This window comes from Papaver somniferum, chromosome 3, assembly GCF_003573695.1.
Source record: "Papaver somniferum cultivar HN1 chromosome 3, ASM357369v1, whole genome shotgun sequence".
In the NCBI taxonomy this organism is placed as follows: Eukaryota; Viridiplantae; Streptophyta; class Magnoliopsida; order Ranunculales; family Papaveraceae; genus Papaver; species Papaver somniferum.
The window spans coordinates 144,986,035-145,058,123 of NC_039360.1; the positions used below are offsets into that span (position 1 = coordinate 144,986,035).

Consider the following 72,089-nt stretch of genomic DNA (forward strand, 5'->3'; position numbering starts at 1 on the left):
GCTTGGAAAGTCACAATAATCCGACAACTTTTCTGTCCTGATGATGTCAATAAAATCTTAAGAATGAGAATACCTGCAAGCTCCACTAACATATTGGTATGGACTCTAACGAAAAATGCACAGTTCACGGTAAAATCAGCATATAGAAAACTGGTGGATATCAAAACAAATGCAGCTGAGCTGTATGATGCAAACATCGCAACAGTATGGAAACAACTATGGAATCTATATACTTTGCCAAGGATCAAGACTTTCTTATGGAAATGTATGAATGATATAGTTCCCTCAAGCGAACATATGGGCAGAGTAATGCACTTTGGGGGAGAAAAATGCAGTTTGTGTCATCAAGTAGAGGAGACAACTAAACATATAATTTGGGGATGTCCATTTGCTCGTGCTATTTGGACCTGAATTCCTGGAGCTAGAAGAAGTATGCATAATTCGGATATGAGTGTTGATAGGTGGATCACTAGCTGGTTCACAAATGAGTTTACCAAACTGGATGAAGACTGGATAGTTAAAATGGAAAATGCCAGTTGGGAAATATGGAATCAACGATGTAGATGTGTATTTGATGCAAGAAACCAAATCATGTTGAAGTAATTCACAATAATCAACATCTAAATAACATGACAAGATCATCTATGAAGAAGACGCATAATATTTCCCACTGCAGCAACTCAGTTAACACTGCACGGGATAAAGGGATACCTCCTAGTGCACCTACTTATTCTATATGCTGTGATGCTTCCTTTAATACTATCTTATTTGTCAATCATACAGGAATTAGACTAATCCTTCGTAATTCTGCAGGTGAGTTCGAACAAGGACGTTGTATCTATGAATGTGGACACCTAGATGCAGAGTATGCAGAGATAGAAGGGCTGATGCAGGCTATGCTGCGGGCAGAAGAACTCAACTTACAACAGGTGTGCTTTGAGATGGATGTTCAAAATGTAGTTGCAGCAGCTAAAGGAGAATACCAAAAGTCAGATCGGAATTGCAAACCCTGATCTCAGACATTATTAATTTCTTTAGTAAGTATCCATTATGGCCTTGGAAATCTGTTAGTAGAAAGCATATTAAACCAGCTGATAAGTTGACAAAACACTCTCGTTCTTTTCAGATTAGTAATAGTTGGATCCAATATCCACCAAAATTTCTAGTAGAGCATTGTATGCTGACATGAATGGTGTAGATATTTCCACTATCTAATAAAAGTTTATTTTTAGTATCGAAAAAAAAAAGTTCAACTGTTTTATTTTCGACCGCACCTATTAATAGGGATGCAGTCTTTTTCCCAGGTACAAGATTTACACAGATCCCAATATAGTTTACAAGTGTTATATACACGTACGTGCCACGTCTCATATAGAAAATAAAAAAAATTAGCCGTTGTTTATATTTATTTCCTACTCGTCTACTCTTCTTCTACGGTAGCGACGAAACCAGGATTTCAAGTCTGCCGGGGTGGGGGGTTTGTGAACTGTCGATTTTGATCATCTCAAATGTACAACCAACCATTTGATAAAAAATGTTCAACCAATGCACGAGTAAAAAATTTTCTCTATAAAATACATGAAGTGAGCAAGGTACACTACATGTTGTATGTTGTTTTTCTTTTGAAGCACAATGCATTAAATCAAATGCACGTGTTCACCTCATAGATGTTTCAAACAACAACCGCGATATGAGTAAATTTAACATTTATATATCTAATAGTTCAACATAGAATTGACATTTCATTATATGAAAGAAATCGCAAAAAGTAACAACATAACAGGACTACATATTTATATATTAATCGATTACAAAAATAATCATCGTATTGTTTCCAAATTGTCAATTGCCACATTGCTTTTTTTTTTATTTAAAAAAGTTGGATATGTTAAAACGGAACAAGCAAAGGATTTCATGAGGTTGTCAATATGTTGGTTGCTCTTCTAAAAGTTGGATATATCAGAATTGTAATATGGAATGTTATCCCAAACATACCGTTTTTCCTAGAAACACATAATTGAAATTACAACTGAAGTTAAAGCCGATCTAAAACTATTGGAGAGACAATGTAGTTCGACATACTGATCAATTGTTGTTTATGGATTTCTTTGTAGTTACTAACTTTGTCGAGATATCGCATTGCTTTTGTAGTAATAATTTGGGCAAAATCGGTAGTAAAAACAATGCCCTAGTTTTCAAAACAAAATAATAATTAAAATTGAATAAAACTGAAAATTAAAGATCTCAATCAATATGACAAAATATCAATGGATTTGTAATATAAGTAATAATGAAACATTGGTTGAATCCGAAGTTTATGGGTAATCCATCTCACCCATACATGTACCTAGTTGAGAAATGTGTACTCACATTCCTCTCATGCATCAACCACAACGTTAGATCTCCTCGATAACATTAGCTGGCCTCTTCTTTAAGTTATTAAAGGGCTTAACCAAAATGTTATCTGAGCTATTTTAGTTTTTTCTAACAATTACAAGGACATAACTAATTTTTTACTGGATTTGGAAGTTGGGGGGCCTACAGGATAGGTAACCCACCCCCAACCTCCGTCACTTTTCTTTGAAATGATGTTTCACGAACACTAATCTTAAATGGGTATGATCTTGTTCAGGTGAAATACTTGCGATTGAGGTTTGTTCAAATTTTATTATTTCAAAATTGTTTCATTAGCCCTAGTTTTTATCTCCTCTTTCTGTAATTTAAAGTATTGATTATGCCGTATAATGCTTCATATATCATATTACATAAATGTTAAGAATTTGTGAATACTAATTTTTAGAGCACTGCTCGGTCGAACTCGCAAGCGTTGCTATCTCAAGCTTGTTTGTCAAGTTTAGTTGCCAAAATTATAAACCTTGATTTCTAGTCTACTTATAGCTAAGTCTAGGACTAGGATAGTAAGTGGTTGAGCTCTAGACTCCACGGCGTTCATCATGCAAAGACGAAGAAATACTCAAGGAACGGGTGGATCTTCATAGACAAAAAGGTATGTGGAGACTTGAACTTATCTATCACTCAAAAGTCTATCTATTCTATGTCCTGTCTTGAGACAAAAGGCGTATTGCTATATAGACTTCGATTATACACATTTTCTATTTCGAGCCGAGTTTATCTCGCTTATCTATTTCTCGAAATATGTGTTGGTAAGCTTTCGCTTTGGCCAAGTTCATCTTTACTCGTGACGAAAGTCATGTTGATTGTTTCAATCTCTTGAAAATCGCTTTGATGAAAAATAGTGTGTGAATAACCTCTATATAATATCCTCTAAGAATGTTTCAATGATTGAAATGAGAGTTTAGAATATATAACCTTGAATGGATATAAACATTGTATGTGAACTCATATTCGTGTAAGTCCAAAATCCTTGAACCAAAGTATGTGTACTTTGCTAGTTTAGGATGTCCGGAGCTAAGTCCGCGTACTGCCGGAAGTTCACATCCAGTAAATTTCTGTTGGAGTTTGTGAACTAAAAACAAGCTCAATTCGGGTACTTAAGTATGTGTACCGGTATGCGTACTTAAATGGGTTATTTTCTAAAAACGGTTAATTCGTGAACTAAGACATATATAAACTAAGGAATGCAATCATTGAAAACCGTGGCTATAATGTTCATGAATCGATTCAAGTGAATCAAAATCGTTTTTGCTTCGTTTGTGCCTTATATACTTCTATGAGATCTAAGCAACTGAACAACTCTCTAACTAGTTCTTTTGAGTCATTTGAACTAGTTATGGTGAAGATGAATAAGGTTGATATGAAAGTGCTCATATGGCTAACCATTGGTTAACTATTGTTGAACCAACTAGGTGTACACGTTTAGGTACGGTTACTCAAACCTAAATGAAGTTATGTTTCATTTGTGTATAACAAGCTAAGTTCGATCTAACGCTTGAAAGATATTAGCTTGAATCTAATCAGGTTTTCATCTAACGGTGAATATTGAATGCTTTGCTACCAAGGTAACTTAGATTCCAAATCCTGATTTGGAGACTATATAAAGGAGAACTCTATCAACAAGGAAACTTAATCCCCACACCTCCTGTGTGATACTAGTTGTATAAGCTAGAGTCGATTCTACTTTAACCTTAGGTTTCTATCGAGAACCTATAGGTTAATGACTTGAAGATTTCATTGGAATTGTGAATCCAGACCCAACTATTTTCTCTGTAGTTGCGTGATCTGATCTTGTTGTTTCTATCGTATTTGAGTACAATCGTAAGATTGGATTGAGATTAATTTCTCTGATAGGAAAGTGTTGATGGTGGTTTTTAGATAAGGGGTAAAATCGTAAAACCATACGCATAGCATGACGTCACCGGTGACGCTAAACACATTTCTTAGAACATTTAATGCATTATGTAAAAAATTACCAGGGTATCTTTTTTCAAATGCTAAACTAGGGTTTCGACACACAAAACCCTAAGCCGCACAATCGCTGCACATCATGACAATTATGCCAAAACCAAAGCTGCACAATCGCTGCGCATCATGGCAACTATGCCAAAACCAAAGCCGCACAATCGCTGCGCATCATGGAAACTATGCCAAAACCAAAGCCGCACAATCGCAGCGCATCATGGCAACTATGCCAAAACCAAAGCCGCACAATCGCTGCGCATCATGGCAACCATGCCAAAACCAAGCCGCACAATCATTGCGCCACACGCGCCATTGGCACATGCCAAGCGACGCTTGCGACCTAGCATGCCTAGCCGTGCAAACCTAGGGCCAAGCCGCCACACGCTTCATTGGCACATTCCAAGCGACACTTGCGACCTAGCATGCCTAGCCGTTCAAACCTAGGGCCAAGCCACCACACGCGCTATTGGCACATGCCAAGCGACGCTTGCGACCTAACATGCCTAGCCGTGCAAACCTAGGGCCAAGCCGCCACACACGCTATTGTCACATGCCAAGCGACGCTTGCAACCTAGCATGCCAAGCCGTGCAAACCTAGTGCCAAGCCGCCACACGCGCCATTGGCACATGCCAAGCGACCCTTGCAACTTAGCATGCCAAGCCGTGCAAACCTAGGGCCAAAGTCGCTACGCGCGCCATTGGCACATGCCATGCAACACTTGCATTTTGGCATTACCACCTGCACCCGATGCGCAACCTACAACCAAGGAATTCCACACAAGCCATTGGCACATACCATGCAACCCTTGCACTTTGTCATTCCGCGCCTACATCAAAGGCCACGATACCTCTCAAGGTGCAAAATCTCGACCTCCGAAGGTCGCCACTGAGCCGACACATCTCTCAAGCTCAACTTATCAAACACCAGCGACATGCTACATGTTTTCCACGAAAACACTCGAGACATCAATACATGTCACAAACTGGGGGATGCTCTTTAGGGTTTTGGTTTGGCGGTTTACAGCGTGCGGCAGACGCAAATGCCCGTTTCAAGACAGTGTATTAAGAATAAAACGGTTAGTAAATGCAGGAAGTAATGGTGAAACACTCTTTCATTATGGAACATCAATTTCATCAAATTCCATCAATACCAGGCGTTACCACCTCTTCCAATTTAACTCATCCATTTCTTTTCTTACGAGGCCAGAGTATGTTTCACTTAGACTTGTATAAATAGGTCTTACCTATTTCCACCAAGACAACAAGGTTTTGGTCAGGAGAAATACAATACTCATAAAGGAAACTTTGCTAGCTTTTCCAAAATCTTTCACCTTCTGATACAAGTCAAGTACTACTCTTCCAGAACTGTTCTGGTCTCAACACTCTCTTCGCTTCCCTCCCTAAACCAGCCCTTCTCCTCTTCTTTGTGACCGAAGCAAATCCGAAACGACTATTTCTTGGTTTAGGTCGGAGTTATACAGATTGATCTCTCGAATCTAAAGTACTCGCGTGCAGTACATTTGTTTAGGGTTTATATTTGTTTCTCACTCACCTACCGAAATTACCAAAATCGGCAGAAACGATTTTCACCCATAAACAACAAGATATAAAAGTAGTTACAAACACCTTCGTCTCATCGTTTGTGATTCCACAATAACTTGTTTCGCTAGTCGATTAAGATTATTGTGAGGTGATTGATATTTCTAGGCTGTTCTTTGGGAATATAAGTCTGGTATATCAATTGGTTCATGTTCACCTTGATTTATCAAAAGACGGAACAAAAATCGTAGGTATTTATGTGGGAGACAAATTTATCTATTCCTATATACTTTTTTGTATGATATAGATTTGTTTATTAAAGTCTTCGACTTTGGGTCGTAGCAACTCTTAGTTTTGGGTGAGATCAATTAAGGGAATCAAGTGCGTAGTATCCTGCTGGGATCAGAGACGTAAGGACCGCAACTGTACCTTGGATCAGTGTGAGATTGATTGGGGTTCAACTACAGTCCATACCGAAGTTAGTTTGTAGTAGGCTATACAGTGTGTGTTCAATCTGGACTACCTCCCGGGGTTTTTCCGCATTTACGGTTTCCTCGTTAACAAAACTTCTGGTGTCTGTGTTATTTCTTTTCCGCATTATATTTTGTTATATAATTGAAATATCATAGGTTGTGCATTGTATCGATCAATTGGTAAATCCAACCTTTGGTTGTTGATTGAAATTGATTGATCCTTGAACATTGGTCTTTGGTACCGTTCAAGTTATTTCTCTTGTATTCAATCAGACTCGCAGATTTCTATTTATTTGAGTTGGGATTGAATCGAGAAATTGAGATATAACTCGTTGATATACTTTTTATTAAGATTGTGTCCGACTGTCTAGTTGATTCTCTTAAAAGTATATTGGAGTTAGTCCATACAGATTGCTAAACGAAATATTGGGTGAGGTTGTTAGACCCCCGCTTTTTCACTAATGAGTAATTTGATTTGGTGGAAATCAACTCATATTCTATAACTAGAGGAAGTAGTGAACTTTGAAAGAATTTATCATATCCAAACATTGTTGTGAGTATCGATTTTAGTCTCGTTAATCAAAGTGATAGTTGCTCTTTTGATTGCGTGATTTCATTCCCATATTTTATGATATAGAAGGTGTGTTAGAACAATTCTAGTGGTGGAAATTTTAAATATCCTGTTAAAATTTGTTTTGGGGTATGAATTTCATCGTGAACAAGTTGATGATCATTTTTTTTATATAACAGCGGTGGAGGCGAGTGGCTGAGCAGCAATGGAAAAGACCCTGCAGAAAATTCAACGAAATATCCTCCTTTTTTTTTAATACTTTTTCAAACTTTCTAGCTATTTGTTGGTCAATTTCCGGTTCAATAGTCCATTTTTTTGGTCCACAAGAAAATAATAGATTGATCAAAATGAAAGAGGAGATAAGAGGCTTAAACCAACCTAACGAAACAAAAGAGTATAAGAAAAGCAATGAACTTAGTTTACAACTATACTAATAACTCAAAACTTAAGAAACCAAAGGAACACTAAGATACAACAGAGAACTCAAAAGACAAAACGCCGAGTACCATGAGACCAACTTAGCTCAATATGAAACAGACCCAAATTAGACTAAGTATATGTTTTTTTTTAAGATATCAGAGTCTCCTGAGCATCAGTGGTCATGAAGGTCTTATTTTCACATCACATTACAATAGAAAAACATTTTTCTAAAACTCACATCAAAATTAAAATTTATTTAAGTGTCATGTGGACGCTCGCACTCCAATTCCATAACATTTTTGTTCTGGGAAAAATACGATTTAGTCCAAAATCCCATCCAAAAAATACCCTCTGTCCAGATTTTTAGTTGTCCTGAAAAACTCTCTTTCATGTTTTGGAACATTCCCAATCGCCAAAATATATGAAATACCATTCCTTGGGCAATTTCCACATGATCAACTTGAAACAAAAATAGTTGAAAAATAAATTGTTGTTAACTAAGATTGTTAAGAATCTATGAACATCTTTTGCTTGAATCATATTTCGGGTTGTTTAAAAAGCCAATACTCGAACTTCTTCTTTGCAATATGAAATCTACTAAAATCATATGACATAGTATCATAAAGATAGAATGGTAATGGCGTGAGTAAATAGGATGGTTTAGTCGTCACATACTCCTTTTTCGGTGAAGTTCTCTAAATGTCTTCGTTTGATCTTCATTCTTCAGCCTCGAGGGTTATTCAGTGATGTCTGATACTCAACTTCCATACTTTAATCGTAGTCCAAGACTTGACTTTAGCCGAATAAAAATCAAGATATAGTTTTGTGCATCATACATTGATTACATTCTTGAGATAACAAAACTTGCGAGTTCGACCGAGCGGTACTCTAACAAAATAAAAAATAAATTTTGTAATTTCAAATCAGAAATGTTAATGAAAAGATTTCTTGAGTTTAATCTCACAAAAACCCTAAAAAAGAAATTAATCGAAATTCAATTTCGAAAACGTTAAACTAAAAACTCTAAATTGAATTAAAGTGATAAGACTAGATGAAACTTATCTTTATAATCATTTTTTCCGACGAAAATATTTAGTTCCAATTATTGATGATGATGCTCATCAACTTTTCATCATTGATTTCCAGTAAACCTTTAAGAGTAAGCGTTATTGATGATGACAGTTAGAGCACTGCTCGGTCAAACTCGCAAGCGTTGCTATCTCAACCTTGTTTGTCAAGTTTATTTTCCAAAACTATAAGTCTTGATTTCTAGTCTACTTATAGCTAAGTCTCAGACTAGGATAGAAAGTGTAGTTGAGCTCTAGACTCCACGACATTCATCATACAAAGACGAAGAACTACTCAAGGAACTGGTGGAACTTCATCGACTAAAAGGTATGCAGAGACCTGAACTTATCTATCACTCAAAAGTCTGTCTACTCTATCTCCTATCTTGAGACAAAAGCCGTATTGTGTTAGGGTACCGACCCTAAACTCGTCATAAGCCCATGGGTAGAACTCAACTCGAAAATCGGTTGACTAGATAAGGGAACCCATTGACTTATAAACTACCAATTAAGACCCATCTAACCAATATGGGACTAGGATCCCAATATCCCACCACGCTTCCAGACCCAACGTCCTCGTTGGCCCACTCTATCGACACTGACCCGAAGGTAGCCCTTTCTCTTATGGCGGATTCACTCCCCTATCAGTATTCAATGCAGGTTACAACTACGCCCATACATAGGTGCCCCAACACTTTAATCTAGCCTATAGGTCACCCCTTCCGTGGAGCGGGCATGGGTCGTGGTGGTTGGCTCTGATACCAATTGTTAGGGTACCGACCCTAAACTCGTCATAAGCCCATGGGTAGAACTCAACTCGAAAATCGGTTGACTAGATGAGGGAACCCATTGACTTATAAACTACCAATTAAGACCCATCTAACCAATATGGGACTAGGATCCCAATATCCCACCACGCTTCCAGACCCAACGTCCTCGTGGCCCCACTCTATCGACACTGACCCGAAGGTATCCCTTTCTCTTATGGCGGATTCACTCCCCTATCAGTATTCAATGCAGGTGACAACTACGCCCATACATAGGTGCACCAACACTTTAATCTAGCCTATAGGTCACCCCTTCCGTGGAGCGGGCATGGGTCGTGGTGGTTGGCTCTGATACCAATTGTTAGGTACCGACCCTAAACTCGTCATAAGCCCATGGGTAGAACTCAACTCGAAAACTGGTTGACTAGAAAAGGGAACCCATTGACTTATAAACTACCAATTAAGCCCCATCTAACCAATGTGGGACTAGGATCCCAACATATTTCTATATAGAATTCGATTATACACATGTGCTATTTCGAGCGGAATTTATCTCGCTTATCTATTTCTCGAAATATGTGTTGGTAAGCTTTCGCTTTGACCAAGTTCATCTTTAGTAGTGACAAAAGTCATATTAGTTTTAATTACTTGAAAATCGCTTTGACGAAAAATAGTTTGTGAACAACAAATATATAACGTCCTCGAAGAATGTTTCAATGATTGAAATGAGAGTTTAGAATATGTAACCATCTTTGGATATAAGCATACAGTGTATTCGCACATTAGTGTATAAGTCCAAAACCGGGAACCAAATGTATGCATACTTGTGTGTATACCAAATGGTTGATGGAGACTGGGTATGTATGCGTACCCGTACGCATACTGGCGGAAGTTCACGACCGTAAATTTCTGCTGAGTTTGGAATTCAAAACCAACTCAATCCGGTTACCAAAGTATGCGTACCCATACGCATACTGGCGGAAAGTTCACGTCCGTGAATTTCTACTCAGTTTGAAAACCAAAACAAACTCAAATCCAGTTACTTAAGTACGCATACCCTTACACATACTTAAGTGCGTTACTTTCTAAAATTGGTTTGTTCATGAACTAAAATATTTATATAATAAGGAATGCAATTTGCAAACCGTGGCTATAATGTTCATGAATCGATTTGAGTGAACCAAAATCGATTTTGCTTCGATTGTGTCTTATATACTTCTATGAGATCTAAGCAATTGAACAACTCTCTAACTAGTTCATTTGAGTCATTTGAACTAGTCGTGGTAAAGAAAAATATGGTTGATATGAAAGTACTCATATCGCTAACCATTTGGTTAATTACTATTCAACCAACTAGGTGTACACATTTAGGTACGGTTACTCAAACCTAAATGAACGTGCATTTCATTTGTGTATAACAAGCTAAGTTCGATCTAACGGTTGAAAGATATTAGCTTGAATCTAATCAGGTTTTCATCTAACGGTGAATATTGAATGCTTTGTTACCTAGGTAGCATTGATTGCAAACCCTGAGTTGAAGACTATATATAGGAGAACTCTAGCAACTCGGAAACCTAATCCCCATACCTCCTGTGTGATACTAGTTGTATAAGCTAGAGTCGATTCTGTTTTAACCTTAGGGTTCTACCGAGACCCTGTAGGTTAACGACTTGAAGACTTCATTGGGATTGTGAATCTAGACCCAACTATTTTCTCTGTAGTTGCGTGATCTGATCTTGTTGTTTCTATCGTATTTGAGTACAATCATAAGATTGGTTTGAGATTAATTTCTCCGATAGGCAAGATAGAAAAGTAGTCACAAACACCTTCGTCTCATCGTTTGTAATTCCACAATATCTAGTTTCTCCATCATACGATTTAGATTCTTGTGAGGTGATTGATAATTATAGGTTGTTCTTCGGGAATATAAGTCTGGTATATCAATTGGTTCTTGTTCACCTTAATTTATCAAAAGACGGAACAAAACTCGTAGGTATTTTTGTGGGAGACAGGTTTATCTATTCTTGTAGACTTTTCTGTGTGATACAGATTTGTTTATTAAAGTCTTCGATTTTGGGTCGTAGCAACTCTTAGTTGTGGGTGAGATCAACTAAGGGAATCAAGTGTGCCTGTTGGGATCAGAGACGTAAGGAGCACAACTGTACCTTGGATCAGTGTGAGATTGATTGGGGTTCAACTACAGTCCAGACCAAAGTTAGTTTGTAGTAGGCTAGTGTCTGTAGCGGCTTAATACAATGTGTGTTCAATCTGGACTAGGTCCCGGGGTTTTTCTGCATTTGCAGTTTCCTCGTTAACAAAACTTCTGGTGTATGTGTTATGTCTTTTCCATATTATATTTTGTTATATAATTGAAATATCACAGGTTATACGTTGAATCGATCAATTGGTAAATCCAACCTTTGGTTGTTGATTGAAATTGATTGATACTTGAACATTGGTCTTTGGTACCGTTCAAGTTAATTTCTCTTGTGTTCAATTAGACTCGCAGATTTCTATTTGCTTGAGTAAGTATTGAATCGAAAAATTGAGATATAACTCCTTGATATACTTTTTATTAAGATTGAGTCTGACTGTCTAGTTGATTCTCTTAAAATTATATTGGAGTTAGTCCATACAGATTGCTAAACGAAATATTGGGTGTGGCTGTTAGACCCCCGTTTTTTCAATTGGTATCAGAGCAGGCAAACACGTTTAAGACCTTATAAGTTTGTGTTTCTAGCGATCTGACTCTATGGACGACAGTAATCTCTCTGATAACGCAACACCATATCAGAGTTCCTCTAAGATGTTTCAAAATCCCGAGACATCTAAGAAGCCTTCTGTATCTGCCTCTGTATCTGAATCTTCCTTCAACTGGGAAAAGTGTCTTGATGAAAAGTTGGATGATCTTTCAGATGAGAGTGATTCAAAAGAAGGACAAACTTTTTTTTTGCTGAATCACCAATTTTTGTATTAATCAAAGAAGCAGAAATGTTTTACAATCAAAAATAACTGAAGCAACAAGATAAAAAGAAATACAGGGCATTTTTAACAGAATCTGTAGTATTTTCTATCTGGCATCTCAACTTGGATTAGATGAGAAGGCCTTCCAGTATGATATACAATCTCTCCTAGCTGCAAAGTTACTCCTTTTTTGGCTAAGATATCAGCTGGGAAATTCACCTCTCTATAGAAATATTCATAATGAATTTGAGATAAGAGTTGTTTAGCTTTCAACCATCTTGATTTGAAACACCAAGACACTGTTTCCTTTCTGAAATCTTCAATAACTAATTTTGAGTCTGATCTGATGATGATCTTATCACAGTGAAGTCTCACTGCCCATTATATTGCCCATATAACAGCCAGAGCCTCAGCTGTATAATTTTTGGCAATCCTTAGACCACCTGATACAGTTCCAAGGACTCTACATTCATGGTCTCTTGCAATCACACCAAAACCTGCCAAACCTGGATTTCCTGCTGCAGCACCATCACAACAAAACAATACAAAACCTCTTGCAGGATTGAGCCAATAATATTTTCTCAAGCAATCTGTTGACTTCTTTTCTTTCAAGGTATGGTCAAAGAGCTTGATATATTGAGAGACTTCCTCATAAATAGAAGAAGGACACACTATTGATGAGGAAGTCTCTCAATATATCAAGCTCTTTGACTATGCCTTGAAAGAAAAGAAGTCAACAGATTGCTTGAGAAAATATTTGGCACCTCTCTGTTAAGAAAACAGAAAGATGAGAAAACTCTTTAAAGGTTATGATTGTGGATACAAACTTTTACAATTTACCATAAAGATCGAGAAGAAGATTACGCTCAAAAAGGTCTGAATGTGATAATCTCCTTCGAAATCTCTTTGTGTTGAAAGAAAGACTTGCGGAATCTGAAGCAAGATATGACTCTCAACAAAAATGTTCTAATGACAGAGAACTCAGTCTCCTCACGAAGAAAAATATTTGGAGACCGATCTCACTGCTGCCCTTAATAAGGTAAAATCACTGGAGAAGAATCTGAAAAGATTCAATTCTAGCTCTACAAAATTATCTTCTATGCTTGGAGCATGTAAAGAACATCGTGATACACATGGTCTGGGCTATAAGGGAATAAACGCTCCAAGTACTAATAAGATCAATTTTGTTCAAGCTAATGACAACTCCTCATGTAAAAAAACCTTTCCAGCAGTTGACGGTCTTGGGAACAAGGATTGTACTCCTTCAAATTTAACTCGAATGAGAATAGTCAAGAACAAATCCTTTAACTGCTATTATTGCGGAAATAAAGGACATATTGAACGAAGATGTTGTTTTCGACTGAGGAATGAGAAACTTCACAACATTCTTGGATGGATATCTAAAGAAGTAATTAAACCTGTCTCTCATATTGCTGGAGTAAAAGGCAGTGTCTGCAATCAAAAGAAATGATGTGATGAGTCATTTCTAGATTATGATTTTGAGACAAAAAATGCCAACAATTGTAGAAGGAAGAATGTCAGGTGGACAATTAACTCCTTAAATTACTCTGAGAAGAGAAAAAGGCATAGGAGAAAGAAAGAAAATCCAAATTCCTTATCTCCTTCTAAAGAAGTCAGTGAACCCGAGGTGTCTCCTCCATATTTCATTCATATCAATAATCGAGTCTCGGAGCTCAAAATCAGCATAAACAGACTCAAACGGAGCATCAAAAAGGCAAGGAAAGCAGCAGGTTTAGGTATTCCTTGTTCCCTTCTGGTTAAATCTCTTTCAACTAATCCTAGTGATTTTTCTGAAATCTTCAATAAGGAAAGAGAGAAGAAGTCAATATTCTTGATGATCAAAAAGCTCATCAAAATACAACATGACTAATCAATGTATCACATCCTTCTTGTGATGTGGAAGGATGCTCGTAATTCTCAAGAAGCCTTTGTGTCTTGAGAAAGTAGTTGTTGTTATATTTTTTACAAAACAGTGATCATTAAACTGTTGATCCTTGCTCCAGTACTTTACATGATGTAATGTTTTTGATCGATCACTCTTGAGAATAATTCCTTGTTGTTTTTCAACAATTCTCTTATGTTCCTTTGAACTAAGGATGTCATCCTGTGTTTAGAATGATTCTTGTGTCTTTCAAGACTTCTTCTAAATTTAACTCCATTATTCTTTTGGTCTCGTACCAAGGATGTAACTATAAGTGCACGTACACCTGACCCACACAGAACATATACGAGTATCTCTAGGTTTTCCTATGAAACACTCATATATATATATATATATATCATGCCCTGTTTTGGTACATACATGTTCCGTAACGTCAAAAGGTTCACTTGATTTCTGTGTGCACAATGGATGGATGCAACAAGGAAGACAATGTTGAGAAGGGAAAGACTATCGAGTTTCACGAGAATTCTGTTTTCATAACCTGCTATCATGCTGTTGATCATGAAAAAAACTACCAGTTCAGATGTCATCACAACTGGTAGGAAATCTTCTTAGAGATTTTGAGGTTGTACGTGAATAACTTGGAATTGCAACAAGGAATCTTGAATTTCTGATAAACGAATTGAAGAAAGCAACTGATGAGCTCGTCCATGTTCAATCTCTGGTTGCTGGCTATGTTTAATGTTTTTTCAAATCATGTTCTCTAAGAGTTGTTTTGATTTTGTCTAGGAAATCTTCTTATGAGAATTTTATTCTTGTGTTTTTAGGAAGAATAACTAGAGTTTGGAATAGCCATTATTGTGATTACACATAACTATGTCCAATGTTTTTCATCTTCAATGTTTTTAGATTTATTTGCTTAAATTCTAAAGTTTGTTTGGAAGATGATTTTTGCAGTATTAATCTTTATGGTTTTATATATTGCAATTTGTTATGGGATATGTGTGTATACGTCCGTGAACTATGATTCTCCCATACGTGGTCAAAAGTTAAGTCTGTCGTATGTCGATATGCAAGTATTGATAAAAGATTGAATGAACTTTTGACAAACAAAAGTTAAGCCTTTTATGTCATTATGCAAATATTGATGGAAGATAGGATGAGCTTTTGTTTACAAAGATTAAGTCTATTATATGTCATTGTGTAAATAGTGATAAAGAATAGAATGAATCTTTGTTTATTCCGCAGTATTGATCTTCCCTAATCCATATTTTTTTTATGTAAATACTGTGCGGCTCCGTAAGTTCTCTTATGTTGAGCATTTCCGATTAAATTAATCATGGGTTTTCTTGTGGTTAATATAATTGAGTATTTTTGGATTCAAATTCATATTCGTATGTGATTTATTATGTCCAAAGAAATCCTTCTTTTCTTGTGAAAATAAGGTCGCTCTTGGTGTTCTTTCGGGAATGACATTTTATGGGGGAGAGTTCTTAATTGAACTTGTGCTTAATTGCCAAATCTTTGTGGGGAGTGAGGATGTGGAATATTATAGGGGTTATCTTGTATCTTTATAAACTCCTTGATGAATGTATTTAGTTTCGGCTATATGATTGCATCTAAAAAGTTGATATGTGCTTTCTATTGGTCATGAAGTGTCTCTATGGAAATTTCATTAGGATCCCACTAGTTTTCGTACCTTTGCCAACTTTATTGACAAAAAGGGGGAGAATTAATGTGTAGTTCGCACTACAAATACATATGGTTTTCGAATCATTATATAAGGGGGAGTGGTTTCCATGTGAGACAGAGTATTGACTAAGGGGGATTAATACATATCACCATAGTATTGTTGTCGAAGTTGTGATACAATTGAACTTTGATGTTGTGTAATAATATTATGACATTGTGTAACAATGATTGAGAGCTTTTGTTTTCTCATTGTTATGGCTACGGATTTTCAACAACGACGATGCTGAACTTACAACCTTTGGAATCATTGGAGTACTTGGAAGTGACGAAGATTTCGAGTAATGTTAAAGAACCAAGGAGATCATGCATGTGGAAGAGAAGCTGCAAAATTTATTTATTTTGTATTCCATATATATTGATAGTTTTGTCACTAAAATTGACAAAAGGGGAGATTTTTAGAGCACTGCTCGATCGAAATCGCAAGCGTTGCTATCTCAAGCTTGTTTGTCAAGTTTAGTTTCCAAAACTATAAGTATTGATTTCTAGTCTACTTATAGCTAAGTCTCGGACTAGGATAGAAAATGTAGTTGAGCTCTAGACTCCACGACGTTCATCATATAAAGACGAAGAACTACTCAAGGAACTGGTGGAACTTCATCGACTAAAAGGTATGTGGAGACTTGAACTTATGTATCACTCAAAAGTCTATCTACTCTATCTCCTATCTTGAGACAAAAGTCGTATTGCTATATAAACTTTGATTATACACATGTGCTATTTCGAGCTGAGTTTATCTCGCTTATCTATTTCTCGAAATATGTGTTGGTAAGCTTTCGCTCTGGACAAGTTCATCTTTACTGGTGACGAAAGTCATATTAGTTTCTGAAAAGACAAGGGTACCCAAATATACCTCAATCTAAAACTTTTCCACCTATAAGTCCTTTCTCCGAAAGTGATTGTCTATAGACCGAGTCGAGACAATACAACTAATCGGTTCACACTTCCTGTGATCGTCTTTGGATACAAGATCGAGACAATACGACAACAAGATAATTTGCGTGATTGACTATGGATACAAGATCGAGACAATACAACAACGAAGTACGTTTACTTGATAAACAGTTCGGACTTAACCAAACACAATATGATTACGATCAAGTAAATAGGAATTAACGTTTGTGTAATTTACTTTAAATTATAATAACAACAATTATAATTGCGGAAAATAAAAGTTAATGACACAACTAGATTTTTTTAACGAGGAAACCGCAAATGCAGAAAATCCCCGGGACCTTGTCCAAAATTGAATACTCTCAGGATTAAGCCGCTATACAAAATCACACCAACTTCGTATAGTTGAGACCAAACAACTAAACCTATAGTTCACCTAGTTCCGCATGTATCCATGCGCCTCTAACTTGCAATAAGTCATGCACTTGGAACAATTCCTTTGGTTCGTATTCCAAACATTAAAGGAATAACAAATCTGTTCGGTAACAACTCTTTTCAACCAAGTGATATGAGGTCGACAAAAGGTTCTTCCGTTTATCCCAATAAACTCCTCTGTCAGGTCCTTAGATCTATCTAATAACAACTACCAAAGTAATTGTCAAGATTTTGCAATCAATACTTTGAATCACAAAGAATTGTATTGATGCCAATTTACTCAACTAATCAATCCAATCTACCACAAGGATAAACCCATTATAGTTGGATCCTCTTTACCCGAAACAAGTATTGTGCACGCCAAATATTATGAAACCAAATCAGAAATCTTCTTCGTCTTTAAATCTTCTTAGGTCTTCAATAAACACCTGCACACAATCAACTTGAATCTCTTTTGGTCAATCACATACAGAACGGAGTCTGTTAACAATGTATTATCACAAGACGTCTTTATATCTACAAACAGTCTAAAGATCCCCGTCAAAACTTCGATATAGTTTGAGTGAATCTTATATCAGAAGAGAAGATTCTCAAGCATAAACAAACTAGGTGCAATCAAAGTTCAACAACCGTTAGTCAATCAAATCAATCGAAAACTAATAATAAACCGCAATTATCTAGTTTCCCACCAACGGTACTAATAGAGCTTCTCAATCCCAAAGAAGTCTTTAAACCGAGAGGTCGTAAGAGATTTCGCCTAATTAGGTTACTTTCCTCTCCGAATAGGCGGCTCCACTAGTAACAACACAACTAGGTAGTTTTGCTGGCTCTGAGGATTAGTTTGCTCGAAATGCAAACTTTGATATTTACAGACCAAGGAAGTCCGGACACCAAAGAATTTCCAAAACCGAAAATATTCTCAAGGTATGCAATATATTTCCGAATTCGGTTTCCATAATTACTGGAAATGCTTTGTCCAAATATTGACCAAAACCTCTTAGTAAATCTCCAACTAGTAAATGCACATTACTAATTTTTATTTTCCAAATATAAAATTAAAAACCTTAATTAAAAGATTCTCAATTTATTTTTGATTCGGGATTCTCCTTTAGCTATTAAGGAATATCTTTGAACAATAAAAGGTAAGCGTTACTGCACATGTTTTAAGTATGTCGACATCTTTACTTTGTAAGTCCTCTTTCATACTTACAATCTTGGAATCGATTTCCACACTTCCAAACGAGTTTAGAATTGGTTCATCTGACTTCCAAGAACTATGTGATTGATTATCCTATCAAATCACCAAACATAGGTTTCACGATTCTACCAAAACAAGTTTCGGTTCTACCTCCATGTGGGTACTAGAATTAGTCACGCTAGTTACCAAAACTTGGTTTACTAGGTACTAGGATCGGTTCCCACATATATATGGTATCTAACTTGTATTTGTTGCACATGTCCATAGGATCGGTTCCCAATATTTAAAAACATGTTGCACATGTTCATAGGATCGGTTCCCAATAACTAGAAACTTGTTGCACCTCTTACAAGGATCGATTCCCCTTTTATGATCGGTTTCACCTCTTACTAGGATCGGTTCCCCTTTGCCTAGAGTTGGTCATACCAATAACACTAAATCGATCATACCATCTCAGGTGATTACTTAAGATCGGTTTCACTAATAAAAGTCATACCAATACAAAAGTCAGGCCTTGTGAATAGTTTTACCAAGAACATAAGCAAGTCATGAGCGGTTATACTAATCACACATATTGGTAGTTCAAAAGATATGCAATGAATAACAACACCAATAAGACTAGCGATTTCCCTTTCGATTCACAAAATAAGTTCATGAATTTACTTCCTTTAAACGAATGTAAAACATTGTTTCCTAGGATGAAATCTTCACCTCATACCCATACATAATCACAATAACATTCAAAAGATTATGTCGATGTCTTATATACGAAGTTCAAAAGATAAGCGTTATACTTCGTATTGTATTCCTTAATACTACGTCTAACTAGAGTATAATCATTCATAGCTTCGCAGTTATGTTTTCAATATGAACGACTTGAAAGATATATTAGGGAATGAAACAGTTCAAGTCAAATATTACTAACCTCAAGTGGAAGGATGATGTCGTCGTTGTAGCTCCGTACTTCTTCACATTCTTCAAGTCTTCACATAATACTTGTAATGTCTTATATCCTAATACTTTCAAGCTAACCTATACGAAGTTGACTCTAGTACATAATCAAGCAACTCTTTAAATGAGTTTTGGTACACTAAAATATGACAACCAAACTTGACATACCAACGCTTGATGGGTTCAACCTAGCTATGCTCTAACAATCTCCCCCTTTGTCAATTTTAGTGAAAAATATCTTACATCATATGGATAAACAAATTCCAAGAATTCATTACACATATGCTTGATTCCCAAATTCAACAACACAATAACATGTATACATTCAATCCATAAATGCCGATGTTGACATTATAATAACAAAGCTAATACCCCCACCCCCTAAAGGTAAGATAGGTAGATTTTCAATCTGCACGTCTTTGTTATTCCATTATCATATGATATGCTACTCCCCCTTAGTCTATGCTTTACTCTTTCGTTAGATATAACGTTTAAGCACCATTGTCCTTTCCCTTAGTGATACCAACCAATATAAATCAATACCAGTATCACTTGTTTAATCCATATATTTCTCCCCCTTTTTGTCACAACATGACAAAGATACGAGCAAATAAAGGACAAACCGAAAGGATCTTACAAATCTCACAAGACTTGCAACCTATAAGAGTTAAGCACGAGGGTTCCGCACACCATTTTTAATAACCAACATCAAAACCTAAACTACAAAGTAATTTTGTTTTGATATGTTACCAAGGAAACAATTGTCCGAAGCAATTTTCCCTATTAGTTTAGCAAACCAAAAATTGGCTAAGCACCTTAGTTCCTTTGCTAAACTGATTGCACAAATACAAAATAAAGACCAAAATAAAGATAACTCTATTTTTCTCATCAGGTTCTAGTTATCCATATAACTTATACCTTTCACTTTTAAACAAGACAAGTACTAGGTTAGTTAACTAGCATTTCTTGTTAAGGCATTCGACTAGACTTGAATAACCGAAACCTCCACTTTGATAAGTCCAACTAAGATCATAATTAACTTAGTTTCTCTTATCCGTAATCAAATTGGACTAAACAATTCATCCCTAAAACCTTTTCTTTTGTTAAGCCATAAATAATTCATATAAACCAAATAAATCAACTTGCATAATTATTTACCTCAACCAGAAGCAATTGAAACAACATAGACATTAAAGCACCGCAATTGCACCGAAATTTTGTAAGCCTAAACGATTGATACCAAACAATAAAGCAAGATAACAATAGTTTTTCTTAGCCGGAAACAATTGAATCACACAGACTTCCATACACAAACAATGGAATAAAACATCAATTGTACCCAAATATTGTTAAGCAAAAGCAATAAATATACGAAATAAACTCAGGCTTTGCTTAAACAAGAAAACGATTAACTAACAAAGTCGTTACCTCATATTTCGCATCCTCTTCTCCAATAAAGTTTGCATCTTCTTTCCAGGGAGAATTGATACCGAAATATCATTATGTTGTCATCCTCATGCAAGACAAAAAAGCAGCAACAACCAACCTTTACCAGAAAAAGGTTGAAAATCGGTTTTAACTATTGCAAACAAAAGTTAAAACCTCGAAACACATATGCTTTTATGCTAAACCAAACGATTCAACATATTGGATTGGATGTTGTGGATTATCCCTACCCAATAAATTCATCGTGCATCCATTGGAGGAAAATCCGAATGTTGCATTGGATGCGGATATAAAATTTAAAATTCGTAATTAATTGGATTGGATGCGGATGAGGTAAAAAGCGGTCCATACAGACCGATGCTCACCCCTGTGGCATCATGTTTTTGAACGGAGGCCCAGTTGCAAGAAGCCCAGATTAAAAATTGTATTGCTTGTATCAAGGCGAGGATGAAACACAAGAAGCTGTTATTTTTTCTCTAAACTTCATTCATGGATTCAACTCCAAAGCATCCCATTTTCTGCTTGAAACGGCCGTGGGACAAAAACAACCACCAGAACCCGAAATCCCCTTGCAATTTAGAGACCCCTTGGCTCTTTAAATCAATACATAATGTCGGATTATTTGCTTTTAATTTCTTGGATTCAGCTTTGAAAACCCTAGATTCTCCAAACAAACAATTAAACCCTAATCAACCTCTTATTGATGTTGGAATGAAATGGAAGAGTCCTAAACCAACGAACAAGAAATTGTCTCCAGCAGAGCAAGGGGAAGCAGAAAATAGAGCCCTAGCTTTGGCTTTATCAAGTGGGAAATATGCTACAGTGATGGAATTTTATTCACCGAAGTGTAGACTTTGCAATTCTTTGCTTGACTTTGTCATGGAAATTGAGTCAAGGAATTCTGATTGGCTTAATATTGTAATGGCGGATGCAGAGAATGAGAAATGGCTTCCTGAGGTAAGACAGGCAATTTTTTTTTATCCCCTGCTAGTTATGAAATCATTTTATTTATTTTTCGAAATTTGAACTGTATAGAGTTTCTAGTCAGATGAAGAAGATTAAATTGGGGAAAAAAGTGAAGAAGATTAAACAATGAAGTGATAGTTAAAGGAATTTAGATTACTAGCATTGTAGGAAAGACAATATCCGCAGCTCCTTAGGAGCTCCGGCCTTAGGGAATTTGGCTTTTGCATGAATGGACTTGACAGAATGGGATTATATGCAGCAATGTTCATATATAATAGTTACAGCTTGTACATATTTATAATGAAGAAACATAAAACCAATGTCTAAGGGCAGAGTTCTTAAATAAGGCGGGCTGCTTCCGCGAGGCAAGGTGCATCCTGAAGGTGTAGCCTCAAATAAAGGAGCAATACTTGATTCTGTAATATAGTAGCCATCTAAGAAAGATGTTGAGGGAACTGATCTAAACTTCTTTTAGTAGTTTGAGATGTTAGAAACTGACAAGTGTTGAAATTGAATTAGACCCTATGCCTTATTATGTTCTGGGTAGAAAAGATTAACTTATGTAATAGATTATGATGCGTGAGTCTTGAGGCGCCAATCTACCACTGTTTCCTCAAAATGGTAGCTTCAATGCACATCTAAGTTTTGTTTGGTTGCTATTGAACGAAGAATGTCAAGTATACTAACTGATGCATATACAGTACGAAAAGTAGTAAATCCACTGAATCAGAGTGCACCCCCTACTGTGTTGATACTTGATAGGACAAAAAGAAGGCAGTGAGGTAAACAAGTTTGGATAAGAAGCTATGAGCAGGCCAGTTAGGTACTCATGATGCAAAAGAAGCTTAAATTGGCATGTTGGAGTAGGATTCCCTGATTGAATCGGAACTTGTCGGAAGAGTTTGAAAGTATTATCTGTAGGAGCAATATTTTTTGGAACACCTATTAACTACAGTACTAGGCTTTCTGGTTAAAAGTTGTGTCCCCCATTTCTTCTAGTCCAGAGTAAACTGTAATCATCTAAGGTTGAAGATGTTATTAAGGGAGTTGTTTAATTTATGCATCTACCACTGCTTGTCCCTGAAGTACAATAATCTTAGGGACAGTATGCTTTCAATCGAACTGCTTATTCTTCTAATAGAGAACAGTTATCTGTGTGCCTTATGCCTTTATCTAATTATTTGGCTGTGTATTCATACGTAATAGTCAGATACACAAGTTCCAAACTCAAACATTTTATACACAAGTCAAGCACTCTATACACATTTACCAGAAATTAGCACAGGAAGAGAAAAGAATGCTATGATATCCTTATTTTTCTTGCAGCTCCTCCACTATGACGTCAGATACGTTCCTTGCTTTGTGCTTTTGGATAAAGACGGGAGAGCACTAGCAAAGACGGGTGTTCCAACCAGTCGAATGCACGTAGTAGCAGGTCTTTCTTATCTAATCAAAATGAAGCAACCTCAGAAAAAACAAACCAGGCACTGAACTTTTGAACATCGATCCGTCAAACATGTATATCTTATCCTCCTCTGCCTTGTTAATTGTTTGTTAGAAAGAAAACTTGCTTGGTGAACTTTACCGTGTATATTCCACTAAGCCATAGATTTTTAATTGTTTGCTAAAAACTCTTATTTTCTCTCCCTTTTATTAAAGACTAAATAGTAGAAAAGAAGAAAAGGGAAAAGGAAAAGAATTTGAGCACTGAAAAAGTTCTCACTTTGGATCTCTTTTTTGGGCAAAGATAAGGGTTTGTCTCCCACAAAACATAATTATTATAGTGCCATTTGGAATTCAGGATTTCATATTTACCATCTTTACTAGAAGTTGTTTGCAGTCCAAAAAAATTCTTTTACAAAAGGCTGATTTTTAGATCAGAATAAAGGAAACATTTGACATATGCAAATTATGAGTTTTCTTTTTATATAAGAAGATCCTGAGACAGGATAGCTTGGATTAGTCATAGGAGTAGCATTTTTCTTTACTGTGAATAGTTGATTAGCACAGTAAAGTAAAAAACTGATTTTTGTGGGTTTATTGGCTGACCCGACGAAAAGCCGTCAGCTATCTCTCTCAGTCACATGGTTTCTCTGTAATTTGAAATGAGAGAGAGAATGTCGACTGAGAAAATAGATTCAAAATATTGGACACTATTGATCAATGCAAGCTTTGCTTTAATTTCTTATTGTTCTACTTTTCTCTACCTTTGTTCTTCTTGTTTCACTGATGACAAGTTTGAGAGTACCAGAAAGAAATAGAGATATACTATCTCCTCTGGTTGATTTTGATTTTATTAAATACAGTCTTCTGTTACATTGGCAAAGACGGAAATGGAAGATCAAAATGGTAATAACGGGTCTGACTTGAATCGTTTTTGATAGTCTGCTGCAGTCCTCCGAATATGTGTGTCAAATTCATTGTTGTTCAGGATTTTGATTCTCGTGGAAGATTAAACCGTTGGTCTAGCACAACAACACGGTTAGAGTTGGATATTGAACTTCATGGGCACAGCCAGTTCAGTATCTTAAATGTGAAACAATTAGCTAGGAGTAGGATGGAATTATTAACTGCAAAGTTCAGGACAGGACAAGCACATTATTGGTACTTGCTAGGGTCCCAGAAAAGATGACGAGAATTTATTGATGGTTAACGTCTACAGTTTGGTATTTCAAAAACAAAAAATTCAAATGAATCCGTCCGTTAAATAGTCAGATGTTTTTGCCTTTCTTTGTAAACTAACGGTTATCAGTGGTTGGAGTAATATTCAATTCACTCAGACATTTCATTCATAACATTGTCTGCTGAAACGCATGTTGCTCATCATTGAAAACAGTTTAAATTTATGGGTCTGGTCGTTTGCTCAATGATCACGACCTTGAGGTAGGTGAGACTTGAGCTTCAACGCTTCTGGTCTTTTTATAAGTAAGATCTAGAGCAAATAAAAGAAATGAGATGAAAAACTAACAGATACAAAAAGATGCTTTTTAAAAACTCATCTTACCAGTTACCACCATGACCGGCAGATTGGTTGGCAGATTAAAAAGTATTCTTATTCTATACTGATTCGAGACTGGTATGGCAAATCATTCATGACCTGAAGAGCAATATTTTGACATAACCCTTTCGAACAACATGCTGTACTATCACCACCATATTCTAATAAAATCTACCGGTGGGTATTCCCTGCTTCTTGGTAGTTGTGACTTTTCTTTTGCTGCCGTGATTTATTTATGTGGCCACTAATATGGACAATAATCTTCTTTTCTACTACGTAAGAAAAACGAAAAGAGATCATTAGTTCACTTTGAATGAGGTGATTATGATGATGATGGTGTGGTCTGTCAAATGATCCCAGAACTTACAACACCCATACAAGATCAAATATGGTGTGGATCATCAAAAACCCCAACTCTTTTCCAAAGGAAAGACATGATCATAAGATACAAGCAAGCATTCTGAAACCAAAACTACCAAAACAGAATAGAAGAGACAAAAAAAGAACATTTCACATGCAAGTTACAGACGATAAGGATAGAGAAAGTTAAAACTAAAAGGTCAAGAACTGAAAGCTGCATGTGGGTTTTGATGAGAATGATAATTTATTGGGGATTCCTTCATTACTTCCTCAGAGACATCTAATGTAACTGGAACTGGAACAGAATGATCAGGAGATGATGAAATGTTGGGTGAAGATGGTTGTGGTGGTGGTGGTTGTCTTTGTGGTTGAGGATGACTAATTCTTCCGTCAATACAAGAAGAACATTTTGCCTCAACCCAACTTTCAAAATCATATTGTCCAATTCCTCTAACTCTTCTGCCTGAACACAGTCTTCCAATCATGCCAGCCACAAATCCTAATACTGTAATCACAGTTACAACTGCTATCACTGTACCAATTGATCCATGATTTGAATGACTTGTATTAATATTATTATTATAAACTTGTTGTGATAAACCCAATTGCGGTGGTTGTTGTTGCATCTGCTGCTGCTGTTGTTGCATCTGCTGCTGCTGTTGCATCTGTTGCTGCTGTTGTTGTTGCTGTTGTTGTTGCTCTACTGACATTTTACTATAATTGAAGATTCAGAATTTTCTACTTGTTCTGTTTTTAAGTTTTTGTTGATGAAAAGAGTCCGAAACTATGGTTGGCTGGTTGCTTTCGATTTTAGCTTAGAATTGATGAAAAGAGTTCATAGTAACAAAAATTGTGATATGGGTTTCGTGAAATTGGGTGAAAAAGGTTTGATTAGTAGCTGAAATCTCTATGGTTTTGCTTCTTTTGAACACTCTGTGAAGAGAACTTCTTCTCTGTAAAGAAGGAACAGAAACAGTTGGATGAGGATTCTTGAAGTGTAAAAAGTATGGGAGAGACTATACAAGTGGAACAAACCCTAGAGAAAATAAAAGCAGAGAGAAGTAGCAGTAGCAGTGACCACTGATGATAAAATAGAGTGAAGGTGAGAAAGTACAATAATAATACTATATCATTGCAAAATTCGTTTCACTGCAAAAGAAACCCCTTCAAGTTTATTTTCAGCGAATTCTTTTTCTTTTTCTTTCTCTTTTGCTAAAAAGTCTATAATTAAATAAATCAGCGGCTGACTAGCTAGTGTGAAAAATAAAAATAAAAAAATTACTCTACACGTGGACTGAGATTTACTGCGTTGCATTTTACTGTTATATGACACATGACACAGTCTGCTCAATTGGATCGAAAAGGCTAGTCTTTCCCCACACCCTTTCCCCCGTTACTTGTCAAGCAGATATTGGTGTGATGTCACACAAAAAAAAAAACCTGTCAACTCCAATCCAAGGGATCAACGGCTAAGATCGCTGCCACCTAATGGGGAAAAGGATGTGGGAAGAAAATGGGGAAGTGTAGCAGCTTCGCAATTGGATACAAAAACGGAAAATGACACACTGATCGAAATTTTTTCTGGAGAATTCTCCCGACACACACAGCCCCAAGAGCCTACACCCGAAAATATAAAAGGTGTGGCTTTGGGTTCCAGTAGTTTATGTGTGGCGGGGAGATTTTCTGGAAAAATTCTTTCGGACATAAATCATTTCCATACGAAAACAACCTACAAAATATCAGCCAATAAATAAATAAAACGATAAGACGGTAAGTAAAAAGCTCAATTGCAAGAAATGCATATAAGTACCGCATGATTAGCAAACTAATCATCACCCTAAAGATAAAGCGAGAGTGTTGTATTTTCATTGCACAATTTGCTTTGTAAATAAACAGACGTAGGATATCCATCCAAAGTTTAGCTAACTAAATGGTTTACCAAAACAAAGGGCTAGGTTAACCAAGAGAGTATCCCGGTCAAAATCCCAATTCCCAAGTGATACAGTGATGGATTTTATTTTTCAAAATTAAATCCTATATTATCTGCAATTATCGATCAAAGTTTTCATATTCCGTATCAGGAAAGAGATTATCACAATTCTTCTCTCGGTTTCTACAACCACTCTCTCCACGAAAATATGACGTTTAAGCACTAATTCAATATAGGACTCCCCCTGCTCTGCAAGAAAAAAGAATAATAAATGAGACAGCCTTTACCAGAGAAAGGTCGACAAGATCTTAGCTATTACGTTCCAATGTAAAAAGCTAAAACCGAAACTCATATGTATATTAAATACACAACTTATGAAACATAAATTGATAGTATAATCGTGACTTTAACACATGAATTTGATCAATATCTACTTATGATTATTCGATAAAGCAATCCAATATGTTAGTTCCGAAACATGTTATATCACAAGGCCACAAAATCATAATCAATGGATCTTTCATCTTCTAGAAGAGATTTTTCGGAGTCTGAATCATTTATTGTGAACACGTGGCTTAACTTAATCTCATCTTGAGAATATTCAGACATATTTTCAGAAGAGCAAGTAAAACTTGTAGAAGAAGCCCTTTTTAAATATTTGTTAAAATCAAATCCAAAGAGTGATTCACCAAACTCTTGTAATACGTTAATTGAGTCTTTAGGTCTTCCTTTACCCTTATACTGACTCATATCTTATAAGTTGGATCGCACCAAACACACATTGTTAGATCTTTTCGTGTTTGCCCCCTCTAATACCAATTGAAATGATGAGGGAACCAAGTACACCACAATATTTTCGATATCCACCTAAAAGTACGATACCTTGCGTGATCTAAAAGTCAAGTACCTTGCGTGATCTAATATAGACAAAGACCATCAAGAAGATACAAAACCACGGTATATAGTTTTAATTCGAAACCGAACCTAACTATAGGGATCAACCCAAGTGTTGCATTAACGTACACGTGCAATTACTTTAATTATAACTTAAACAATTATAATACGGAAAGTAAAGTAAAACCACACAACAAGATTTTGTTAACGAGGAAACCGCAAATGCAGAAAAACCCCGATACCTAGTCTAGTTTTGAATACTATCATAATTAAGTCGATATACAAAAACACTACCAATTTTGTATAGTTGAGACCAAGTAAGCTACCCCTAGTTACTTAGTTTCCTCAGTATCCCTGCGCCTACAACCAATTTGGCCAACGCACATGAACCCTAAAATAAAGTTCACTATCTTAAGTTGCTTCAGCCGCTATGAAGACTTCAAGCACCCAACTTCTTTGAATCATCTTCCAAACAGTAAATGACTAATCTGTTTGGTAACCAATCTATCAATCTCAAGAAGTAATCAGATATTATGTTGAATACGACAAAGGCTCTTATGTTCAAATCAATAAACTCATTTGTCAGTTTTAGATCAATCAAGATCTAGATTACTGAAATAATCAAATTTAGATTTACAAATTATCAGATTTGGATAATGAATAATACCACCAAATGATAGTTTGTCGATCTACTACGACTAGTTAATCAGTCGTCTATCAAAGATAAAAAAGATTTAGTCGGATCCCAAATGATCAAGTTTGTGCATGAAAAAAATCACAAAGATACAAAACCAATAAGAAATCTTTGTGTCTTCAAATCTTCAATATCTACGTCTGTACCTACACAACCAAACTTGATTCCAACTTATGATCGATCACGTACATAATATAATCTGTTAACAATGAATGATCATAAGTCAACGTTAGATATACAGACAGATCTGAACTACCGCTAATCCCTTGATCTAGTTTGAGTGGCCTTATGTTAAAAGAGAAGGCTCTCACGAATAATCAAAATAGGTACAATCAAGAGTTAACAACCATTAGTCAATCAAATCAATAATCAAAAACTAAATTAACAATGCAAATTCTAGTTTCCCACCAACGGTACAAGTACATGCTTCTTGATCCCAAAGAAGTCTTTAAACTAGCGGACGTAAGAGATTTTTCTAAATTAGGTTACTCTCCTCTCCAAGATGACATTACAAGTAATACTATTAGTCAGCTACAAAAATGACTATAAATGAAGTGTCTGCCTCATGATAAGTTTGTAAGAAGAACAAACTTCACTATCTGTATACCAAGGTAGTTTGGACACCAATGAATTTCTATAACCGAAAATATTATCAAGATATGAAATAAGCACCTAGATTCGATTTTGTCTAATTCCAACCAATATCCAACTATATTACCAAAGTAACTCTTGGATTTCAACTCAATATTATCTAGCATACAAGATATTTAACTATTATATCTTCCAGAGATATGTTTTGCTTGCTGGAAAAACAAAAAATATATATGTTCGAAAATCTTAACAAAAAGATTCTCAAACATTTCAGTTTGAGATCTCACCTTGAGTATCAAGGAATATCTTTGAACAACAAAATATAAGATTTATACACATGTTCAAATTTCTCACTATGTCGACATCTTGAACGTTCTTATTTTGAAAACCCAATATCCAAAATCACACAAACCCTAAAGTATATGTGATAATAGAAATTAGTTTTGCATATCTGGATCACTTCTTCCATAACTCCCAATGTAGGTAGGGATCGGTTCTACTTTGATTCTCATATAGGTAAGATATGTACTACCTTGACTCCCAATATAGGTAAGGATAGGTACTACATTGATGTTAGAGCATAGCTCGGTCGACCTCGCATGCGTTTCTATCTCAAGCATGTTTGTTAATGTTAGTGATCAAAACTATGAGTCTTGATTTCTAGCCTACATAGCTAAGTCTCGGACTAGGATAGAAAAGTGTAGTTGAGCTCAAAGACTTCATGGAGATTCATCATACAACGACGAAAATCTATACATGGAACCGTGGAACTTCATCAACAAAAAGGTATGTGAAGACTTGAACTTATCTATCACTCCAAAGTCTATCTATTCTATCTCCTACTTCTTATGCGACAAAAAGTCGTATGCTATATAGACTAGATCATACACATTTGATATTTCTAGCTGAGCATTCATTGCTTATCTTTTTATCGAAATCATGTGTTGGTAAAGCGTTTCGCTTTGATCAAGTTTATCTTCACCTAGTGACGAAAGTCATGAAAAGTTTCAATCACTTTGAGAATTGCTCTGACGTGAATCGGTCTGTGAATAACGGCTACATAGCGTCCTCCGAGAATGTCTCAATGATTGAAATCAGAGTTTAGATTACATAACCATGTCTTCCTTGAAACGAAGTTTTCGAACTTTGTTGATCAAGAGAAATCAGGAGGATTGTGGAATTGGCTTGCCAAGTCCGCGAACCCAGTCCGCGAACTGTCGGAAGTTCTCGACTGAGAATTTCTGCTGGATTTCCCAAAACTCGTTTGTGTGCTAAGTCCGCGAACTCAGTCCGCGAACCCAGTCCGCGAACTGGCGGAAGTTCTCTTTCCGATAATTTCTGCTGAGTTTGGAAAACCCAACCGGTTTATTTAAGTCCGCAAACTTGTTTGTGAACTTAAGAGGTTATGATTTAAAGATGTCCTCTGAACATGAAACTTAAATTACTAAGGAATGCTTTATGCAAACCGTGGCTATAAAGTTCATGAACCGATTCAAATCGAACCGAATCATCTTTGTTTCAATTGTGTCTTGTGTAGTTACATAAGATCTCATAGAAATTGAAAAACTCTTTAACTAGTTCATTTGAGTCACTTGAACTAGTTATGGTGAAGAAGAACAAGGTTAATATGAAGTGCTCATATGGTTAACCTTTTGGGTTACTTGTTGAAACAACATACACGTACACGTTTGGGCATGGTTTTCGCAAACCTAGTAAACGTATACCCAAGTGTGTGTGACAAGCTAAGTTTCCGATCTAACGGTTGAGAAATATTAGCTTGAATCTAAATCAGGTTTTCATCTAACGGTGAATATGGATTGCTTTGTAACTAAGGCAAAACCCTGATCTGAAGGCTATATAAAGGAGACATCTAGCATTGTGCAAAACTAATCCCCACACGTCCGTGTGATACTAGTGCGCTCGCTAGAGTCGATTCTCCTTTAACCTTTGGTTTTCTTCTCTAAAACCAGGTTAACGACTTAAAGACTTCATTGGGATTGTGAAGCCAGACCGATACTACTTTTATCGTAGTTGTGTGATCTAATCTTGCATCTTCAATCATACGAGTACAATTGATTGATTGGCTTGAGATCGTGAGAGTTCTCCGATAGGCAAGATAAAGAAGTCACAAACATCTTTGTCTCACTGTTTGTGATTCCTCGACAAACCGCTTGTGTAATCAGGAAGGATTGTAGAGAGGTGATTGATTAATCTAGGCTGTTCTTCAGGAATATAAGACCGGATTATCAATTGGTTCCTGTTCACCTAGATTTCATATCTTAAGACGGAAAAAAACCTAGGGTTTATCTGTGGGAGACAGATTTATCCTTTGATAGACTTTTTTATGTGAGACAGATTTGTTTATTATCAAGTCTGCGATTTTGGGTTGCAGCAACTCTTGGTTGTGGGTGAGATCATCTAAAGGAATCAAGTTCGTTGTATCCTGCTAGGATCAGAGGCGTAGGAGTACAACAGTACCTTGATCGGTGGGAGCTTGATTGGGGTTCAACTATAGTCCAGTCCGAAGTTAGCTTGGAGTAGGCTAGTGTCTGTAGCGGCCTAATACAATGTGTATTCAATCTGGACTAGGTCCCGAGGTTTTTCTGCATTTGCGGTTTCCTCGTTAACAAAATTTCTGGTGTGTCTGTGTTATTTCTTTTCCGCATTATATTTTATATAATTGTAATAATACAGGTTGTGCGTTCGTGATCATCAATTGGAAATCCAACCTTTGATTGTTGGTTGGTATTGATTGATCCTTGGACATTGGTCTTTGGTACCGTCCAAGTATTCCTTGTGTTTGATTAGGACTCGCTGATTTCTAATAGCTTGAGTAAGATCAAAAACAAGAGAGAGATATTAACTCCTTGAGATACTTTTATCTAGATTGAGTCTGACTATCTAGTTGATTCTCTAGCAAAGTATTTCGAAGTTAGTCCATACAAATTGCTAAGCGAAATATTGGGTGGTGTTGTTAGACCCCCGCTTTTTCAATTGGTATCAGAGCAGGCAAACACGTTTAAGACCTAACAAGTATGTGTTTGTAGCGATATGACTCTATGGATAAGAGTACTATCTCTGACAACGCAACATCAGTATAAGACTACTCAGATAAGTTTCAAAAAATATGAAACCACTGAGGAAAACTCCTTCTCGTCTCCTTTAACCGAATCTAATTCCAACTGGAGGAAATCTCTTGATGAACAGTTGGATGATCTCTCGAATGATAGTGATTCTGAAGAAGGACAGAGTCTTGATGAGGAAGTTTCTCAATACATCAAGTTGTTTAATCGTGAATTGAAGGAAACAAGAACAACTGCTTGCTTGAGAAAGTATATGAGTCCCATCTGTTAAGAAAACTGAAAGTTGAAAAAACTCATCAAAGGTTATGATGGTGGATAGAAACTGTTACAATCTACCGTTAAATATCATGAAGAAGAGGTTCGCTCAAAAAAATCTGAATGCGATAATCTTCTTCGTAACCTATGTATATTAAAAGAGAGGCTTACCGAAAGTAAAGCAAGATGTGAATCTCAACAGAAGTGTTTCAATAACAAAGAACGCGGTCTTCTTATCAGAGAAAATTCCTTGGAAACCAAACTCACTGCTTCTCTTAATAAGGTAAAATCACTGGAAGAGAATCTAAATAGGTTCGGTTTTAGCTCTACAAAACTGTCTTCTATGCCGGGATCCTGTAAAGAACATCATGATAAACGTGGTCTGGGATATAAAGGAATAAACGCTCCTAACAGTGGTAAGACTAAGTTTGTTAAAGCTGTTAATATTTCTCCATGCGAAGAACCTGTGTCAGCTTGCAAAAACAAGGATTCTACTTCTTCTAAATCTACTCAAAAGAGAACTACTGATCGTAGGTCCTTCAACTGCTATTACTTCGGAAACAAAGAACACTCTGAGCAAAGGTGTCGCCTTCGGATAAGGAATGAAAAACTTCACAACATTCTTACTTGGATGTCTAAAGAAGTTGTTAAACCTATATCACAGAATGGAATCAATCATGTCCGGGCTCAAGGGACATACTGTGATAGGGGTTTTCCTAATTATGTATTCAAACCGAAGGATGCCCACAATGGTGGAAGGAAGAACAACAAAAGTGTGACAGATGATGTAAATCAGTTTGGAAGGAGAAAAAGGAACATGAGAAAGAAAAACGAGTCAAGTTCCCCTAATTTTTTCAAAAAGGACTGTGAATCCAAGACTTCCAATTCAGACTTCTTACATGTCAACAATCGAGTGTCTGATCTGAAGATTCACATAAATAGACTGAGACGGAATATCAAGAAAACATGGAATGCTGTTAACCCAGGTACTTCTAAATATTCTCTTGATAATGCTTCTTCAACTAAACCAGGTAGTTTTTTAAATACCGATGAAAAGGAAAAAGAAGAAGTGAATAATGATGAACAAGATGCTCATCTTATTACAACCTGACATGTTCATGTTGAATATCTTTTTAATTTTTCTTGTTAAAAAGGGATGCTCATGGTTCTTAGGATTTTTATCTTGAGAAAGCTGTCAGGACTGTACTGCATTCAATGTTACATTATTCCGTTTTCTCCTCAACATCTCTTTATTTTTGGGATTCTTTTGTCTATCTTAGGCCCGATTCTCTAGTTCACGCACCAACCCTTACGAACGTCTTCTTTCCTAGGGTTTGATGGAATTACTTATATTTATAATGTGTTCCAGTGGTGCAAAAAGATTTTTTAAAAGTCTTTTTGGTGCACAATGGAGGGAAGCAACAAGGTTGAATATGTTGAGCTATGTCCTATTGATATCTCATGCTTTCATGCTCAAGATCATGAAAACGAAGACAAACTACCAGTTCAGATCTCTTCACAACTGGTAGGAAATCTTCTTGGGGACTTTATGGTCGTTCGCGAACAACTTGGTATCGCAACTCGAAATCCAGACTACCTAAAAGACGAACTAAGGAAGGCAACTGAGGAACTCGTTCTTGTTCAATCCCTGGTTGCAGAAAGGATTTAGTTTTTCGTCTAATCTTGGTTCTAGTTGTTTGCCTAGTATGTCTTCTTTTTGTATTAGTTGGAAGAATAACTAGTGCTTTGAATAACGATGATTGTGACTACACATAACTATTTTTGTTTTCATCTTCTTATGATTATTTTTTAGGTTTATTGGTATTAAATTCTAAAAATATTTGGAGGATGATGTTATTGCGGTATTGATCTTTATGATTTTGTGATATTGTAATTTGTTTATGGGATATGTATTGTTTGCGTCCGTGAACTTGAAGGTCCCATATGCGGTCAAAAGTAAAGTCGTTCATGAATTAGTATTCGTATTAATGAAAGGACGAATGGACTTTTGACAAATACAAAAGTTATGCCTATGCATTCATTATTTGATGGGAAATAGAATGAAATCTTTTGTTTGACAAGGATAAAGTCTATTATATCGTTATCATGGAAAATAGAATAGATCCTTGTATGTTATCCACGGTATTGATCTTCATTGATCCATTTTGTTATGTATTACCATGAATGCTCCATTGTGTGTCTTATGTTTAGCACGATACAACTAAGTCGATCTTTCTTATTGGCTTGTTGGTTGTTCCATAAGATGCTATATGTCGAGCATTATGAACTAAATTAATCATCTTGGTTGGTTATTTAGTTATTTGCTCCTAAAGTCTTCTTTTGTCGAGCAAAACCTTTGACAATTAAATTGATTACTTTTGTGATTAGTTTGGTTGTTTGTATTCCAATTAGATTAATTATAAGTTCTCTTATAATTAATCTAGTTGAGTTTTCATATATTCCACAATTTCTTGTGTTGAGTATATGAACGGCTATACAAATCATGTTCTATTGGTTAATGTAGTCGTATATTCCGTAAGGTTTTCCTTATGTTGAGTATGTGAACGATTAAGTTAGTCATCTCCATATGATTACCTTAGTCGTAGCTCCGTAAGTTTAGTTATGTTGAGCACCTTCAATTAAATTGATCACTTTTATGGTTTGATTTAGTTGCGTATTCCAATTGAATTAATCATGGGTTTACTTGTGATTAATTTGGTTGAGTTTTGGATATATAAAATCATTTCTATGGTTTTTGGTGTCCAATTTAAAAATCCTTCTTTTCTTTCGAAATTAAGGTCGCTCTTGTTGTTCTTTCGGGAATGACATCAAATGGGGCAGAGTTCTTTTGAACTTGTGCTTAATGGTAATATCTTGCGGGGTGTGCGGCTATGAAATTTTTATAGGGGTTATCTTGTATCTTAAAACTCCTTGATGAATGCATTTAGCTTTGGCTTTATGATTGCATCTAAATTAAGTTGGTATGTATTTTTCTTTTAGTCTATGAAATGTCTCTTGTGGAAATTTCATTATGAACCCGTTCTTGTACCTTTGACAATTTTATTGACAAAAAGGGGGAGAAATAATGTAGTTCACACTACAAATACATATGGTTTTCGGATCATTGTGTAAGGGGGAGTGGTTCCATGATCGAGATGGAGTATTGACTAAGGGGGAGTGATACATATCACCGTAGTATTATTGTTAAAGTCGTGATGCAGTTGGACGAAGATTTCAGGGAACGTTGAAGATTAGACTATGGAATAAGTGCCACTAAAGTTTATCTTTTTTTGTATTCCATATGTATTAATAGTTTTGTTACTAAAATTGACAAAGGGGAAGATTGTTAGAGCATAGCTCGGTCGACCTCGCATGCGTTGCTATCTCAAGCATGTTTGTCAATGTTAGTGATCAAAACCTATGAGTCTTGATTTCTAGCCTACATAGCTAAGTCTCGGACTAGGATAAAAAAGTATAGTTGAGCTCAAGGACTTCATGGCGATTCATCATACAACGACGAATATCTATACAAGGAACCATGGAACTTCATCAACAAAAAGGTATGTGGAGACTTGAACTTATCTATCACTCAAAAGTCTATCTATTCTATCTCTTACTTCTTATGAGACAAAAAGTCGTATGCTATATAGACTAGATCATACACATTTGATATTCCGATCAGAGCATTCATTGCTTATCTTTTTCTCGAAATCGTGTGTTGGTAAAGCGTTTCGCTTTGATCAAGTTTTTCTTCACCTAGTGACAAAAGTCATGAAAAGTTTCAATCACTTTGAGAATTGCTCTGACGTGAATCGGTCTGTGAATAACGGCTACATAGCATCCTCTGAGAATGTCTCAATGATTGAAATGAGAGTTTAGATTACATAACCATGTATTCCTTGAACCGAAGTTTTAGAACTTTGTTGATCAAGAGAAATCGGGAGGATTGTGGAATTGGCTTGCCAAGTCCGCGAACTGTCGGAAGTTCTCGACCGAGAATTTCTGCTGGATTTTCCAAAACTCGTTTGTGTGCTAAGTCCGAGAACTCAGTCCGCGAACTCAGTCCGCGAACTGGCGGAAGTTCTCTTTCCGAGAATTTCTGCTGAGTTTGGAAAACTCAACCGGTTTACTTAAGTCCGCGAACTTGTTTGTGAACTTAAAAGGTTATGATCTAAAGATGTGCTCTGAACATGAAACTTAAATTACTAAGGAATGCTTTATGAAAACCGTGGCTATAAATTCATGAGACGATTCAAATCAAATCGAATCATCTTTGTTTCAATTGTTTCTTGTGTAGTTACATAAGATATCATAGCAATTGAACAACTCTTTAACTAGTTCATTTGAGTCACTTGACTAGTTATGGTGAAGAAGAACAAGGTTAATATGAAATGCTCATATGGTTAACCTTTTGGGTTACTTGTTGAACCAACATACACGTACACGTTTGGGCATGATTTTCGCAAACCCAGTAAACGTATACCCAAATGTGTGTGACAAGCTAAGTTTTCGATCTAACGGTTGAGAAATATTAGCTTGAATCTAAATCAGGTTTTCATCTAACGGTGAATATGGATTGCTTTGTAACTAAGGCGAAACCCTGATTTGAAGACTATATAAAGGAGACATCTAGCATTGTGCAAAACTAATCCCCACACGTCAGTGTGATACTAGTGCGCTCGCTAGAGTCGATTCTCCTTTAACCTTTGGTTTTCTTCTCTAAAACCAGATTAACGACTTAAAGACTTCATTGGGATTGTGAAGCCAGATCGATACTACTTTTATCGTAGTTGTGTGATCTGATCTTGCATCTTCTATCGTATGAGTACAATCGATTGATTGGCTTGAGGTCGTGAGAGTTCTCCGATAGGCAAGATAAAGAAGTCACAAACATCTTCGTCTCACTGTTTGTGATTCCTCGACAAACCTCCTGTGTAGTCATGAAGGATTGTAGAGAGGTGATTGATTAATCTAGGATGTTCTTCGGGAATATAAGATCGGATTATCAATTGGTTCTTGTTCACCTTGATTTCATATCTTTAGACGGAACAAAACCTAGGGTTTATCTGTGGGAGACAGATTTATCCTTTGATAGACTTTTCTGTGTGAGACAGATTTGTTTATTATCAAGTCTGCGATTTTGGGTTGCAACAACTCTTGGTTGTGGGTGAGATCAGCTAAGGGAATCAAGTGCGCAGTATCCTGCTGGGATCAGAGGCGTAGGAGTACAACTGTACCTTGGATCGGTGGGGGACTGATTGGGGTTCAACTATAGTCCAGTCCGAAGTTAGCTTGGAGTAGGCTATTGTATGTAGCGGCTTAATACAGTGTGTATTCAATCTGGACTAGGTACCGAGGTTTTTCTGCATTTGCGGTTTCCTCGTTAACAAAATTTCTGGTGTCTGTGTTATTTCTTTTCCGCATTATATTTTATATAATTGAAATAATACAGGTTGTGCGTTCGTGATTATCAATTGGAAATCCAACCTTTGGTTGTTGATTGATATTGATTGATCCTTGGACATTGGTCTTTGGTACCATCCAAGTATTCCTTGTGTTTGATTAGGACTCGCTGATTTCTATTAGCTTGAGTAATATCAAAAACAAGAGAGAGATATTAACTCCTTGAGATACTTTTATCTATATTGAGTCTGACTGTCTAGTTGATTCTCTAACAAAGTATTTCGGAGTTAGTCCATACAGATTGATAAGCGAAATATTTGGTGGTGTTTTTAGACCCCCACTTTTTCAATTGATTCCTAAAATAAGTAGGGATCGGTCTTGCCTTATATCTTCAACTGAAGTTGGACCACTATTCCTATTGATTTTATTTAAATTATGTAGCAAATTCGTAAGTCTACTTCCTTAAACTCATGCAACCAAACATAATTTTCTATCCATGAAATCAACCCTAAGTTCATTACACAATCTAGTAAACAAGTTACGAAGATTATGTCTATGTCGCAATTACAAAGTACAAAAGATAAGCATTATACTTCCTAATTCAATATACCAAGATTGCAAAAAAACTTGTATATTCTTCTTTGACACTTTTATCATATTAAGATGATCAAGTCTCTAATACTATAGTTTCATACATATAACTTCGCATGTTATTTTTTTAATCTAAATGACTTGAAAGTAATGCAATATAAATAAAAAAAAAGTCAAGTCTTGTATTAATCAAGTAGAATGATAATGTCTTCGTTGATGTCGATACGTCTTCAGATTCGTCAAGTCTTCAGAGTGATACTTGTATGTCTCAACATTTCTAAACTTCCTAGTCTAACCTATGACGAAGTTGACTCTAGTAATCTAATCAAACGACTTTGGATGAAGACACGTGGAAACCACCAGCAGAATCAAAGATCAATTTTGGAACATTAGTTGAGTATCTAATGTAGAGTCAGATGGCGAGAAGGCGTTTTCCGGAGGGCAGAGTGATAGTAACAGGTCTAGCGAGCAGTGGATAATACACGTCATAACAAAAAAAATGTCAGCGAAGTTGGACCTCGTCGCAAGAAAAGTTACTAGAGAATATCTCCCAAGGGGTGGCGAGGGTTTTAGCGAGCAAGATGAGCTGTGATCTACCAGCGAGATTTCAGATATATAAGGAAAATGTAAACAGTGTAATGGAGTTGAGTTTTTTTTAGCTAGGGTTCTTAGCTGAAGAAAAGCATTAAGAGAGAGAATATCGTTGTATTCCATTTGAGCATTTGTAACCTTCTTCAAAACGTACCGAAATCCTCCCATCAACGTAAGTTTTAACTTCGAACCACATAAATCGTTTCGTGTTCTTATTTCTTAGCTAAAGTACTTGCAAGTCTGTTATTTATTTTTTACCATTACCTTGATAACTATTTTAAGTGTACTGTGGGTTTTATCACATCTATAGATATAGAAATGATATGCTTTCGACTTGGGATGATGCCTGCTACTCAAATTAGGAATTTAATGTTAGTGGTGATGTGGGTAAGTGTTTTAGTTTGTAATGCATATACAAAGGTTTTTTATTAATGCAAAATTAGCCAAGCATAATAGTATGATGAGTTTAAACATAATGTTCTTGCATATTAGGGGTGATCAACGGGTAAAATTTATGGATTTGGTGCTTCCCACATCCGGTCCATTTAAATGGCGGATGCCTTATTTTCATCCGCATCTGGTCCATCACCCGTGTGCCTAGCACCCGTTTGGTGGACGGATGGATGGGTTGCGATGCGGGTGGATCCACAGACTATTTGTGTTAAAAATCATGTTTAACTTATATGAGAGTGAAAAAATTAAAAATATTATTTAGCTAATGATTTGTAACATCTTTAAATCATGTTTAGATAAATATCCTTACATGTATAACTAAACCCTCTCCGCTTCTCTACTAAAAATGTGTAAAAACTAATTTTTTTGTGTGTAGGAAATACCAATAGATCCTAGAAATAATATATTAGAGAGAGTTTGGTCCAGTTGACTGAGTCAACTGTACGTTTGGTCCATTTTGAAAATATATATTACAGTTTGGTCCTAGGGTGATGTCATGGATGATGTAATTGCCATCTTGTAGTTGCAGAAATACCCTTTCAAATCCATATATATAGGAATTTCTTAGCACAAAAGAAATCATTTTCTTTTTATTTTTCTCTCTCCTAATTTCAGATCTAGTTTCTCTTTGTTCTTGTTTTTCTTTTTCTTTTGTTTTGCTGCTGGTGTTTGAATATGATGAAGATGATTGTGTTGAAGATGAAGAAGACGATGAAGATGATGAACGATGAAGATTTATATTTTTTTTCTATTTTGTTGTTGTTGTTGAAAATTGTGGAGACGATGAATACGACGACGAGAATTTGTGATGAAGATTTTGGATGTTTTTTCGTCTATGTTGTTGCAGCCGATGATGGAGACGATAAAGATGATGAAGATGAGTTGCTGCTGATGATGAAGAAGATGAAGATGACGAAGTTCATTTCTAGAATGAACTCTGTTTTATGATGAAGATTTTGATGTTTTTTCGTCTTTGTTATTGCTGCTAATGATGGAGACAATGAAGATGATGAAGATGAGTTGTTGCTGCTGATGAAGAAGATGAAGATGACGAAGTTCGTTTCTGGAATGAACTCTGGTTTGTGATGAAGATTTTGATGTTTTTCCGTCTTTGTTTGTTGCTGCTACTGATGGAGACGATGAAGCTGAGTTGCTGCTGATGAAGAAGATGAAGATGACGAAGTTCATTTGTGGAATGAACTCTGGTTTGTGATGAAGATTTTGATGTTTTTTCGTGTCTGTTATTGCTGCTGATGACAGAGACAATGAAGATGAGTTGCTGCTGCTGATGAAGAAGATGACGAAGTTCATTTCTGGAATGAACTCTGGTTTGTGACGAAATTCACTTCTGGAATGAACTCGTGTTGAATTACTAGGTGTTCATTTGAAGGAATGAACTCCGGAGTTCATAGACAAAATGAACTCCGCACAAAAAATAACTAGGAAATTTAGTTTGGTTTTATCAGGAGTTCATTTGAAGGAATGAACTCCGGAGTTCATCAGACAGAATGAACTGCTACAAAAAATAAGTAGGAAATTTAGTTTGGTTTTATTAGGTGTTCATCAGACAGAATGAACTCTGGAGTTTATCAGACAGAATGAACTGCTACAAAAAAAATAAGTAGGAAATTTAGTTTGGTTCTATTAGGTGTTCATTTGAAGGAATGAACTCCGGAGTTCATCAGACAGAATGAACTGCTACAAAAAATACAGTAAAACTTCGATTAATTAATCGCCTTGGGACCGGAAAAAATAATTATTTTAGCGAAGTTATTAATTTATCGAGTTAAAATTTAGCTTATACAAGCCTAGTTGGGACCGAAGAATTTTATTATTTTAGCGAAGTAGTTAATTTATCGAAGTTCTATTGTAAGTAGGAATCGACACGGAAGGGTACTTTTGGTCCATTTAATATTTTAAATAATTATAGACCAAATGGAAATGGTGAATTCTGAAAAGACCAAACTGACTTGAGACCACCTAAAAAATGACCAAACGATATTTTCCGAATTTTTGTAAATGAATAAATACGAAGGTTGGGTCGGATTGGACCATCCATGCTCACAGCATATTTTGGATTATTTGAAAAGCCCACTTCTCAAAACGCATCAACATTTCATTAGAGAATGATTAACCTTGAATCGGAAGACATACTACTGATAAGTGTTTATTTGGTTACATAGGCTCCGTGGTGGGGGTTAGGGAGTATCTTCGTGCTGTCGTTAACCAAGAAGAAACAAGTACCAAATTTAGCTGTTCAACAACAGCTTTTATCAGAAAATGTAGAGATTTGCCAAAGATTGCACTGATGACCAAGTAACGGTTTAGATTCAAATTGATGTTACGTAAGGACCGTTTTCGAGTTCTGACATTGTCCCCATGAAGTGTCAATACAGACAGAATCTATTTTTTTTTTTTTTTTGAAAGAGAGAGAATCTATTACGTATTGCACCATCTTGCTCAGAAGAAATATCCCTATCCCAGGCATTTCCAATCAGTAGTTTTTTACTTAAAAGCCTAATTGGAACTCGGTAATAATAATTCTAGATTTCATGGGATCTAGAGAGGGAAAGAATTCCAACATCCGCAAAGAAAACGCCCCATAGAGACTTTGTGAACTCCTACAATCACCTCTCTAATGGAGGTGTGTTGTATAGGCGCTCAGGGTCATGGTAACTTAAGTTCAAATTTATGAACACACAAGTACAAACGTTTTTAGTATTATTCAAACATCCACATCCATACAAAGACGCATTTTCCTTTTACTTAGTAAAACAGCAACAGCTACCCATTTGACAATACTAATTAACAGACCCACATTTTGCTCTGATTTCTCCATTTTCACCAGTCAGTATGCCAACGAAACCTAGTTTCACCATAGACTCTGCAAAGTCGTCATAAAATCGGAAGCGATCCGTGCTATACTGATTTACCATAGAGGCCGTTATTGGGTCCTTGATAAGTGCTTGATCAGACTCGAGAAGCCCGGAATTGTTCATGAGATTTGAGTAATACATGTGATCAAATCTGTTGTACGTAACAGTATCTAGAGGAGCAAGTTTATTGGTGCGTTGTGTTTCTCCTTCTGGACACATACTTTGTAAATTTGGAAGTAACGAGGAATGGACAGTCGGGTCTGGCTTACCAGTGCCCTTGAAGTTGAAGAGTCGGCTTCTAAAGGTGAAGCATTGTGCAAATCCAATGGTGTGCGCACCTGAGAAAATTCAAGAAAGGAAGGAAATAATGAGCAGAAAGTAATGTGAATATGTAGATTCCTATCTTTAGATTTTGATGCAGTATAAGCAAAGTGTTGTGCTAATGATGATTATTGGCGTGTAAAGAGTTAGACCTGATAGAACGACAACATCCTTCAAGTCAAGACCCTTGGAGGTGAATTTGGCAGTGATGTTTGCTAAAGGTTCGAATGGTGAGGGTAACTGCTCGTTAGCTGATTTTTGGCTTGCGGTTATTCCGTCTCTTCTTCCTAATGGTACATGCCAATAAGGTCCTCCCACCTGAAAGTAAAGGTCATTGAGAATACCAAAATGTCAAGACACAGACGAAAATGTGAAACTATTAAGAACAATAATAGTTAGAAATAGTCTTCTTGAAGAAAACACTCGAGTCATGTGAATAAAGCTTTCATAGGTGCAAGAAAAACTTTCTTTTCATTTTGCTATCTTTTTTATGAATGAAGTATCTAGTATTTAGTAGCTGAAGTACATTTTAGTGAAATGGTCTATGCAAGTGCTAAAATATCAACGCAGAAGGAAGACAGTCATCTTACAAGAGGAATAGCTTCACTTGCTGCAAGTGCTAAAATATCAACGCAGGAGACAGTTAACGGGCATTCTCGTTCTACATCAGCCTTTATACTGTCTATGAGTTCATATCCTCTAACTGAATTTTTGTTGGGGAGGGCATTCTTTTCCCCCTTAAATGTGTTTGTATCATCAAGAAGTATCGATGCATCACATCCCTGTAACAACAATACAAATGAAAGAAAAAAAAATCAGATGTTTAAGTTATAAGCTAACTCATAATTAGCATGAACATGTAAAAGATTTTTTATAATCATATAGGCGAATGAATGTTTACATCAACTAAACAGTCGTGAAAGTGCAGCCGAAGAAGTGACGCTGCTATCCGGGTTTCTTTCCTAACAGCCTGCCAGACATTGTACCTAACTATGTTCCGCAGATGAGGACATGTATCATCATAATAATCGTAATAGAGTTCAGGGTACTGAAGTTCAGAATACACAAAAAGAGGATTCATAAACAGGACGAAACAGATTAAGGAAGTACTGAAATGCACTGGAAGTTTGTAGCCCATAGTTTCTTAACTTTAGAAGGTTTCTTCTTATTAGTATTATGATGGGGATGGATTTGAGCTTATGAGCTTGTGGTGATTTATATGCACGAGCACGAGAGAGCAAGTGGCTTCACTAGTGTGCTTAGGGAGTGGCAAGGCGCTATAAATAATAAGTAATATTATTATGACTAGTGGGTTGCTGTGCAACTCAAGTTAGTGACAGAGATTCAATGAACATGTGCTTAACTCGGGCTCAATTCTGCATCTAAGGCATCTAGATTGATTCCAATTCTAGGTTTTGTTGCCATTTTAATCTTGGTGGAGTATCTTTTTTGCTGGGTACGTAATATACAAGAATACAAAATGTAGGTGCAGAATTAATGGAAGATGATAAAATTGGCTGGGATCTACCTAGGAAAATAAAAAATACTTGGGTGGAAGAGGATTAGAAACAATCCGTCCATGTTTTATTTGTTTGTGTATTTAATACTCAAAAGACAATCTGAAAATGACTCGAGCAACACTTTCATAGTCAACACCATATTAAGGAAAGACAACTCGACGTTCTCTGCAAACAGATATGCATATATTCCTCGATAACTAATGGTAAAATTAGTGGCACTCAGTTTACACAGATCAATTATTCTTAAGAAGGTGCAGCCAGTGAGTTGAAACTAAATACCATAATAATTTTTGTTTATTCTTGTGTAGGTCCAAGAAAGTGCATAATAACGCAATAATAAAACAAAACAAACATGATGTATTTTTTCTCCAGAAACCAGTAACATAAAGGTGTTAGGATTAGAAATTGTTATTGTTGTTCCACTTACCTAAAATTTCTTTGTGAACTTCCTCCCACTACTGAATTTTCTCTCTACTAAATTGCTTCATTCTTCTCCGTGATTTCTCTTTCGAGTGAAGATCCTCCTCCTGATATGTCATGAAGAAGCATAAGGATTTAGGATTGAAATACATTAATACAGAAAAGTAATTCGACTTACCAACACTCGACAAAGTGCAAATCCTCGTAATCTTGAAGTTAGGATACAGATGCATATAATTTGACTCTTGGATTGTAGCACCTGATTATATAATGATGTGGCTGTTACACTAAGACCGGATCCAACACCTTATTCTTTTATGTTTGGTACTTGTAGAAGCTGCCCCTTGTTATCTAACCAATTCTTCTAGTTGATGAATCCATCGTCCGGGACTCAACATTTAGCTCTTCCACTCTCAGCCCCATTGTACTCCACTACAAAAATAAAATCTACCCCTTCCTTCCACTTACTTGTTCGAACAACAAAAATAACTCAGCAACACCAAATATCCAGAAATCAACAAAGGATGAGAAATGACATTTCATCAAACAATTTGTGAGCTTCGTTGATATACACCCATTTGAAACACAAATGTAAAAAACTCCTAAATTTTTTACGACTTGGGTTTGGGTATGTCAGATCTTCACCTTCTAAGATAATCTTTAAATCGCTACCACTTACCAGCCTTAATTAATGAGCAAACGGGAACCTGGGGAAGTTTGGTTCATTCAGCGCCATTTCATGTATATTCGCATAAAGAAAGGATTGATCACGAGGTCCATCAAAAACCCGAGTTTTTAAAAATAATGGCCCATGCAGGTCTCGAACCTGCGACCTTCGCGTTATTAGCACGACGCTCTAACCAACTGAGCTAATGGGCCAATTGCGACAGTAAGACGGACGAATTCCAATAATGCGGTGTAGACGTCGTCGCTTACTTGTTTGCACCTGACATGACTTGTATTACGTTTTGTTTCGTCATTTTTCTTTTCTTTTCATGTTTTCTTATTTCAAAATCGAGCTGCCAAGGATATATACCACAGACTAGCACTAATAGCTTAATGCCTCTAGGCACTCGGGTCTCTTTAGCGACTCTTTAGTGAATTTAAGTCCGTTTACTTAAATATGTCGTGTAAGTTTTTTTTTTTTTTTTTTATGGAAAAGATCATATATTAAAGCTATCAAATGTAATACAATAAATTTACAAAATCATTTTTATCAAACGAATTAGAATCTATGTTAGATTTGTGAACTCGTTGGTTTAGGCTTTCTGACATGTGTTGTAGCTTTTTAATTCTTATCTCCTTAGCGATGTAATCATCTGCATTGTTGTTCTTTCTCTTTATAAATTTCACTTTAGTTTGAGGTAACTCGTCCAAAATTATTCTTATTTCCTGCAAGGTATTTTCTGCCGACCACGGAGATTCTGAATTAACCCTGTTTAAGTTGTCTGCCAAAGCTTTGCAGTCAGTTGCAATGACCACACTTGATAAGATATTATCCTTTAACCACGGCAAGGCTTTTGCTTCTGCATGAAAAGCTGACGCAGCCCACTCCGAACCCGCCGAAAGGTGCATGAAGGTCTCTTCATCAGCAGAGTACAGGATGAAAGCATATCCCATCGAAGAATATTCTTTCTTGTAAGAAGCATCAATGAAGATTATCCAGTCTGAATTTAGGTTGGACCAAGAATTATTGATTGATATTTTATTTTGATTCTCCTTATTGCTTTGTAGGGTATTCGACGGGGAGGAATTTAAGAAATTATTTATTTTTCCTAGTAAACTGACTGGGTCTGGGTGGATTTTCTCAAAAACAACCGAACATCTGTATTTCCAAATGAACCAAAGTGTGGTGGATATTTTTACCTGAAAATGGATCAGATCAGCTTCCGTAATCCACCATTTAACCCAATCAATAGCAGAGCTGGGAGAGTATCTAATGATTATATTATGTAGAGATAGACCAAACCAAACTGCTCTTGCAAAAAAGGCACTCGCAGAAAAGATGAACCTCTGTTTCTTGCACTTGATTGTTACATAAATGGCAAATCGGGTCAATTTTCGTATTGTGAGCACCTAATCTCGCCGACGTTGGAAGGACTTTTTGCACTATTTTCCGGATGAAAAGCCTAATTCTAGGGATGGCTTGAATTTTCCAGATCTTGCTCCATGGGAAATCTAGGTTATCATTATTGTCGAGATCCTGATTGGCTAGAAAGGTATAAACATTTTTGTCCGAGAATTTTCCTGATTGATGGTGTCTCCATTTAATAATGTCTTGCTCATGGTTCCTGGGATTTAAGGCTTGGATTTTTTCCTTGTCCTCTGGGTAGAAGAACTGGTTTACCTTTTCTTAATCCCATCTATTCTGATCCGTAATTAGATCTTGAACTCTTGTTGGTGCCTGTTTCTGATTGTTGGAGATTTTTTGGATTATCTCTGTGTTAGGATCCATCTGTCTTCCCATATTTTCACCGAAGCTCTGTTTTTGACTTGCCAAATAAAATTACCTTTTATTAACTCTAACCCTTTTTGAATGCTGGTCCAAATCCACGAGAAATTCGAAGTTCTGGATTTTTCGAGGGGGTGGGAATTTGAGAAATATATTGCTTTTAACAATTTGGCCCATAATTGGTCTTGTTCAGTGACCAGTCTGCTTGCAAGTTTGGTAAGAAGGGCTAAGTTAAATTGATGGGGGTTTTTAATTCCTAAGCCACCTGGGAAATGGGTTTGCATATACTTTTCCAAGCCCTTATAAATCCTCCTTGTCTTTTTTGCCCATTTTTTTCCACCAGAAGTTTCTCTGAATACGGTCAAGCTGATCAAGAGTTGTTATTGGCAGGGCGAGGACTTGCATTTGATATATCGGGTATGATTGAAGGATATATTTTATCAATACAGTCCTCGTTGCTCGGGATAACAGTTTCGATTTCCAACCTTGTAACGTAGAGTAACAACGTTGTAGCAGCGGTTCAAAGTTGGCTTTTCGGTTTTTGTCGAAGAATAGCGGTGTACCCAGGTACCTATCATTTTTGGTCATCAACGGGACTTTTAAAATTCTTGCAATTATTTTTCCATGTCTTGGGTGTATTTTTGGGCTGAAATAGACACTGGATTTTTGTAGGTTCACCATTTGACCCATGATGTTCCCAAATAAATGTAATATTTCCAAAAGGCTTTTTGCTTCCCCCAGGTCTGCTTTTCTGAATAAAAAACAGTCGTCCGCAAAAAAGAGGTGAGAGATATTTGGAACATCTTTGTTTATCTAAAACCCAGAGTCTTCTATTGCCTTTTCGAGGAGTCTAGAGAGAATTTCCATGCAAACTAGGAAGAGATAAGGTGATAAAGGGTCCCCCTGTCTAAAACCCCTAGAGGTATTAAAAGATGGCCTCGGGGATCCATTTGGAATGATTGAAAATGAGGTTGTTGAAATACATTGTAGAACGAGCTTTGTCCAGAATTCCGAAAAGCCAAGAGCTAATAGGACTTTCTCTATAAAGTTCCATTCGACCCTATCAAAAGGTTTTGATAGATCTAGTTTTAACGCTAGGAAACCCTTTTTTTTCTTGGAGGTTTTCATCGAATGGATAAGTTCATGAGCAATAATGATGTTGTCTGTGATTTGCCGACCAGGGAGGAAAGCCGATTGATTAGGGGAGATTATTTTACCGAGAAGGGGTTTTAGTCTATTAGATAATATCTTTGAGATGATTTTATAAATGGTATTACTCAGGATAATAGGTCTGAAATCCCTCGGGGTTTGTGGTGTGTATATTTTTGGGATGAGGATCATGAAAGAATGATTGAGATCTTTGTCGAGAGTGGCTGAGCGAAAGAACTCTTGGGCAGTGTCGACGATATCATTTCCAAGAATGTCCCAGTTAGCTTTAAAGAAACCTTCCTGGAAGCCATCCGGACCCGGGGCTCCCCATTGATTCATATTGGAAAGGGTGAGCCAAATTTCTTCTTCAGTAGGAATTACAGACAAGGAGCATTTTCTTCGATACTAATGCAAGGATTTATGATGGTAGATAGATCAAAATCGAAGTTGTTGTTTTGGGACGAGCCTATTTGTTGGAAGTGTTTAACCAGCAGAGAGTTGATTTGATCTCTATCTGAGATCCATAGCCCATAGGGTTCTCTAATTGAATTTATCGCATTGATTCTTTTTCTATTTGAGGCGGAGGCATGGAAATATTCTGTGTTCTGATCATATTATTTGAAGAACTTATCCCTGGAGAGTTGATGGTAATAATCATTTTGGATTTTGTACCATTTTCCTAACTCCGCTTGAAGATTTTTTAATGTGTCTATTTTTTTAGAGATATTTCCAGATCTATGAATACTATAAATTTTATTGTTTATGGATTTGATATTTTATGTTCCCAAAAATATTTGTGTTCCAATGGGCTAAGTCGGAGGAAAGTAACTTTAGAAGCCCGGTGAAGGATGTATCATTAGAATTGGCAGAATGCAATTTCCAAGATGCATCTACTACCGTAGGTAGAGTGGGATGGGTTAACTAGGATCGAAGACATCTAAAAGGTTTCTCGATCCTATATTTTTCTGGGTTTGAATCCAATAAAATAGGCGTATGATCAGAACCTTCCCTTGGTGAAAAAGCGGCGGTCTAACAACACCACCAAATATTTCGCTTAGCAATCTGTATGGACTAACTCCGAAATACTTTGCTAGAGAATCAACTAGACAGTCAGACTCAATCTAGATAAAAGTATCTCAAGGAGTTAATATCTCTCTATTGATTTGATTTTTACTGAAGCTAAAAAAAATAGCGAGTCTTTATCAACTACAATCAACAACCAAAGGTTGGATTAGAGAAGTTGATGATCTTAACGCACAACCTGTATTATTTCAATTATATAAAATATAATGCGGAAAAGAAATAACACAAACACCAGAGATTTTGTTAACGAGGAAACCACAAATGCAGAAAAACCCCGGGACCTAGTCCAGATTGAATACACAGTGTATTAAGCCGCTACAGACACTAGCCTACTGCAAACTAACTTCGGACTGGACTGTAGTTGAACCCCTATCAATCTCCCACTGATACAAGGTACAGTTGTACTCCTACGCCTCTGATCCCAGCAGGATACTGCGCACTTGATTCCCTTAGCTGATCTCACCCACAACCAAGAGTTGTTATAACCCAAAATCACAGACTTGATAATAAACAGATTTGTCTCACACAGAAAAGTCTATAAAAGGATAAATCTGTCTCCCACAGATAAACCCTAGGTTTTGTTCCGTCTTTTGATATAAAATCAAGGTGAACAGGAACCAATTGATAATCCGATCTTATATTCCCGAAGAACAACCTATATTAATCAATCATCTCTCTACAATCCTTCATGACTACACAAGCGGATTGTCGAGGAATCACAAACAGTGAGACGAAGATGTTTGTGACTTCTTTATCTTGCCTATCGGAGGACTCTCACGATCTCAAGCCAATCAATCGATTATACTCGTACGATAGAATATGCAAGATCATATCACGCAACTACGATAAAGTAGTATCGGTCTGGCTTCACAATCCCAATGAATTCTTTAAGTCGTTAACCTGATTTTAGAGAAGAAAATCAAAGGTTAATGGAGATCGACTCTAGCAGGCGCACTAGTAGCACACAGACGTGTGGGGATTTGTTTTGCACAATGCTAGATGTCTCCTTTATATAGCCTTCAAATCAGGGTTTTTCCTTAGTTACAAAGCAATCCTTATTCACCGTTAGATGAAAATCTGATTTAGATTCAAGCTAATATTTCTCAACCGTTAGATCGAAAACTTAGCTTGTCACACACACTTTGGTAGATGTTTACTGGGTCCGTGAAAACCATGCCCAAACGTGTACGTGTATGTTGGTTCAACATAGTAACCCAAAAGGTTAACCATATGAGCATTTCATATTAACCTTGTTCTTCTTCACCATAACTAGTTCAATTGACTCAAATGAACTAGTTAAAGAGTTGTTCAATTGCTATGAGATCTTATGTAACTACACAAGACACAATTGAAACAAAGATTATTCGACTCGATTGAATCGGATCATGAACATTATAGCCACGGTTTGCATAAATCATTCTTTAGTAATTTAATGTTTCATGTTTAGAGCACATCTTTAGATTATAACCTCTTAAGTTCACAAACAAGTTCGCGGACTTAAGTTAATCGGTTGAGTTTTCCAAACTCAGCAGAAATTATCGGAAAGAGAACTTCCACCAGTTCGCGGACTGGGTTTGCGGACTGAGTTCGCGGACTTAGCACACAAACGAGTTTTGGAAAATCCAGCAGAAATTCTCGGTCGAGAACTTCCGACAGTTCGCGGACTGAGTCTGCCAACTAGGTTCGCGGACTTGGCAAGCCAATTCCACAATCCTCCCGATTTCTCTTGATCAACAAAGTTCGAAAACTTCGGTTCAAGGAATACATGGTTATATAATCTAAACTCCTATTTCAATCATTGAGACATTCTCAGAGGACGCTATGTAGCCGTTATTCACAGACCGATTTACGTCAGAGCAATTCTCAAAGTGATTGAAACTTTTCATGACTTCCGTCACTAGGTGAAGATAAACTTGATCAAAACGAAACGCTTTACCAACACACGATTTCGAGATAAAAGATAAGCAATGAATGCTCAGCTAAAAATGTCAAATGTGTATGATCTAGTCTATATAGCATACGACTTTTGTCTCATAAGAAGTACGAGATAGAAGAGATAGACTTTTGAGTGATAGATAATTTCAAGTCTCCACATACCTTTTTGTTGATGAAGTTCCACGGTTCCTTGTATAGATCTTCGTCGTTGTATGATGAATCGCCATGAAGTCCTTGATCTCAACTACACTTTTCTATCCTAGTCCAAGACTTAGCTATGCAGGCTAGAAATCAAGACTTATAGTTTTGATCACTAACATTGACAAACAAGCTTGAAATAGAAACACATGCAAGGTTGACCGAGCTATGCTCTAACAATCTCCCCCTTTGTCAATTTTAGTGACAAAACTATTAATACATATGGAATACAAAAAAGATAAACTTTAGTGGCTCCTATTCCATAGTCTAATCTTCAACGTTCCTTGAAATCTTCGTCCTTACAAGTACTCCAATGATCCCAAAGGTTGTAAGTTTAGCACCATCGTTGTTGAAGATCCGTAGCTATAACAATGAGAGAAATCGAGATTCTCGATAATTATTATACAGTGTCATAGTATTATTATATAACATCAAAGTCCAATTGTATCACGACTTTAACAATAATACTAAGGTGATATGTATCACTCCCCCTTAGTCAATACTCCATCTAGATCATGGAAACCACTCCCCCTTACACAATGATCCGAAAACCATATGTATTTGTAGTGTGAACTGCAATATTTCTCCCCCTTTTTGTCAATAAAATTGGCAAAGGTACAAGAATGGGATCATAATGAAATTTCCACAAGAGACATTTCATGACCAAAAGAAAAATACATACCAACTTAATTTAGATGCAATCTAATAGCCGAAGCTAACAACATTCATCAAGGAGTTTTAAGATACAAGATAACCCCTATAAAATTCCACAGCCGCACACCCCGCAAGATATTACCATTAAGCACAAGTTCAAAAGAACTCCCCCCCATTTGATGTCATTCCCGAGAGAACAACAAGAGCGACCTTAATTTCGAAAGAAAAGAAGGATTTTGAAACACTAAAGAGATGCTAAAAAGATAACAACAACAATCCTACAGAAACCGAACTGGAAAGTATCTACTGGGGTTTCAGACTCAATGGCCCAAAAGATAAGGGTAAGCATAGGGGCAAGAGTCAATGAAACGTTTTAATGAACCAAAACAACACCAATAGACTGCCGCAAGTGTTGAAAAGTTGCAGTGTCTAAGGGTTTGGTGAGAATATCAGCCAATTGTTGTTCGGAATGCACAAATTCCATACTAATGATACCATTTTCATAAAGATCACCTTAGTAGCTTATGTCGCTGTGCTTTGTTCTTGAGTGCTCAACAGGATTCTCAGTAATTCTAATCGCACTGGAGTTATCACAAAAGATTTTCACTATCCCAGTATCAATTCCATAATCAGCAAGCATATGTTTCATCCATAGGAGTTGAGTACAACATGATCCGGCAACAATATATTCTGCTTCACATGTAGACAGGGATTGAGAATTTTGCTTCTTGCTATGCCATGCTACAAGATTGAGACCTACATAGTAGAAGCCCCCTGATGTACTTTTTCTGTCTTCTACACAACCTGCCCAATCAACATCAGAATAAGCAGAAAGATCAACATTAATATCAAAAGTGTACGAGAGACCATACCCAACAGTGTGATTTATATATCGTATGATTCTCTTTGCAGCTGCAAGATAAGATTCTCTTGGATCCGCTTGAAACTTGGCACAACAACCAACACTGAAAGAAATATCAGGTCTAGTAGCTGTAAGATACAAAAGGCTACCTATAATGGATCGATATAATTTTTGATCACTTTTGCTCCTTTCTCATCCCTGTGCAATTTACCAGTAGTAGGCATAGGAGTCACTTAGGAGACGACTTATCCAGACCAAATCTTGACACAAGGTGCGTACTTCTCTTGGGATAAGTAAATACCCTCCTTATGTTGTTGAATCTGTAATCCTAAGAAGAATTTTAATTCACCAACATTGCTCATTTCGAATTCTTTAGCAAGAGACTTGAAAGTCTTTTGCAAATTTTTCAGAGGTTGATCCATAGATGATATCATCTACATAGATTTGAGCAATGACAACATTTTCTCACTCCATTTGGTAAACAATGTTTTATCAGCTCCTCCTCTTGAAAATCCTTTTCTAATAAGAGAGGTAGTGAGTTTCTCAAACCAGGCTCGGTGCTTGCTTCAATCCATATAAGCCTTTTTGAGCTTCATCACATGATCAGGGAAATCAGGGTTTTCGAACCCTTAGGTTGAGCGACATAGACTTCCTCTTTTAAAATTCCATTCAGAAACGCTGATTTTATGTCCATCTGAAACAACTTAATCTTGAGAAAGCAGGCATGGGCCAATAAAAGTCGAATGGACTCAAGACGTGCCACAGGTGCAAAGGTTTCGTCAAAATCGATTCCTTCAATCTGTGAATATCCTTGAGCGACAAGTCTAGCTTTATTTCTGACAATTGTGCCAAATTCATCAGACTTGTTCTTGAATATCCATTTGGTACCAACAATATTGACATTTGGAGGACAAGGTACACGTTCCCAGACATCTTGTCTTTCAAATTGATTTAACTCTTCATGCATTGCATTACCCAAAGGGATCTTTCAGAGCTTCATCAATATTCCTTGGTTCCACCTGCGAAAGATAACAACCAAAATTGCATATATTTTGAAGTTGACCCCTTGTTTTGGCTGTAGAATCCCTTCCCCCAATAATATGTTGGGGTCATGATTCCTTTGAACCCAAAGATGTCGTGGAGGGACACGTTCTTGTTCATCAGGAATGGCTTGATCAGTGCTCTTCTCCTCGTCACTAGAAATGTCAGGATCAGTAACAGTGGGATAACTTCAACTGATTCTGGAATTTCTTTGACTTTCTCAATTGTCTCTGTTGGAGGCAATTCAGCAGAGACTATCTTGACGAAAATTACTAATGTCGTCGATGATAACATTAGCAGATTCCATCATGACTTGTGTTCTGAGATTAAAACTCGAAAACCACGACTATCAGAAGCATAGCCAAGAAAGATACCTTCGTCACTTTTGGTGTCGAATTTCCCTTTCTGTTCTCGATCTTTCAGAATAACACTTACTTCCAAACACCCTGAGATAGTGTAGGTTGGGTTTCCTTCCATACCATAACTCATAAGGAGTGTTAAGGGTTTTAGACCGCAAATACACACGGTTGATCAAGTACATGCTGTAAAGACACTTCTCCCCAAAATCTTAAAGGTAAGTTTTTGTTGTGGAGCATTACCCTGGCCATTTCCTGGATGTTCCTATTCTTTCTTTCAGCAACTCCATTAGCTTGAGGAGTATTGGTGGTGAGTATTGTTGAATGATCCCCAGTTCGTCACAGAACTCAAATACCTTGGTGTCTTTGAATTCAGTGCCACGATCGCTTCTAATTTTCTTTAGTTTGCGACCTTGTTCGTTCTGGATCCTTTTAACAATAATCTTGAATTCACCAAGGGTTTCATTCTTATGATAGGAATGCAACCCAAGTAAATCTGGTGTAATCATCTACCATAACTAAAGCATACTTCTTACCGGCAACATGGGTTGTTGAATTGGTCCGAAGAGATCCATATGAATTAAATCAAGTGGAGCTTTAGTGAGAATATCTCGTGATGATTTGTGGTGAACTTTCGTTTGCTTACCCTTTTGACAGGCACCACATACACCTTCAATCTTTGCATTGATTTTGGGAATGCCTCTAACAAGTTCTTTGTTAATGATCTTAGTTAGAAGGCGATAATTGATGTGACCAAAACGCTCATGCCAAAGATGTGTAGATTCCACCTTAGTCAAATTGCAGCGGTTGCTAAACTGAGTATCAAGAAGATAACAGTTTTTTTACCACGAGTTCCTTGAAAATACTTTCCCGGATTTGTCAACAATGTCACATCCATTCGCATTGAAGACAACTCGATGGCCCTTGTCGCAAATTTGACTAATAGAAAGAAGATTAGGTCATACCTTTAACGTATACCACATCATGATTTCTGGAACACCGGGTAGCTTGATCGTTCCCTTTTTGCTGATGTAGCAACAACTTCCATCTCCGAACGTTACAGGACCTCCTTCATAGTCAACGAGAAACAAACCAAGTGAGATCACCTGTCATATGTCGACATCCACTATCAAGAAACCATTGAAAGGAGATGTAGATCTTAAAGCAAAGGCACCCATACTACTAGTACTTCTCGATTTAGAGTTTCCTGGTAGTGTTGTATGACTTTTAGAGAATCATACAGTTGTTTAGCTTTCTTACAAAGATTACTTGCAACGTTAAGACTCTTTTGAAAGGACATACAACTTGATGTATATGATGGATGGATCACAACATGAGCCTATGCTTTGAAGATTGTCTGATGGTTCCTTGTCATATCAGTTTTCTCAACATCCTGTCGTTGATTACTATCTGACTATGACTTTTTGAAGAGGAACAACTGAGTTTTTCAACTTTAAAGGGAGTATTTCCAGATATCAAATCCTTAAGAATAATTTTTCAACAAGACCATGGTTGATCCGGATTTGTTCATCCAACCCTTTTTGAAGAGATACCAGTTTGTCAGACCTTTTCTTGCGGTTGTTTTTTAAACCTGGTGAAGCGTCAATTGAGACTTTATAGTCCATTAGTCAGATCGCTACAAACACAGACTTTTGAGGTTTAAACGTGTTTGCCTGCTCTGATACCAATTGAAAAAGCGGGGGTCTAACAACACCACCCAATATTTTTAGCAATCTGTATGGACTAACTCCAAATACTTTGCTAGAGAATCAACTAGACAGTCAGACTCAATCTAGATAAAAGTATCTCAAGGAGTTAATATCTCTCTCTGATTTGATTTTACTCAAGAAAACAATAGCGAGTCTTTATCAAATAAAGAGATAACTTGGACGGTACCAAAGACCAATGTCCAAGGATCAATCAATACAATCAACAACCAAAGGTTGGATTCCAATTGATGATCGAACACAACCTGTATTATTTCAATTATATAAAATATAATGCGGAAAAGAAATAACACAGACACCAGAATTTTGTTAACGAGGAAACCGCAAATGCAGAAAAACCCCGGGACCTAGTCCAGATTGAATACACACTGTATTAAGCCGCTACAGACAACTAACTTCGGACTGGACTATAGTTGAACCCCAATCAGTCTCCCACCGATCCAAGGTACAGTTGTACTCCTACGCCTCTGATCCCAGCAGGATACTGCGCACTTGATTCCCTTAGCTGATCTCACCCACAACCAAGAGTTGCTGCAACCCAAAATCACAGACTTGATAATAAACAGATCTGTCTCACACAGAAAAGTCTATCAAAGGATAAATCTGTCTCCCACAGATAAACCCTAGGTTTTGTTCCGTTTGATATAAAATCAAGGTGAACAGGAACCAATTGATAATCCGGTCTTATATTCCCGAAGAACAACCTAGATTAATCAATCACCTCTCTACAATCCTTCCTGACTACACAAGCGGATTGTCGAGGAATCACAAACAGTGAGACGAAGATGTTTGTGACTTCTTTATCTTGCCTATCGGAGAACTCTCACGATCTCAAGCCAATCAATCGATTGTACTCGTACGATAGAAGATGCAAGATCAGATCACACAACTACGATAAAGTAGTATCGGTCTGGCTTCACAATCCCAATGAAGTCTTTAAGTCGTTAACCTGATTTTAGAGAAGAAAATCAAAGGTTAATGGAGATCGACTCTAGCGGCGCACTAGTAGCACACAGACGTGTGGGGATTAGTTTTGCACAATGCTAGATGTCTCCTTTATATAGCCTTCAAATCAGGGTTTTGCCTTAGTTACAAAGCAATCCTTATTCACCGTTAGATGAAAACCTGATTTAGATTCAAGCTAATATTTCTCAACCGTTAGATCGAAAACTTAGCTTGTCACACACACTTGGGTAGACGTTTACTAGGTTCGTGAAAACCATGCCCAAACGTGTACGTGTATGTTGGTTCAACATAGTAACCCAAAAGGTTAACCATATGAGCATTTCATATTAACCTTGTTCTTCTTCACCATAACTAGTTCAATTGACTCAAATGAACTAGTTAAAGAGTTGTTCAACTGCTATGAGGTCTTATGTAACTACACAAGACACAATTGAAACAAAGATGATTCGATTCGATTGAATAGGCTCATGAACATTATAGCCGCGGTTTGCATAAAACATTCCTTAGTAATTTAATGTTTCATGTTCAGAGCACATCTTTAGATCATAACATCTTAAGTTTACAAACAAGTTCGCCGACTTAAGTTAATCGGTTGAGTTTTCCAAACTCAGCAGAAATTCTCGGAAAGAGAATTTCCGCCAGTTCGCGGACTTAGCACACAAACGAGTTTTGGAAAATCCAGCAAAAATTCTCGATCGAGATCTTCCGACAATATGCGTACTGAGTCTGCGAACTAGGTTCGCGGACTTGGCAATCCAATTCTACAATCCTCCCGATTTATCTTGATCAACAAAGTTCGAAAACTTCGTTTTAAGGAATACATGGTTATGTAATCTAAACTCTTATTTCAATCATTGAGACATTCTCAGAGGACGCTATGTAGCCATTATTCACAGACCGATTCACGTCAGAGCAATTCTCAAAGTGATTGAAACTTTTCATGACTTTCGTCACTAGGTGAAGATAAACTTGATCAAAGCGAAACGCTTTACCAACAGACGATTTCGAGATAAAAGATAAGCAATGAATGCTCAGCTCGAAATGTCAAATATGTATGATTTAGTCTATATAGCATACGACTTTTGTCTCATAAGAAGTAGGAGATAGAAGAGATAGAGTTTTGAGTGATAGATAATTTCAAGTCTCCACATACCTTTTTTGTTGATGAAGTTCCACAGTTCCTTGTATAGATCTTCGTCGTTGTATGATAAATCGCCATGAAGTCCTTGAGCTCAACTACACTTTTCTATCCTAGTCCGAGACTTAGCTATGTAGGCTAGAAATCAAGACTTATAGTTTTGATCACTAACATTGACAAACATGCTTGAGATAGCAACGCATGCGAGGTTTGACCGAGCTATGCTCTAACACTTGGGAGGTGAGTTACCTTGGTATCCGGAAATTTCTGGGACCACAGGAATGAAGTTAGCACTTTGTCGATTCGTTCGCAGATGTTTGCCTCCCCCTTTCGATTGTTTGACCAAGTGAAAGGCGATCCTTCGTACCCCGTATCTTGTAGGCCCAATGTGTCGATAGTGTCGATGATGAAGGATTTACTGCTGGATCCAGCTTTATTCCCACCCTGTTTCTCGTATGGGTCCAATATTACATTTAGGTCGCCTAGTAGAACTCATGGCTTGTTTATTTGTTGCGCAATTTCCAAGATATATGTCCATTGTTCGATTTTGTCATATGCTTCGACTGCTCCGTATACACATGTGATTATTACATCTGCATTTCCTATTTTAGAATCAAAATGACAAACATTGAATTTTGATGAAATTAATTTCATTTCAATATTGTTGTGCCAGGCTATAACTAAACCCTTAGCTATTCCCACGGAAGGAACAATGAACCAGTCACCAAAAGAGGAACTTTTAAAAAATGAGTCCATGCGAGCCAAAGAGGCCTTTGTCTCAGCCAAGAAAACTATATCAGGCTTGTTGTACTGACATAAATAATGGAAATGATCCTTAGTGATGGGGGTTCCAAAACCCTGGACGTTCCAGGATAGCAACTTCATTGAGAATGAAATATAACACAACACTCCTACTGGATGAAGAGAAAATGAGGGAAATCACAAGAGAAGTTTAACTAGAGAAAAAACTTAAAAGCAGTCAAAACAGAAGGCTAAAAATCAGCCAAAACAGATGGACATCGAAGATAATACAATTTAAAGGGAGTAAACATGTGAGAATTGGACTGAAGGGAAGGCCTAGCAAAGCAGACAACACACAGACACCTAATCAGAAATGGAAGAGAATAGATGAAAGGAATTAGGACTAAGAAAAAAAAACTATAGCAGACCAACACACATGCAGGAGGGTAAAGGATAACAGAATTTAACAAGAGGACCACAAACAGTAACAAAATATAAACTGGTTGAACAAATGAAGTAGTAATAAAGTAAAATTACAAGTTTAACTACAGGCACAAGCACATAAATATATTACAGGTAGACAAAAGCATATTACACTATGATGAGCTAAATATAAACACACAGACAAAGAGAAAGCAAGAAACTAAATATACAAGGTAGCAGATTCTAAACAAAAAACACAAGATAAGGAGCCATAGGCTCTGATGGGGATCTTCACATGAGACACTAAGTTTTCTACAATTTAGGGGTCATGAAGCCTCAGCCCAATTTGGCAATTTCCTTGCCTTTTGCTTTAGGATCATTGCTGGAAGGATTTGCATTTGATCCTTCACCTTTGAACCACTGATGAGGGTGAGTATTGACTTGAGCTTGTTCACCAACTACATAAATATCTCTTGGAGCTTCAGGTACTGGTTCTTGTGGGGTGCAGTTCAGGTCAATCTCAGTAATCTTTAGTTTCTTAAGAGCTGGTAATGGTGAATCCCAGTGAAATAATGATTGCATCAGCTGCCAGTTCTTGACATAATCATGGTCAATATTAAGATGCTGGTGAGAAGAGCTAGCACCACTCCCAAACCCAGCTTCCAGATTAAGAGATTGTCCAGGTCTGTCTCTTTTGTGAACAACCTTCCACATATAAGTGTCAGTCTTGGCAGAAACAGATGATTGAAATGGTACAACCTCTGCATTTAAAGTACTTGTTGTAGCTATACCATTATTTACTATTTGCTGATGATATTCAACATCACTGCCGTGGCTAGCATTGTAAACTTTAAATTGCTTTAGATAGTCTGTCGTGTAAGTTCATTTTTTAGTATTTTGAGAGATTTGGTCCAGTAATTAGATTATCTCGAGCTAGTTTAAACTTATCCAGTCGTTGTAAGCTTTCGTGTCTCTGATATAGAATATTTTTCCAATTTAGTCGTGTCTGATAATAGAAAAAGGAAAGAATTTCATGGAAAGCGTTTTTAATCGAAACATTATCCTAAGGGAGGTGTATGGACTTAAGCTAAAAATATATTGTACACCATGCTTTTGTACAAATGGGCCCATAATGCCACAAATATAAATTTTTAATCAAACAATGAAAAACACGTTATTTCCATTGAAAGATTGTTAATTGCATGGAACTAACTCATATCAAACACAACCTTACAAACCCTCGTAAAAATTTTAATATAGTGATGTATTAGAGTTCTATTATCATTGTAAGGCTTTTTATATCGTTTTCCGTGAGAAGGTATAAAGTGAATTAATATTATTGTTGAGTTGTTACTTGTTAGTACTATCTCTGTGTTGATCAGTAATCCAAATTTTCAGCCACACTCAGACCCAACTATTTGAATGAGGTTTTGTTAAGGAATTTCAAAGCTTTAATTTAGTTTTCCACTAACAATCTTTATAGAACCATTATGGTTCTATCTGTTTGCGATATCAAGTTACCACTTCTTGCACTCATCTTATCCAAATTTTTTGATCTCTTCCGCAGATTCGAGTATATTAAAATAATTTCTTAAGTTACTGAAGACTATTTGGCATTTCCAGTCGAAGAACTAAAACTACTTCGAGCTATATTTAAATGGCACACTTTAGCGAAAAACTAAGGGAAAATATAAGAGATGAATTTATTATATTGGAACTGCTAGGGAATCAACTAACCCACGAGAATTTTACATGTGTAAGATTCGATTCCATTAGACATTATATAAACCTTCAATTTTATTTTTCTCAAAAACCATAATCACTTCTAGTCACATGTGTTTACTTAAACAACCGATATTATTCTTTCCCAGAACTTGACAACAAGGGGGTCTGTGATTAATATAGAAAGAGAACTTTTAAGTACAAATCTCATTTCACTCCCAAAGTTATATTCACCCCCTTGTTACACCACCACCACCATCCCATCCTTAGTTGTGCACTTGTGATAGACACATTTTTGTGTCTAAGTTGTCCTTAATTTTCTGTATTGTTGGTACTCGATTTTGTATTAATTTTGGTGTTTTTATTTATGTGTAGATGTCTTTGGAGAAATACACTTGTGTGGAAAAAGATGCTCGAAAAGTGATATTTGCACCCCCTAGAGGCCAACTGCTAAAATGATTCTACTATTGGATAAGGGGTACCTTAATTGTTAAGGGGCAGTCACTTGATATTCGAACCCAAGCAGCTGGTTAAGGGCACCCTCATTCCCTTCGTTTGAAACTGGATTTTGGCGGGGAAAGAAGTTCTTCATAAAATAGAATTAGGGTTCGAATTTTGATCATGTTCTCGGGAGATTCAAGTGCGAAACTCATTGGGTTTGTTTATTCTAGTTCAAAAGGGCTGGTAATGGTATTTGTTTGGACCAGAATTGGCTAAAATGGTGGATTTAATGATTGAACAGATTCTCGGGTTTATCTTCCTGCGGAAACCCTGTTAAGAATTTGGAAAAGTTTGAGTGAGACTCGAGCGCTGGATTTGGTTGCTTTGGGCCTGTTTGGACCAAATAGGGATGGTAATGATCCTGGAATCCAGAGAATTGGGAAGCAACGCGGGTTTGGAAGTAAAACAGAGTATGAGAGATACACAGATTTCTGTTGGGATTGTTTTGGAAAGTTTGAGCGTGTTTACAGCTTGTTGGATCACTCTTGAACGTGTACCAGAGTATATTGGAGTGTGTGAAAAGTGGGGGTACAACAACCACACCCAATATTTCGCTTAGCAATCTGTATGGACAAACTCCAATATACTTTCTAAAGAATCAACTAGACAGTCAGACTCAATCTAGATAAAAAGTATATCAAAGAGTTTATATCTCAATCTCTAGATTTGATATATACTCAAGCAAATAGAAATCTACGAGTCTTTATCAAATACTAGAGAGATAACTTAGATGGTACCAAAGACCAATATCCAAGTGTCAATCAATTTAAATCAACAACCAAAAGGTCGGATATTCTAATTGATTGAACAACGCACAACCTGTGATATTTCAATTATATAACAAAGTATAATGCGGAAAAGAAATAACACAGACACCAGAATTTTGTTAACGAGGAAACCGCAAATGCAGAAAAAAACCCAAGACCTAGTCCAGTTTGAACACATACTGTATTAAGCCGCTACAGACACTAGCCTATTGTTTGTGGGTGAAAACCGTTTCTACTGATTTTGGTAATTTGGGGTGTGTGGATGAGAAACGAATCTAAACCCTAAACAATGCACTGCACGGGAGTACTTTTGATTCGAGAGATAAATCTGTACAATCCTGGCCTAAACCAAGAAATGGACGTTCCAGGCTTGCTTCGGTCACAAAGTGAAGAAGAAGGGTTGGTCTTAGGGAGGGAAGCGAAGAGAGTGTTGAGACCAGAATAGTTGATTCTGAAGGTGTGGTTGTTTATGACTTGTATCTGAAAGTAGAACTGGCTAGCAGAGTGGAAAGCTACCAGGTGATTTCTAGATACTGTATTGTTGCCGACCAAAACTTGTTTTTTGGTGAAAATAGGTGAAGCCTATTTATACAAATCATATTGAAACGTACCCTGGTCTCGTAGGAAGTGGAAACGATTGAGTGGTGGAAGAATATAGTAACGTGTAACCGTCAGACGTTATGCTTCCATGATGAGGGAAGTGAATTCGTGTAACCGCCAGTCATTATGCTTCCATGATGAAGGAAATGAATTGTTTACACCGTTACTTTTCACCACCACTAATTGTCCTTCTTCATGACACTTTCTTGTAACGGACGCATTGCACGCCACACGCTGTAAACCGCCAGACCAATACCCTGATGAGTATCCCCCAGTTTGTGACATGTTTGATGTCTCGAATGTTTTCGTGGAAAACATGTAGCAGGTTGCTATGTGTGGCAAGTCAAAGTAAAGAGACTTTGCCAAAGGAAAATAACATGTGATGCTATTAGGCTTTCCTTGGTCGGCCGCCTAAAACTTGCCACAAGCCCGTCAGTTTGGTGGCGAACTTGAATGGTTGAGATTACATCTCATGAGGAAGGGTAGCCGTTGATTATGGCCACATATTTATTGTGTAACAAAGTGGCGCCATTAGCATAGTGGCGCCTGGCGTAGCCGTGGCGTAGCGGGTTTCCCGGGACTTGCCGCAAGTCCATCAGTTCAGTGGAGAACTTGGATGGCTGAGATTGCATCTCATGAGGAAGAGTGGCCATTGATTATGGCCGCATATTGTTGTATAGCGAAGTGGCGCCATTGGCATAGTAGCGCCTGGTGGATCCATGGCATAGCGGCATACTAGTAGTCGTGGCATGGCGGCATGCCAGTGGCATTGTGGCATGGCCACGCCTGTGGCTTTGTAGCATGGCCAAAGCTAAGGTTTGGATCCGTGGCCAAAATTAGGGCTTGGCGGCGTGTCCAAGGCTAGGATTTGGCGCCGTGGTAAGAATTAGGGCTTGGCGGCGTGGCCAAGGCTAGGTTTTGGCGCCGTGGTAAGAATTAGGGCTTGGTGGCATGGACAAGGCTTGGATTTGGCGCCGTGGTAAGAATTAGGGCTTGGCGTCGTGGCCAAGGCTAGGATTTGGCGCCATGGTAAGAATTAGAGCTTGGTGGCGTGGCCAAGGTTAGGTTTTGGCGCCGTGGTAAGAATCAGCGCTTGGCGGCGTGGCCAAGGCTAAAGTGGCATGCTACTACGACAGAGTGGCATGTTGGCATGCCGATCAATTTGTTGTTGTGGTAAGGCGCGTTTGGCTTTCCAGTTAGTATGGTGGCGCGACAGGGTGCGTTTGGCCATTAATGTATGGTGGCAAGTTTATAGCGACTTGATTGGCCAAGAAAAGGGGGCGGCCAAACATAAGGCGCAACTACACTTCTGCTGAGAGTGTGGCGGCTTTAGAGCGACCTGATTGCTCGATGGAAAGTGGGGCCGACAAGTTTGGGTCCAACCACAACTTATGTGGGCGTGGCTAATTTGAGGCGACACGATTGGTCTAGATAAATAGGGTCGGTTTAGGAAGGGGCGTGGCCAATGGCAAGTGGCGCCAGTTGGCCTAAGGCATGTCCACGCCTCCCTTAGCTGCTGAGGCTCCCTGTTTTCTGATTCTGAGCAAGGTTTTGTACCTGCTAATCCATGACGGACTAATTACCTAGTTTGCCTAGGTTTAATTTCGACAAGCAAGGTCTGATATACTACGCGAGGCGCAAAACCCTAACTTCTGCAAGTTAGTCAGGTCAATTGATTAATTCTATGTGTTGACATAGAGTTCTTTTAAGTTCATTGCCAGAGAGCAGCATGCTTTTTTTGATTAAATACCTTATGCAAAGACCTTATCCTTGATACTTGGAAATTCGTGATACTCTGCTGCGAGTGAACACAAATCGTCATGCCATATCAACATTAAGGGTTCAGCCGGAGAACATAGCATAAAAGGCATTCAAAGGAACTTATATTAAGTAAATATAGGCGAGGCGCCGAAATTTACAGAACATCTGGGATAGTTGCTATATTCGACAGTCTGGATAAATTTCATGTAAGTATATTTAACGGCTCAATAAATATGCTGGTGGAGAGGTTATCACTCACGGCATCGTTTCCTTACAAAGTGACGTCACATCAGATGTAAGGTTTTACGATTTCAACCCTAAGCTAAAAACCACCATCAACATTAAGTCCTCTGCTTAGCACGTAATAGCGGCGTTGTTCCGGGGTAAGCATGAGATGGTGAAAGACAAGAGTAAAATCGAAAGGACAAGACGTGAAGAGATTGTCGAGGAAATTCAACTAACCTTTAGCGGAAGGAATGAGGAATCCGTGATCCCTGTATTGGCGGTTTTGCATAAATTCGTCTTGGCCATGGGGTATCAGTATCAGCGCTGCAACTTTGGCTATTGATCGGCAGAGATGACATTGCAACTTGGTCCGCAGAACGGGCGCTGGTTGGTTAGGAAAGGTTGATGGCGATGTTAGCTTGGAGTGGCGGATGGCGCGACTAGCTTGGAGTGGAGGATGGAGCTTGGCTTCAGTACGGGGAATGGTAGAAACTGGCTTCAGTCCACGGAATGGTGGAAACTGGCTTCAGTCCGTGGAATGATGGAAACTGGCTTCAGTACGCGGAATGGTGGAGACTGGCTTTAGTCCGCGGAATGGTGGAAACTGGCTTTAGTTCGTGGAATGGTGAAACTGGCTTCAGTCTGTGGAATGGTGAGAATATGGCGATGGAACTTTGGCTACCAAACGATGATGATGGCGCTGATGGCTTCAGTCCGTGGAACTGTGGAAATGGCACTTGGAAGGATTGTTGTCTGGATCACGAAATGCTGGAGCGTTGGCGCTAACTTAACCATAAAGTGCTGGAGCCATGGAGAGTTGGCTTGACCACGGAGTGCTGGAGCCATGGAGAGTTGCTTGACCACGGAGTGCTGGAGCCATGGAGAGTTCGTAGGTTGAGCGACTGGTGTTCTTTGTGCTGGCGCGCTGCTAGTTCGGTCATGGAGCGGAGATATTGGCACACTACTTGTTTGGCTGTGGAGCATGAGTGTGGTGTGCCTAGTCATCTATTCCCGTTCATGGAGCAATAAGGAACCCTTATTCTGTTCAAACTCTAGAAACTGCATTCGTATGAAAAGGGGTATCGACCCTCTTTTGTTTTTGTTGTTCGTCCGACTCCGTGCTTTCATCCGCAACATCTGGCTCCTCTTCGTCATTTTTTAGCGGTGGTAGAGCGAGCGTTAATGTCAACAAAGCAATCTCCAATAGTTATAATCAACGGAAAGGAAAGCTAGGAGAACTCAAGGTAGGTGCTCTCACATGTATCCACCCAACAATACCATCGATCTTCTCCAGAATGTGTAATGAGGCTCTGAATCTAGAAGAATGAGTATCTAACCTCTCCAGTGGATTTCAAAATTTACCAAACTCCATTGCGATCTTGGGATAGATTGATGAAATATATGCTCGCCAATGATCATGTCAGGGCTAATCTTGGAGATTATGGTTGCGTTGTTGGTCCATCCTTGATTTTAGGTTATTTGGTGTCTGGACTTTCTGATTGCGATGACGATATGTTGTGGATGCTTGCATGGTCGAAATCTTCTTGAGCCATTGGGTGAAGTAGACGAGCTGAGAGCGTTCCGTTGCCGATGTGCTGCTATCAAGTCTTTAAGGACTTTGTTCCAAGCGACATCCTTTGAACCATCTTATGAATCTTGGACTATTGCACGGAACGGGATGCGGTGAGCAGTCCCCAGTTATACTTCTGTTAGATCTGATGGCGTAGAAAGATGTGTGAATGTATCTCTGTGGCGTACTTTTTGGGTCTTTGATGCGCGTGTACGGCTTCATGTTGAGAAATTATTGCGGCTTGTAAAACTTCGACAGTGATGATGTTGAAATCGTAAATAACCTGGTTGAGGGAAGTGAAGGCATCCCATTCTGGTAGTCCCCATGTGTAATTATCCTGAACCTATTTTCTAGTGGAAGATGTGCTTCTGCTGCATTTACTGGTAAAGTGGTGACTGCGTTTAAGCTTCTAAACATGAAGGAGGCTTCAGTCCCCAACTGTAGCCTACTTTAATTGCATCGCCTTGAATCCACGCCTATGGGATTTGATACAATCTTATCATACTCTCCTGGATGTGATGCTTGGATGCTTGGAACATCACATGGACAAAACATTCTAAATAAAGAAGAGGTAGAAGTGAGGGAGTTATGTCGTTAATCGTGTCTCCCTTTGACTCTTCAAGAAAAGTGTTTCAACCGCGTCTCTGGGGTTATCTCATGAATGCTTGATTGTTGTCGGGGATGGACCGTGATGAGCAGTCCCCAGTCACACTTCTCTTTGGTTACCGAAGTTGTTTTCTCTGAGTAGGCTTGGGATCCGCCGCAGCCTCGTAAAGTGTTGCAGGCGCCTTCTAGATAGAGAGGTGATGATATTCTTACGCTACACCTTTGAAGGGTGGATGACCTTGTCGTGGCTATGATTTTTGGTTGGCCGTGTCTTCTGAGCTTTGACAGTGAAGGGATCCCGTGTAGAGCCTCAGTCCCCAAGTGTGGTTTACATGTTTCTATCTTGTATGGTCGGTGAGTTGACCATGATAAAGACATCATCTTGCATCCGTAGTGGTGACTCTATTACTTCTTCCACGTGAAACTAAAACATGGAGAAGTATGGATTACCTTTGTAGTGGTTGTTGCTATGGTAAAGCTCTGACGAACGAGTAGCAAAAATTCTTGGCAGCAGATGTGATCGGAAGAGACTACATCGTCCTGGGAACCAAAATAGGTTGGTTGAAATTGCATGGGCGTCCATGGAAGCAAAGGGATTGGATGGATGCGTAAGCGAGTAAACTGCCCACGGCCACGAGGTTTGGCGGGATGGATCAAAAAGTGGCCACAACTACGAACCTTGGATGACTGTGATCAGGATCCTTGACAGGGAGGAGTGTCGACTTCCGGAGAAAATGTTGGAGTGGAGCGGCTTCTGGAGAAAACGTTGAAGAGGAGACGGTTATGGAGGTGAGACGTTGAAGAGACTCCTGGAGCGAAACGTTGAAGCGGAGCGGCTTCTGGAGAGAACGTTGAAGAGGAGCGGCTTCTGGAGCGAAAAGTAGAAGCGGATCCTGGAGTGAAACGTTGAAGCGGAGCGACTTATGGAGAGAACGTCAAAGCGGAGCGGCTTCTGGAGCGAAAAGTAGCGGCCCCTGGAGCAAAGTTCAAAGCGCCAACGCAACACGGCTGAGATCTTGAAAATATATCTCGGCACTGCACCTTGGAGAAATAAAAAGTCTCACACACATGCTCCGTCATAGATTACATGGTTTTGTGAACAGAGTCCCCAGAAAGCATTAATGCATAACTCCACCAATTTATGTTCGGTCACATTTGGTTTATGAAAATCTAATGACCGAAATCTGAATCCCTTGACTAATCATTCGGATGTTCATTGTTTCGCTCCTTTTGAGTTGTGGCCATGTCTGTCTAATCCTTAGCAAAAACTTCTTGTATTTCCATCAAATCAGCAATGGTAATAAGGGATCGGCTTCCTCTGGCTCCCCCGGTCTCTCATCCTGATGGTGGAGTAGCGGCGGCTCTGGTGACTATTGGAGGTGTCACACTTGAAGAAACATTGGGGTTGGCGGCATCGGCTCTGGCTCTGGTGACTGGAGGTGTAACGCCTGAATGAACGTTTTCCGCGCCACTGGTGTTGACAGGCGGCGTATTAATTCCACTGGAAGAAATGTTAATACCAGAATAATCTCAGCGCTAGTTTTTTCAGGGTTTGTTGCTGATCCGGACCTGAGTTCTACCATCTTGAGACCGAGATTGAAAAAATGAAATTGGAAATTGGTATTGCAACCAAGAGATTAATCTCCCACTATGGTCGCCAATTGTTTGTGGGTGAAAACCGTTTCTGCTTATTTTGGTAATTTTGAGTGTGTGGATGAGAAACGAATCTAAACCCTAAACAATGCACTGCACGAGAGTACTTTTGATTCGAGAGATCAATCTGTACAATCCTGGCCTAAACCAAGAAATGACCGTTCAAGGCTTGCTTCGGTCACAAAAGGAGAAGGGTTGGTCATAGGGAGGGAAGCGAAGAGAGTATTGAGACCAGAATAGTTGATTCTGGAAGAGTAGTTGTTTCACGACTTGTATCAGAAAGTGGGAAGCTAACAGATGGAAAGCTAGCAAATATTTTATGAGTGTCGTATCCTCCTGACCTGAACTTGTTGTTCGGTGGAAATAGGTAAGACCTATCTATACAAGTCGAAGTGAAATGTACTCTGGTCTCATTAAGAAATGGAAAACGGGTGAGTAAATGAGAGGAGGTGGTAACCGGTAACGCTTGGAATTTATGTTACATAAAAGAAACGTACCCTGGTCTCGTAGGAAGTGGAAACGATTGAGTGGTGGAAGAATAGAGTAACGTGTAACCGTCAGACGTTATGCTTCCATGATGAGGGAAGTGAATTCGTGTAACCGTCATTCATTATGCTTCCATGATGAAGGAAATAAATTGTTTACACCGTTACTTTTCACCACCACTAATTGTCCTGCTTCATGACACTTTCTTGTAACGGGCGCATTGCACGCCGCACGCTGTAAACCGCCAGACCAATACTCTGATGAGTATCCCCCAGTTTGTGACATGTTTGATGTCTCGAATGTTTTCGTGGAAAACATGTAGCAGGTTGCTATGTGTGGCAAGTCAAAGTCAAGAGACTTTTCCAAAGGAAAATAACATGTGATGCTATTAGGCTTGCCTTGGTCGGCCGCCTAAAACTTTCCACAAGTCCGTCAGTTTGGTGGCGAACTTGAATGGTTGAGATTACATCTCATGAGGAAGGGTAGTCGTTGATTATGGACACATCTTTGTTGTGTAACAAAGTGTCGCCATTAACATAGTGGCGCCTAGCGTAGCCGTGGCGTAGCGGGTTTCCTGGGACTTGCCGCAAGATTGCATATCATGAGGAAGAGTGTCCATTGATTATGGCCGCATCTTGTTGTACAGCGAAATGGCGCCATTGGCATAGTAGCGCCTGGTGGAGCCATGGCATAACGACATGCTAGTAGCCGTGGCATATCGGCATGCCAGTGACATTGTGGCATGGCCACGCCTGTGGCTTTGTAGCATGGCCAAAGCTAATGTTTGGCTCCGTGGCCAAAATTAGGGCTTGGCGGTGTGGCCAAGGCTAGGATTTGGCGTCGTGGTAAGAATTAGGGCTTGGCGGCGTGGCCAAGGCTAGGATTTGGCGTCGTGGTAAGAATTAGGGCTTGGCGGCGTGGCCAAGGCTAGGTTTTGGCGTCGTGGTAAGAATTAGGGCTTGGCGACGTGGCGAAGGCTAGGATTTGGCGTCGTGGTAAGAATTAGGGCTTGGCGGCGTGACCAAGGCTAGGATTTGGCGTCGTGGTAAGAATTAGGGCTTGGCGGCGTGGCCAAGGTTAGGTTTTGGCGCCGTGGTAAGAATTAGGGCTTGGCGGCGTGGCCAAGGCTAAAGTGGCATGCTACCACGGCAGAGTGGCATGTTGGCATGCCGATCAATATGTTGTTGTGGTAAGGAGTGTTTGGCTTGCCCGTAAATATGGTGGCGCGACAGGCTGTGTTTGACCTTTAATGTATGGTATCAAGTTTAGAGCGACTTGATTGGCCAAGAAAAGGGGGCGGCAAAACATAAGGCGCGGCTACACTTCTGGTGAGAGTGTGGCTGCTTTATAACGACCTGATTGGTCGATTAAAAGAGGGCCGGCCAAGCATGGTAGTGGCTACACTTCTGGTGAGAGTGTGGCGGCTTTAGAGCAACCTAATTGGTCGATGACAAGTGGGGCCGGCAAGTATGGGCCCAACCACAACTTATGTGCTTGTGGCTAATTTGAGGCGACACGATTGGTCGAGAGAAATAGGGTCCGTTTAGGAAGGGGCGTGGCCAATGGCAAGTGGCGCCAGTTGGCCTAAGGCATGTCTACGCCTCCCTTTGCTGTTGCGGCTCCCTGTTTTCTGATTCTGAGCAAGGTTTTGCACTTGCTAATCCATGGCGGATTAATTACCTAGTTTGCCTAGGTTTAATTTTGACAAGCAAGGTCTGATATACTGCGCAAGTCGCAAAACCCTAAATTCTGCAAGTTAGTCAGGTCAATTGATTGAATTCTATGTGTTGACATAGAGTTTTTTTAAGTTCATTTTCAGAGAGCAGCATGCTTTTTTCTGATTGAATAAACAAATCAGTATCACACACAAAAGTCTACGGTAATAGATAAATCCGTCTCCCACGAATATACCTACGAGTTTTGTTCCGTCTTTTGATAAATCAAGGTGAACATGAACCAATTGATAAACCAGACTTATATTCCCGAAGAACAGCCTAGTATTATAAATCACCTCACAATAATCTTAATCGACGCAGCGAGAAAATATATTGCGGAATCACAAACGTTGAGACGAAGTGTTTGTGATTTCTTTTATATCTTTCCTATCGGAGATATCAATCTCAAGCCAATTACTACAATTGTACTCATACGATAGAAACAGCAAGATCGGATCACACAACTACAAGAAAGTAGTATCGGTCTGGCTTCACAATCCCAATGAAGTCTTTAAGTCGTTAACCTGGTTTAGAAGAAGAAACCAAATGTTAAAGGAGAATCGACTCTAGATTAGCACAACTAGTATCACATAGAAGGTGTGGGGATTAGGATTCCCAGTTGCTAGTGAAAAACCGTGGGTCTAACAACACCACCCAATATTTCGCTTAGCAATCTGTATGGACTAAGTCCGAAATACTTTGCTAGAGAATCAACTAGACAGTCAGACTCAATCTAGATAAAAGTATCTCAAGGAGTTAATATCTATCTCTTGATTTGATTTTTACTCAAGCTAAAAACAATAGCGAGTCTTTATCAAATACAAGGAATACTTGGACGGTACCAAAGACCAATGTCCAAGGATCAATCAATATCAATCAACAACCAAAGGTTAGATTTCCAATTGATGATCACGAGCGCACAACCTGTATTATTTCAATTATATAAAATATAATGTGGAAAAGAAATAACATAGAAACCAGAAACTTTGTTAACGAGGAAACCGCAAATGCAGAAAAGCCCCGGGACCTAGTCCAGATTGAATACACACTGTATT

The 72,089-nt window shown here is 37.9% G+C and overlaps 3 protein-coding genes and 1 non-coding gene across 4 annotated transcripts; 1 reads left to right on the top strand and 3 right to left on the bottom strand.

The window, feature by feature from the left end:
- Positions 1 to 21,205: 21,205 nt before the first annotated feature.
- Positions 21,206 to 23,537, top strand: LOC113357612. The gene is made up of 2 exons (XM_026601055.1): positions 21,206 to 21,714; positions 23,050 to 23,537. The coding sequence occupies exons 1-2, from the start codon at positions 21,247 to 21,249 to the stop codon at positions 23,212 to 23,214; spliced, it is 633 nt and encodes a 210-aa protein (XP_026456840.1). The 5' UTR covers positions 21,206 to 21,246; the 3' UTR covers positions 23,215 to 23,537.
- A 1,260-nt stretch (positions 23,538 to 24,797) lies between these two features.
- LOC113357613 (POU domain, class 3, transcription factor 2-like) lies at positions 24,798 to 26,247 on the bottom strand. The gene has a single exon (XM_026601056.1). It carries the CDS (start codon positions 25,789 to 25,791, stop codon positions 25,282 to 25,284), a length of 510 nt encoding a protein of 169 aa, XP_026456841.1. The 5' UTR covers positions 25,792 to 26,247; the 3' UTR covers positions 24,798 to 25,281.
- A 16,007-nt stretch (positions 26,248 to 42,254) lies between these two features.
- LOC113361700 (peroxidase 10-like) lies at positions 42,255 to 44,019 on the bottom strand. The gene is made up of 4 exons (XM_026604854.1): positions 43,665 to 44,019; positions 43,354 to 43,545; positions 42,916 to 43,081; positions 42,255 to 42,780 (listed from the first exon to the last, which is right to left on the bottom strand). Exons 1-4 carry the CDS (start codon positions 43,899 to 43,901, stop codon positions 42,368 to 42,370), a joined length of 1,008 nt encoding a protein of 335 aa, XP_026460639.1. The 5' UTR covers positions 43,902 to 44,019; the 3' UTR covers positions 42,255 to 42,367.
- A 1,489-nt stretch (positions 44,020 to 45,508) lies between these two features.
- On the bottom strand, positions 45,509 to 45,582 carry TRNAI-AAU. The gene has a single exon. It is a non-coding gene; the product is annotated as a tRNA-Ile (tRNA).
- Positions 45,583 to 72,089: the final 26,507 nt, after the last annotated feature.

Excerpts from the sequence above, each read along its gene's own strand:
- LOC113357612 (XM_026601055.1), top strand. The coding sequence starts at position 21,247 with ATGGATTCAACTCCAAAGCATCCCATTTTCTGCTTGAAACGGCCGTGG. Across the intron at positions 21,715-23,049 it reads ATGAGAAATGGCTTCCTGAG|CTCCTCCACTATGACGTCAG; the intron begins GTAAGACAGGCA and ends TTTTTCTTGCAG.
- LOC113357613 (XM_026601056.1), bottom strand. The coding sequence starts at position 25,791 with ATGTCAGTAGAGCAACAACAACAGCAACAACAACAGCAGCAACAGATG.
- LOC113361700 (XM_026604854.1), bottom strand. The coding sequence starts at position 43,901 with ATGGGCTACAAACTTCCAGTGCATTTCAGTACTTCCTTAATCTGTTTC. Across the intron at positions 43,082-43,353 it reads CAAGTGAAGCTATTCCTCTT|GTGGGAGGACCTTATTGGCA; the intron begins GTAAGATGACTG and ends CTTTACTTTCAG. Across the intron at positions 42,781-42,915 it reads GGATGTTGTCGTTCTATCAG|GTGCGCACACCATTGGATTT; the intron begins GTCTAACTCTTT and ends GAATTTTCTCAG.